Source organism: Neltuma alba, unplaced genomic scaffold (genome assembly GCF_004799145.2).
Source record: "Neltuma alba isolate B1F8T4 unplaced genomic scaffold, ASM479914v2 tig00003462_pilon, whole genome shotgun sequence".
Classification (NCBI taxonomy): domain Eukaryota; kingdom Viridiplantae; phylum Streptophyta; class Magnoliopsida; order Fabales; family Fabaceae; genus Neltuma; species Neltuma alba.
The window spans coordinates 125,106-197,194 of NW_021633294.1; the positions used below are offsets into that span (position 1 = coordinate 125,106).

Genomic DNA, 72,089 nt, shown 5'->3' on the forward strand with positions numbered 1-72,089 from the left:
GGGCTACTTTATATGCCACGATCCTACTTTCGACAGAATCTAGAAAGGTCCGATGTATTTTGGTAACAATTTCTTCGATTTCAAAGACCTTCCTACTCCTATTGTTGGAGACACTTTCAAGAACACATGGTCTCCTATATCAAAGGTCAAATACTTTCAATAAACATCCGCATAACTTTTCTGTTCGCTTTAGGCCGTGAGCAGTTTTTGTCTAATCGACCTTATCCTCTCAGTTGTTTGCAAGACTAGGTCTGGCCCATATAGCTTTCGCTCCCCTTTCTGTCAAACACATTGGGGATCTGCACTTGTGACCGTACAACGCTTCATATGGAGCCATTTGTATACTGAAATGATAATTGTTATTGTAAGCAAATTCTGCTAACGACAGATAGTCATCCCAGTTACACATCTCGGTCTGACGTCTGTCTGTGGGTGACACATTGTACTGAAGCTCAGCTTGGTGCCCATTGCTTGTTACAGTACTTTCCAGAATCGAGATAGAAACCGAGGATCTCGGTCAGATCCAATCAACTCTGGCACTCCATGTAATCTCACAATTTCTCTTATATATAACTTAGCAAGTTTTTCTGGTTGGTAGTCTTTTTTCATTGTTAGTAAATAGGAAAACTTCATTAATCGATCAATAATCACCCATATCACATCATATCCAGATGAGGTATGGGGTAACCCCATGATGAAATCCATTGAGATACTATCCCATTTCGATTCCGGAATATTTAGAGGATGTAAAAGCCCTGACGGTCTCTGATGCCTCGTTTTGACCTTCTAGCAAGTAAGGCATTTAGATACATACTCTGTTATGTCCTTCTTCATGCCAGGCCACCAAAACATATGTCGGAGGTCCTAGTACGTCTTCATCATTCCCGGGTATATCGTATATTTGCTCTTATGTGCTTCCTCCAATAGTTGTTGCCTGATGGACTCTAGAACATATACCCATTCCTTATACTTCAATATTCCATCTGGTGACACCTCGATCGCATCATCCTTAGCTTTTGTTAGCTTAATCCGAAGTGTATCAGCTATCGGATCGCTCTTCTGGGCCTCTTTGCTTTGTTCTATCAGCTGGGTGCCTGCTCTCATCACTTCTACTTTCTGGGTCATTAGTTTCATATGGAACAAAGGTTCCCAATCTCTCACATCTTCGATGAGTTTCTGTTCCTGAATCATTAGGAATGCTACTTGTACTACCTTTCGACTTAAGGCGTCAGCTACCACATTAGCCTTGCCCGGATGGTATTTTATCTAGTAATCATAATCCTTGAGCAACTCCATCCATCGCCATTGTCTCATGTTTAGTTCTTTTTTATCTTGCACATACTTAGACTTTTATGGTCACAATATAGTTCAAGGGTTGCCCCATATAGATAATGCCTCTAGATTTTTAAGGCATAAACTATTGCAGCTATTTCTAAGTCGTGAGTGGGATAATTCTCTTCATGAGACTTTAACTGTTGTGAGGCGTAGCGACTACTCATCCTTGCTGCATTAATACACACCCTAATCCTTGCTTGCTAGCATCGATATATACAACATATGATAGGGTTGGATCGGGAATTATCAGCACAAGGGTCGAGGTCAACCTTCATTTCAGCTCTTGGAAGCTAGCCTCACATTTATCATCCCACACAAATTGCTGGTTGTTACGTGTAAGTTTAGTTAGGGGCTATGCAATTCTCAAAAAATCTTTAATAAATCTTCTATAGTAACCTGCCAATCCCAGAAAGCTTCATATTTCTATTACTATTTTTGGTTGCTCCTAGTTCAAAACTGCTTCCACCTTATTGGGATCTACTGCTACTCTATCTTGGGTAATCACATAACCCAAGAACCTTACTTCATTTAGCCAAAACTCACACTTGCTGAGTTTGGCATATAGCCCTTTCTCCTTCAAAATACTTAGAATGATCTGTAAATGCTGTTTGTGCTCTGCTGGTGACTTGGAATATACTAAGATATCATCAATGAAAACCACCACAAACTGATCTAGATATGGCCGAAAGATCCTGTTCATGTAATCCATGAAAATTGTAGGGGCATTTGTTAGTTCGAAGGGCATTACCAAGAACTCGTAGTGCCCATACCGTGTTCGAAAAGCGGTCTTCGGAATGTCCTTTGCTTTAATCCTCAGTTGGTGGTAATTTGATCTCAAGTCAATCTTAGAGAACACTGTGGCACTAGCTAATTGGTCTAGCAAGCCATCTATTCTAGATAGTGGGTACTTGTTTTTAATCATCACTTTGTTGAGCTCCTGGTAATCAATGCATAACCTTAGGCTACCATCCTTCTTACGGACGAACAAGACGAGTTCTCCCCATGGTCACACTGGGCCGAATAAAATTCTTTTCTAATAGCTCCTCTAATTGCTTCTTTAACTTTGCCATTTCATTTGGAGCCATATGATATGGGGCTTTGGAAATCGGCCCTGCTCCAGGTCCAGGTCAATTGCAAACTCTACCTCGCTCCGGAGGTAACCAGCTAATTTCTGTCGGAAAGACTTCTGGAAAATTGCATACCACGGGTATCTCTGTTATGCCTTCTTCCACTTCTGTATGTACAGAGAAGAATACCACGTACCCCTGACAGCCATGTCTTAGGCAATCTCCGGCTTGGACTCCCGTAATCAAGTTCAGTTTCACTTCGGTACGAGGGGTTAGCTCATGAGGAGGAAAAATCAAAGTCCTATTCTTATAGTCAAGGAGTGTATTATGGGTAGACAGCCAATTCAGACCAAGTATCACATCAATCTCATGAAAAGGCATACATATTAGGTCAAGTGTAGTGCAATAGTGGCCATTCCGGACAATACAATTTAGGCAAACATCATACGTATAAACTTTAGTGCCCGTAGGAGTAGCCACACATAGATCATATAATAATGTGTTAATAGCAAGGCCTATGTGCTTCACGCATTCATATAAACAAAGGAGTGGCTAGCACCTGAGTCAAAGATAGCATGCACAAGGTAATTATTAACTTGAATCGTACCTTGTATCATCTTAGGTGACTTATCAGCCTCTTCCCTTGTGAGGGCAAAGACCCTCCCTTGAGCTTGGGGCCTCGAGCCATCCACATTAAGGGGGCACTCTCTTATATAGTGTCCTGGCTTGCCACATCAGAAGCACACATTTTGACCCATCAAACATGGTCGATCTCCGTGGTTTTTACCACAGGTGCTACATTCCTTGGTCTGGCATGTAGTGCTGCTTACTCCTCACCTAGACTTCTTGGAGAACATAGGCTTTCACCTCTTTCTATTTCCTCTGAAAGAAGTCTCCTCTAGTCCGCCCCTTGTTGCTAGTCCTTCTGGTCTAGGAGCAGCCCTGACTAGTGCCTGGTGGTTCAAGCTACTTTCAGTAATCCGGCAGGCTTCCACTACTTGGTTAAACTTTTCAAGTTGTCATGGGGCTACCTTCTCCCTCAGCTCTTGCCTTAGTCCCCTTACCATTTTCTCTGTTTTCCACCGCTCATCATTGCGGAGTTAGAGGTAGTTAAAGTAACAAGAGAGCCTTATGTACCTGTCTAGGTACTCATCAAAGGACTCTCAAGGACCTTGTTGAATCATCATAAATTCCACCTCTTTTTCGTCTCTTACTGACAGTAGGAAGTATTTCAAATTAAAGTGTTCCTTGAACACTTCCCAGGTAATAGGGGTTGCATTCTCCTGGAGGATCATCTCGGTGTTCTTCCACCAGCGATCAGCTTCGCCCTCCAGTTTATAGATAGCCATCTGAGCTTTTCTCTCAGAAGAACATTCAAGCACATTAAAAATCTTCTCTAGCTGAGTAATCCAGTCCTCAACCACTTGGACATTCAATGTCCCTGTGAAACTCGAGGGATTCTGTGCACTTAATCATTTGATCCATTGTCTTAGTGAATTAGGATTCCCTGCAGGTTGTACTTGCTCAGCTGCCAGCTCTTAAGGTTGAGCTGGTTCTGGTGCCTCGACCACGCTTAGCCCGGCCTGTTGTAGTTGTGCTATCGTTGCTGTCACTGTGGTTGCTATGGCAGCATCGCGTTCCTAATTTTGGCATGCTTGGGCTGCTTGAATTTCTTGCATCACCTTCTGCTGTTCCTCTAGTCAGTCCACCACCAATTGAATTGGGTCAATAGGAGGTTCTCTTGCTGCCTCCCTTGGTTGTGTTTCTCTTCGGGTTCTCACCATTTTACTTAACTTTTTACTATAAGAGGAACAAAGGAATAAGATTATTACTTAGTTATCAAAATATTTTATGCTAAGCTATGCTTCATATTTGTACATAGACAGGTTTCAGGTATAAGCATCCAAAAGATAGATCATCCAAGTCACCTATACAGTCATCTACTCAAGACATGGGAGATAAAGGAAAATAAAAAGTAACAAAAAGCTCGAGTTCGTCCAGGATCTGATCAAAGCTTCCATAGGCGTCTTGCTTGGAATGGTCACTAATCAACTGGATCTGATCCTGCCAAACAGGGGTCCTTGGTAAAGTGTCAACTAAGGCCTATCCCCACATCTCCTCATCTATCTCTCCCTTGTCCTGGTCGACGATATCACTATGTAACAGTCGTACGTAGTAAAAATAGTCCATATAAATGTACCCATATTGGTTCTGGGAGATATCAATCTGCCTCCCCAACTTACAGAGCTCCTCAAAAATAGCTTGATAGGTGTGCAGCTCCTTAGTGACCAACCACCGCCTCTTCTTCGGAGGCAGGTCCTTCTCCAAGATCTGATCATGGCGCACTACTCTGATAGGCTGTGGCTTCGTCCCACTAGGGCCGGCTTTGTCTGGGTTAAGTTTAGGCCCCACAGCACTCCCGGCTTCATCATCCTCTAACCTTTTACTACCGTTGGAGTCTACCTCGGGAATTATATCCTCTACCTCCCAGAGAGGCTGATAATATCCGGGTGGTGGAGTCAGTCATCAGGGTTAGAAACATGTTGGTGGTACCAGTCCGGCTATGGTTCCCCTGGCCCTCTCTGATCAACTGTACCCCCAGGAGAATCATGCTCACAACAAGCCATATCCTGCATCAAGGTTAGTCTAATGCACCCTTTCATGACATAACACATCACACACAATCAAAGATGCATTATCCTAATGCATTACCATATCGAACGGTACATATAAAAGATAGTTCAGAACCTTTACTCTGATACAAAAAATATCACACCTTCATTTTAAACCCCATTATACGTCCTTTAGAACTATTTAGAATTGTTACATGATGCTCAAAGTAGGTAAAAACAAAGATTTAAAATTTTGATTTCGGTTACTATTCATGTAACCCCTAAAAATCGGGTCAACTTTGAAAAATCATAACTAAATGTACAAAAATCAAAATAGAGTGGTTCTAAGTCTCACGTGAAACTTATGAAATGCTCTACATAGGAAAAATATTCATAGGTATCAATTTCTCACAGATCAATACCAATTTCCACGCAATTATGTATTGTTCATTTGGTAAATTCTAAAATTTCCAGTATTTTTATCCAACTTCGAAAGATCATAACTCTTTCTACAAAATTCCAAATTTATAGATCTACCACTTTATTTAAAGCTAAAAATATGATCTATTAGTTTGCCAAAATTCAAATCCAGATTCGAACATTTTCTATTTATTTCGTATGCACCAAGTTTGGTCCCTTTTAGTCAAAGGTTATCCCCTAATTACCTTTGTTTTAGCTCTTTCATAACCTTTTACCCATCCTTAATCATTTGGGGCTTAATACAAGCTTAAACGAACATTCTACTATGCTTTCACATGTTTAAACATAGACATACATGCTTGGCTCCCCTTAGGAGCTATTATCCAACAAATATTTCCAAAGTCATAATATTACATAAAAAGTTTCAAAATTTACACTAAGGTACATTAATTGTTCATTAAGCCTCTGGGATAATTTCCTTGCCTTTTCCCTTGCTTGAACTCCCTCCTAGGTGGTGTTAAACATAAGAGTGAGATTTCAAAGAAATCCCTGTAGCACAAAATCACAATTATCATGCATTCCTGCAAACACTACGTGCAATGCTTTTGTGCATTTATCTTGTTTATATGTTCATGCTTTTATACCATGGAAAGTAAGCTATCATACACATATTCAATGGACATAATGCCAAGGCAACATACTTCAAACATTGCAATCAACATTTGCAAGAAAGCTTAGTCACATCAGGGCACACATTGCACACATACACATTAACACATCAATGTAGGCAAGAAAGCAATCAAATGTAATTCAATGCTACCTTTTGGTACTTGGTCCTTGATTTCCTTCCAGTTCAATATGTTTTCTTGAGGATTTGGCAAGGTACCTATCAAACCAACACCAATGCCAATCATTCAACCATTATTCAAACACATTCCCTATTACTTAAACATTAAACCCTTTTTCTTGGGATTTTTGGCCTAATTGTTTTCCTTTATTCAAGAAACCTCCTTGGCCATTCCTATATGGTTTTTCATGTAGAATTCAAATATCAAATCAAATTTTACAAAATCAAATCCCTTCATTAAGTTCTGGTCAAAAGAGAAACGAATTTTTCCAAGGAAAATGTCAAAATTTCTAACTTTGATTTTTAATGCTTCCAAATTCAATTCCTCCATATAACCCTACACCAAAAATGCCCAAGGAGTTCAATGGAAGCATCAAAACCATCAAAATATAATCATAAGCCCATGAACTCAAGATGGTTGAACACTTCCTCTTAGGTTCATAAATTTTCACATTTGATTCCAATGAATTTGAACATACTTCCTTAGCATAATCCTACATACCATCACATCTTAAATCCATTAGAACCATTAAAACTTATTGCAACAATTCCTACCCTTGAGTTCTTGAGTTAACCGAACTGAATACTCATAGGTCATAAGGTAATTTCTTCCATAACCCATTCAAAACAGCACCAAACATCAACAACACAAACTTATACTCAATTTGTTATCCTCTCCTAGCACTTCCAGCACAACAGAAATGAAACAGCACTTCCCTCTCAAATTAAGTCACGGTTTGACCATGGAAAAAGCATCAAATTAAATTCTAAACATACCTTAAGGAGTCTTGAATTAAAGCTTGATGATTAACCTTGGATGGGAGTGATTTGAAGAGTGTTTGGAAGCCAAGAAGAAAATTGTGCAGAACCTCCCCTTTATTATCCCAATTCTGTCTGAATTTTGAGTGCCTTGTGGGGGTATTTATAGACCTCATTTTCTGCCAAAAAACCTGCCCTTGGGCAGCTACTTATACCCCAAATTAAGTGAAAAAGGTCGGCCAAAATGAAGAACAAATCCTAGCCACAGATGCTTTGACTCACTCTCCAAGAGAGTTGATCCAATGGTTGAAAATTTGCCCAGCACACAAGCCATTTGTCCTAGTCATGATGAGCATGAATTTGGGCCTTGTTGGATGCTAACTAAATGGTAAAAACTGATTAGGAAGTAATGGAATTGGTTAGGGTAATTTTAAAAATTATTTGGTCCGGTAATACCCAATTTCTTGCTCCCTATTAAGGAAAAATAGCTAAGGGCTTCCAAAATTCTATTTCTTTTCATGATAAATGAATATTTATTCCAAAGGTGTGATCTGGAAGTTTTGGGAATTTTTCAAGACCTCTAGATATTTATTTCACATTTTCTCTGAAATCGGGTCTTTACCAATAGGAATTCGGAAATAAATTCCCCATAAATTATTTCCTGTATTTTCAATGCTTGGAAATAATTTTATAAATTCATATATATTCCTAGGCAGTGTATCCATATTTTTTGTGGGATTTTTGGAGTGCTTAGGTAATTAAAATAATTATATCAGTTTAATTGCCCTTTATTTTTTCCTATTTTCCAAAAATAATTATTTTTTTTGGAATTTTCACCAAAATTTATTTTGGGCTACTCTCACTCCCAAAACATCATAGGTGACTCAAAAACCCCTAATTCCACCTTTTTTTATTTTTAGTGAAATTTTGAGAACTTTTCTTAAAATTACCGTTTTGCCCCTAGGGACCCGATAAAGTCAGTTTCGTCCCATTTTGCGTTTTCATGCTTTACTCATACCTTGTGCTTATCAATCATATCTCATTTTGCACATTCCCATTATTAGGGTTCCAAATTTTGGGATGTTACACCTTTCGGTTGAGACTGTCTTCTTTGATTTAAACAAGGACTTTGTTTGTTTATCCTTCTGACAAACATTGCAAATAATATCATGTTCATACTGAATTTTCGGTAAACCAATAACCAAGTCCCTTTTTTTAATTTTGAAAGCTGATTCATGTTGACATGTGCAAGACGTTTATGCCAAACCCAACTTTCCTTCTTTTTGCTAATAAAACAATTTTCAGAAAGTTTTGAATCAATTTGAAAAGTATAACAATTACTGTCCCTTGGAGCTCTCAGTTTTACATTCAATTCTTCCTTCTTCAATGACAAGTCATCTTTGCTTAGACTAGACATTCTTCTGAATTGAAGATCACCACGTTGTTTTTACCGGTACTTTGACTGACACTGAGCAAATTGTGACATAGGCCTTCTACATAGTATACATTGTCAACCTTCATCCCTTTGTCACTTCTTATCTCTCTGATTCCAGCAATTCTTCCAGGTTGATTGCCGCTGAAGCTTACTTTGCCTCCTTCTCTTGGTTTGAGCGATGTGAATTTCTCGGTATCACCCGTCATATGTCTAGAGCATCCACTGTCGATGTACTATTTGTTTGTTCTAGATGCTTTGAGGCATACTTGTAATAACACAATCATGTTTTAGGTACCCATACCTTCTTGGGTCCTTTTGGGTTAGTATGAACTGTCCTAGGCACATAAGTACCTTTGGATACCCATTTTAATGTCTCGTAAATTCCTTTCTTCTTATGATAACAAGAAGAGGTTGTATGAACTTTACAATTGCAATAAGAACATAATACAAAAGGATTAGAGGAATGAATAGTGTTTCTAAAGAAGGTAAGATACAACTGACCACTACTTTTCTTCTTTCCTTTCGTCTTATGTTGAACAGGATCATATCCTATTCCGGTTTTATCCATTGAACATTGTTGAGCCCCCGGAATTACTTTGAGCATTTCACTGCCCTTAGTGAACTTTTCCAAGGTTCTTGTGATATCCTCGTCCTTGCTTCTATTCTGTTCACATTCTGTACATACTTGGGGTGGAACTGTGTTATCTTTCTGCTTTTCTTGAGCCACGAGACATATGTTGGCAGTTTCTTCATCGTCACTTTCTTCTTCCTTTAAGGAACTATCTCCCCAAATTGACGTGACAAAGGCTTTCTTCTTTCTGAACTTTTCTTTCTTCTTTTCTTTGTCCTTTAATTTGGACAGCTGGGGACACTCTGCTTTGATGTGCCCTGGCTTTTTGCACTCGAAACAAATGATCAATTCCTTTGGCTCGTTCTGAGATGTGGAGGTTTTGCGTTTCGATTGAAACCTCCTTCTGGCTTTGTTTTTGTAGAATTTCTTGAATCTTCTGATGATGAAACCCATTTCGTCTTCTTCCAGGTCCTCTTCATTGTCATCTTCACTCTCTTGAGTTCTGAGAGTAATGCCTTTGTAGTTTTTCTCATTCATCTCCTTTTGTATTTTTGCTTGCTCTCTTATTTAGCAAGACTTCCAAATAACACTGCAACCGAGCTAATTGATTCTCCCTTTATTTCCTCAATAGCTATTACTTTCGAGTCCCATTCTTTTATGAGAGCGCTTAAGATTTTCCTCACTTGGTCTTCCTGACTATACTTCTTTCCTAGTATAGTGAGGTGATTTATGAGGTGTGAGAATCTAACTTCCATGTCTCGGATGCTCTCTCCATCTTTCATTCTGAATAATTCAAACTCTATAGTGAGAGTATTGATTCTGCTCTGTTTTAAATCGATGGTTCCTTCGTGAGCTATCTCCAGTGCTTCCCACATTTCCTTTGCAGTTTCCAAATTGGAAACTCGAAAATATTCTCTTTGGCTTAGTGCACACATTAATATGTTGATAGCTTTGTCATTTAGTGTCACCAACTTTCTGTCTTTTTCATCAAATTCGCTGGGACTCTTATGAACTTATTGTCCGTCTACAGTTTTCATCAGAATGTAGTTATCATGTTCGATCATGTCCCATAATCCATACTTTGTAACATTGATGAAAATTTTCATTCTCATCTTCCAGAAGGTATAGTTCTCTCTATTGAAGCCAGGTGGTTTAGATGTCGAACATCCTTCGAGTAGCACGCTGTCTCCGAATCCTTCCGTGGGATCTCTCTTCGGACTATTGAGTCTTTACAAAAAAGACCTTCTCTGATACCAAATGTTAGTGGCAGTCTCACACAAGAGGGGGTGAATTGGGTGAGTTATAAAAATCTTATAAATTAAAATCAGTAAGCTTAAATAGAAACAGAGAGCATAAGTTAGAGAGATTTCACCGTAGAGAGTAGACACAAAATTTATACTGGTTCAGTCACGACCACTTGACCTACATCCAGTCCTTAGAATACCTCTAAGTATTTCACTAAGTTCCAAGATTAATTGGACTCTTGGTACCGTAGTACAACAATTGATTCACTCAATCACTCCCCCTTACTATCCGTAAGGTTACAATCCCACTCAAGAGTCCACACTCTTAAGTTTCACTCAGAAAGTAATTGAAGATGATAGATAGAGCTCTCTCACAGAGTAAATAAATGAGAAACACTGAAGCTCAGTATAAGCAAGAACAGAGTATTGAATGCAATAGTAAGTTATTGGCAGAAGATAGCTCACGTATTCAATCCTCGCATTCAATGCTTCACGCCTTTTATAGTTACAGAGGTTTAATAACCATTAGACGGAAGAGCTTCTAGCTGTTGGAAGTTCGGTTGCGTGTCTTCCTAGTTGTAACAGTTTTTCGCCATTAATGCTTCTGACATGGTAGGTTACAGGCTACTAAACAACCATTGGATAATTGTTGAATTCTTCTTCATAATCTACAATAATACGTTAATCAAATAAATTTTTCTTGCAGATTAAGGCTTAGGATCATAACTAATTAAATGATAAAAATGAACATTTAGTGTTTGAAAGTGGATTCAATTAGTTGTTAAATATGTTTAAACAAGAGTTGGACATGGTTGATTGACATAATGATCGATGACTGGTTGATCGATCAACTTATCGATTAATCAAATAGAAAGAATTTGACACAGGCAAGTTTATTTATCGAGCAAGTTATGGATTAATGATTTATTGATCAAGTAATCGATAAATAAAAAAAATATAACTTTAGAAAAGCATCCAGAGAAAAGGCTCAAGGTCGCTTTTGATTTTGAATCCCTTAAAATGGAGAATTAAGATAAACAAGAAGTCTGAGAAAAGCTTAAAGGGAAATAATCAACAAATTTGAACATCACTGTAACTACTTGATGTTTAACGGAAATAATTCAACAATTGATCAAGTGATCGAAAAATACTTGATCAATCATGTTATCGATAAAACTTCTTGAGATAGAAATAGATTTTCAACGAGTAATGATTGAGTACTTTATCGATAAAAGAAAGATAGATAATTTCATCAATAAAGATGTTTAACAAAGATTTTCTCAAAGTACACAAAACATGTGATGATTGATTAAGTGATCGATAAAAGATTGATCGATCAAGTTATCGATAAGGATAGTGGAAAGACTTAGTTTTGAATTGCTAGGAAACCATTTTGATCGAACACATTATGTGAAAACAGAACATTTAGAATTTTGAGTGATTGATCAATTTATCGATAAATAGATTATCGATCAAGTGATCGAAAAAGATAGCTTAACATAGTAGCATAACAAGATAATGATGATCGATCATTTGATTGATAAACTACTAATCCATCAAGTGATCGATAAAAAGGCTTTGTCTGCACACTTGAACAAAATGATCAACAGGTAAGTTATGATACAATGATAGAACAAGTTATCCAAAAACTTTGATTGATAATGTGATCAATAAAATGTGATTAAGACAAATACAAAGTGAGTAGAGAGCTGCACTATTTATCTGTCTTTTCATCGATGACTTATTTATCGATCATGTGATCGATAAATACTTACCAATCTTGTGTCCCATTATCTGATAGTTATTTGATCATTAGATTATTGATCAATTGATCGATAATTTTCTGCAAGCTTCTATATACAACTGTGTTAACAATGATCGATCAATTGATCGATCAACACATTATCTAAGTTACTTGTTTGCACAGGAAAGTTATCTATAAAGTGATTGATCAACTTAGGAAAAAACATATTCCTTAATTTGTTATCATCAAAACCTTAATTCTAACAGGATCAATTCACCACAAAAATCTCTATACATTTGTGAGTAGCATATTTCAACTAATTTATCAAAACCAATTCTTTTCAGCCTTTCCATCTTATGTTCACTTTTCTTTAAGTGCTTGCAAACTTCTATAAATTTTCTCGGAGCACAATATGTGTGAAAGGGAACAATATAATTCTTCCCTTTTGCTAGGACTCTCATTTATTTAGCCCTTTCACTGTATTGTTCTCTCTCCTCTTTTTGTTAACTTCCCCTATGCCTTTTTCATAGAGTTATTGCCCTCTTTAAAAGACTTGAACTTCTTCTTGTTCTTCTCATAAAATTCGTCAGTAGATATTATGTATCCCGAGAAGTTCGTATGCCTTTGTCTACCTTTTCTCTAACTCTTTTTAGCCATTTTGTTCAACTGCAAAAAGGAAAAAAATACTGTCATCAAATTATAAGTTTCCAACTGCATGTCACTATCTTAGCCAATTACGATGTTCATATTACATAGAGAAGTTAAGGCTAGACTTTCTTTCATATTTTCTTTTCTACTAAAATCTAATAATATCTTCTGCAAAATAAAAAAGACAACTATGTTCCACTTTACTTTCAATACACCATGTTTTTTTATCTTTAAAATCTGACATACGGTACCTGTAACAACTTACTTCTAAAGTATCAGTGTTTCACGAATTTTATGATAGCTCTAGGATATCCAGCTTCTCCTACCCATATAACATACTATATTAATATATATATATATATATATTAATAAAAGGAATCGAAACTTCATTACAAGGAACCCAAGAGAATAATTTCTACAGTAAAGCCAAAAATTGCCATTCATCAACACCAGAATACTAAAAGCTAGATACCAAAGCAAAAATTACAAAGCATAGGTAAAAATCATGCTTGCTAGATTTGACATTCTCACCGTGTGGCGTTCTCAAAGTGCTGGAGCAGGCTTTTTAGGAAGGTGGGTCGCCAATAGTGGTGGGTGAGACAATATGAGAGTAGTGAAGATAATGGAGACATAGCAGGTTGTGCTCACCTGCAGTAGTTCCCTTTGCCGACAAGTTGAGGTAATCACAGGTTGTGGGAGATGAAAAAATGAGAACTTTAAAAATAGAATTCCACGGAATTTTTCAGATGACGGAGAAGAAAATGACAGTAGAACAAGGAGTCACCTGGAGAGAACCAACAATGTACCCATGATGCCAATGATGGACGCAACACGAATTCCACAGGGAAGTGGTTTTTCAAACAAGTGACAGTTAAAGGGAGACAAGTAGAGCAGTGGCCGAGGGTTTGAGGCGAGCAAAATATTCAGACTCAAATCAATTGGGAGGGGGTTGAGTAGGTAATTTCACAATTCTAATTTTGTGCTTTGAGGTCCTTGGGGACTTAAGAAGCATTTTGGGATTTTCAGGGACTTTTTAGAATTAATTGTCTTCTGTGAGACTTACGTGTGATTTTCCCTTTTTTTATATCAATAAAATTGACTTTTTTTCTGCCAAAAAAATTTTCATTCCTTAACTTAAAAAAAAAAAAAAAAATTTTAGCCCTTTGACCTTAACTTTAAATGATGATTTTGTAACAATCATAATTGTTTTGAAAAGTTAAACTTAATATGTCAGTATTTAAAAATATTTTGTTAACACTTGAGATTTTGATATCATTATTTTTTTTAAGTAACAGTTTTAGGATTAAAAGACTAGAAATATACTTTTTAAAGTTAAGAGATCAAATTGAAATTTTTTATAAAGTTAAAAGACCTAATACTTTAGCCTTTAGTTAGTGATGTAAATATAGGTTTAATTCAAAAATCTAAATGACTATTAAAATAAAATTATTATAGTAATTTTTTATCATAGAATATTATTGTTTATAAAATAATATTAACTACTGTTCTATTTAATAATATTATATCTTATATTTCTAGAAGAATATTATTAGTATTTATAGAATAAAAAAATTTAGAGACTTGATTAAAAATTAGGTGAAACTATAAGGACTTCATAATTAAAAAAAATTATAAGGACCTAATTAAATACAAGTGACAGAATAAAGACCTAATAAAAATAAAAACAAAACTATGAGAACCTGATTCAAAATTGGTTGAAACTATAAAAACTTGCAGATTAATTATTCTAAAAATTCTAATAACAAGTAGCATGAAACTTGTCAATTTTTGTAATAAATTTGTCATTTGCTAGTTACCGGTTTTTGATAATTACATCCTTTTGTTGAGACTGCACAGTAATTTTTCCTAAAAAATTTTACGGAAAAAGGAAAAAAAGTTTTATACCTTTGATGTTGTTTGAAGGTTTGTTTTGTAACGGTCAAGAAAAACCACCAGGGATAATTTGAGAATGTGGCTACTTTAAAAAAATAAATGGTCAAACCCCTTTTTCTTTTTTCTTTTCTTTGCAACGATATAATAAAGCTTATAGACTTTAATTTGAAAGTGATGGAGATTCTTAGATTTAAGTTGGGTATATATTTAGATTTATTAGTCATAGGGTCTAATTGGAACCAAATGCTTCATTTCTCACAAAGAACACACACTTTAATGACATCAAAAGTTGCAGAGATGTTATAAAGGGAAAATTGCAATTCGGTCCCATCTAAGAGAATTAAATACAGAAAGTCCCTTAAAATCATGAAATTATTATGAAGTCTCAGGGGACCTTTTTGCAATAAATTTTTTTTGTTTAATTACTAAATTACCCTTCTTTTTTTAAGTTTGTATTGACAATTAAAAAAGCAGTGGTTGACAACTTAGAATGCAAGGATTGACAACTATTGCAGTTGGTTTGACAACGTATTTTCTCAGCATATCACAAAATATAACACATGAGTTGTTAAACCAGTCGTGATAGTTGTCAATTATTATACCCTAAGTTGCCAACTACTGCTCTTTCAGTTGTCAATGCAAACTTAAAAAAAAGGATAATTTGGCAATTAAAACAAACAAAAATTTATTGCAAAAAGTTCCCTTGGGACTTTAGAATAATTTCATGATTTCAAGAGACCCTTTTGTATTTAATTTCCTTGGGTGGGACCTAATTGCAATTCTCCCTAATATAAATTGTGTAACCTCTCATGTTTTAACCTTAGTTATTTATAATTGATTCATGCATTTTAAGAAAAGTTATTTTTATTGAGGTTAACATGCAAATTTCTCTGAAAGTTTTACTCAAGGGCGTTGGATATTTGAAATTTTTTTGGGTTCAATATTGTTCCAAAAGTTTCCCAATAGTAGCAATTTCACCCACTCATTGTCCAAGTTAAATTTGACTGTTAGTTGACCAAATATGCTGAGTTAGTAGGTTTACATGTCATCTACATCATTTTTTAGATAAAAGTACAAATCTGTCCAAACATTTTTCATTCAATAGAGTCGAGTATGCAGAATTTTCTTTTTAGATTCAATATTGGCCCCAAAATTTTCAGATCATATAGCGGTGTCACCCCAACCATTATTCAGCTCAAGTCTGGTTGTTTGCTGACCAAATATGTTGAATTAGCTGATTCGTGTGTAATCTATTTCATTTCTGGTACAAGTCAAATTGATAAATAAGGAAAAACAAATTCCAGAAAATGCATCCTGCAGCCTGAAGGATTGGAAAATCGAAGAGGTAGAAGCAGAGCTTGTACGACAAAAAAAATCAAGGAGTTGTCCGCCTATTTCGGCGTCACTAGATTATGATAATTGAGGGGTGTTGATGGCCTTGTACTCATCAATCTCCCTCAGTGTATCCTAATCCAATAATCGAATCTTCTTCTTTGTTACTCTTTGGCAAACATGAGTTCTAATCCTCCTCCATCTGCTATTGTTTCTTCTTCTTATACATTGTTCACTCTACCAGTATTTGGTTAAGTAATAATCCAACAGTCAAACTTAACCTAGATAAAAGTTAGGGTATCGTTGCCACAATTTGAAAACCTCCAGGAGATATTGAAATTAAATTAAAGGGTTAAGGTGCAATTTTAACAACAAAGTTTACCTGAAAGAGCACTGGGCACTATAAAGTTTATTTGGGTGCAAAAATATACATGAAGTTGTCAAAAGGGAGCATCTGGCACCATGCCGTTAATGTCCGTCAGTTTACCGTTAGAGGGGCCTAGAAAGTCAGTTTTAAGGTGCATTTTTAACAACAAAGTTTGCATCAAGGGGCATTAGGCACCATGAAATTTACTTGGGTGTAAAAATATACATGAATTTTGTAAAAGGAAAAAAATAACAAAATTCTTCAACCTCCATAAACATCCATTAATTTTATTCTTTTTGGTCTCACCAAATGCTATATTTTCTCTCTGTAAATTTCTACTTCCAAGCCGATCCATCTTTCTCTCATCATAGTCAACACGCACACTCTCTCTGTCATGTTGTTTTCTGAGCCTCCAAGCCTTTTATATGTATTTAAGCAAAACACATCTTTCCCTTCTAGGATATGAGGTTCATTACTTGCACCCGAGTACTACCTCCAGTCCTTAATATAAGATCCAATGAACTAATTTGAGGAGATTAAAATAAATAAATAAATTACTTTAAATATTATATTATTTATTTATTTGATGCAATAGCATATAGTACATGATCTCTCTAAAATATTTATATGCATCATTAAATTATATATTAGTTTACAAGCCAAGAAAATTAATTTGGAGAAAAAACAATAAATATAATATTTTAAAGTAATTTATTTATTTATTTTTAATCTCCTCAAATTAGTCCATTGCATCCTATATTAAGGACTGGAGGTAGTACTCGGGTGCAATCAATAAACCTCATATTTTAGAAGAGAAAGATGTGTTTTGCTTAAATACATATAAAAGGCTTGGAGGCTCAGAAAACAACATGACAGAGAGAGTGTGCGTGTTGACTATGATGAGAAAAAGATGGATCAACTTGGAAGTAGAAATTTACAGAGAGAAAATATAACATTTGGTGAGACCAAAAAGAATAAAATTAATGGATGTTTATGAAGGTTGAAGAATTTTATTATTTTTTTTCTTTTACAAAGTTCATGTATATTTTTACACCCAAGTAAATTTCATGGTGCCTAATGCCCCTTGATGCAAACTTTGTTGTTAAAAATGCACCTTAAAACTGACTTTCTAGGCCCCTCTAACTGTAAACTGACGGACATTAACGGCATGGTACTAGATGCTCCCTTTTGACAACTTCATGTATATTTTTGCACCCAAATAAACTTTATGGTGCCCAGTGCTCTTTCGGGTATACTTTGTTGTTAAAATTGCACCTTAACCCTAAATTAAAAAAAAATTGTAAATACCTAATGCTCTTGAGTAAAAATTTTGAAGACAAATTTGCATCTTAGCAAAAATAATGTGGATGACATGGGGACATGTTAAGTCAGCATATTTGGCAACCTTATGGTTAAATTTAATTTGGATAATGGCTGGAATAAAATTGTTATGATTTGGAAATTTTTGTGATGACATTGAATCCAAAAAAAAAACTTTTAGATACTTAGTACTCCCGAGTGAAAATTTTCAGGATAAATTTGTACCTTAACCCTTCTTATTATTAATTTTTATATTAAAAATGTATCAAATATATGAAATTTTACTCTTATTAATTACCTCTTATCCACAGAGTTTTCAAAGCAAATTATGTAATTAACATGAAATTAAACAACAATAGAGCTGGAAAAAAAGACGATTTTTTTTTGAGGTTATGTATAGCTTTATAACTCTAAATGCTATTAATTTAGGGGCCATGCCATACGTACGTGTATAGCAACAACAAAATGTCATATGGAAGAGGACATCCGACATTGCTAATAACTAACAACTCAAACCAAGGCTGATGTTAGCAAGTTTTACACATCGTTTACTTTGTGACTGCAATAGTAAAAGAAATATGCATCAATGTCATTCACACTTAAATGAAAAAGCACATATGCATTATTACCATTAATAATGTTTTATAAACCATAAATATATCCATCACTTCACAGGTATTATAGCATTATAAGGGTATTACCAAATATGAGAGTCATGATTTTCATCGAGCTCCAATCACGGTAGTACTCATCTCATTAATTGAATTAACTCCTTCACTGATTGATGAATTTGAATCATCATAATTAGTTTTCTTGAAAAGAAATGCTGGTTGCTTTGGAGGGAGAAAAGTCGAGTCATTATCCAACATAGAAACAATTTCTGACATAGTAGGCCTATCTGTTGCATATTCTTGCACACATAAAAGCCCAATATGGATGCATTTGAGAACTTCATGTTCAGGGCATGTTTCACCTATTAATGATGGATCAACAATCTCCATAGCTCTGTTTTCTCTCCATAGGTTCCAAATCTGAATTAATTGAATTCATTAAATAGTTCGAGTATTGTTAAAGAGCAAATTAAAATCAGGTTGTTCATTATGATATATACTTACATGTCCAACCAAAGTAGAACTAACATCATCATAATGACCACTATTCTTTCTGCTTGTAACAATCTCCAAAAGTAAAACTCCAAAGCTATATGTATCTGACTTTATTGAAAAAATTCCTTCCATTGCATATTCAGGTGACATATAACCACTGCAAAATATTAATGAGATTTGTCAATGATCATTTCAACTAGAGATACATTATTTTAGGCATCGAATTGTTTTGTTGCTATTTCTAACATATCATGTCATATGAATATGTTGACTTTAAATGGGCCGGGATGAATCACAAACCTATCTAGCTCATCTTGAAATGTTAGTTGACTAAGCAAATTGGATTTGTATAGCATCAAAATTTACATTATTTAGATATAGATATTGAATATATGTAGAAAATCATTCCCAATGAAATACTTAATAGTTTGGATTTTCCTAGTATTTTTTGAACTTGGGGAAACTAGGAATGTCTAAGTGTAATGCAATGCTAGGAAACTACAGTTACACAAGCTATATAGCTGAGTACTTACTAAGTTCCAACAATACGGTTTGTGTTTGCTTCAATTTGGTCTCCACCAAATATTCTTGCCGTACCAAAATCTGCGATTTTTGGATTCATTGTAGGATCTAACAAGACATTGCTGGCCTTTAAGTCTCTATGAATTATTCTTAATCTTGAATCTTGATGAAGGTATAAAATTCCTCTTGAAACTCCACAAATGATGTCAAATCTTTTCCTCCAATCTAATTGTAATTTTCTCACTTGATCTAAATAAAGATGGTAAACTATTAAAAGTGAAGAACATTGCTTGATCGATTCTCTCATTTTCCACAAATGAAAAATTTGACCATAACTTGTATATGTAGAAAAATCAAATGATAATTAAGAAGACATACCAAATATGAAAGAGTCCAAGCTTTTATTTGGCAGATATTCATATATCAATATCTTCTCTTCTTCATCTACGCAACAACCTAACATCCTTACAAGATTTCTATGTTGGAGCTTTGCAATTGAAGTAACCTCATTCCTGAATTCTTCAATGCCTTGTCCAGAATAATATGATAGCCTCTTAACTGCTATTTCCATTCCATCTTTAAGTAGACCCTGATGTCAAAATTCATAGTTAATTCATTGATGTATAATTTTATCTTTGTTGTATGAAACCATTGCAAGAAATAACAAGCTAATGGCATTGAAAACAATTTTAATTCATTTTATGAAATTTCAGACCAGTTAAACATAGAACATCTACCTTATATACGGAACCAAAACCACCTTTTCCAAGCATGTTAGCGTCTGAGAAATTGTTTGTTGCCTCGACTATGTCCTTTAGATCAAACAGAGTTAAGCCAGAATTGTCTTCTCCATTAAAAAAATATTCTTTGTGCATTCTTTTTGCTGTGTTAAATAAAAATTGGAAAAATATAAGAGATGAGTTGTCGCACGGCCAATTAGTCACTGTACATGGAAAGACAAACCTTCAAGTAAGTTTATGTATGTGCACTGTGTAGATTGTGTTAACTTAAGAACTTCACTTTGTGGGGAAAATGATATAAAGCTTACCTTGATTCTTGCTCTTCATTACAAACCAACACAAGAAAGAGATCACCAGGAACGTTATCAGGCAAATAGAAACGACTATGAGGGTCATCATCCCCTTCTTTCCAAGGGAACCATAATGCTTCCTTTCATATTTAGCTGCAAACAAGAATACCCCAAAGCGGAATTTAAGTTCAAATAAATCATATAAACATAAAATATTTTTTATTTCCATGAATTATCGTGATGTTTATGAGAGCTTATAATGTTAACTGTCAGCAGTAACGCCTGTCAACATTGTGTGTCTCCAAGACGTTATATGAGAACTTGTCAGATCTAGAAGACATCCCAGCTATGTGGTAAATATATTATCTCATAGAAGGAATGAGTTAAATGGATATACTTTTACTAGTGTTGGAAAAATGATACTTGCAATAAAACGCTCACAGGTTGATTGTATATATATAAAGATACATCTATGTATAGCTTTGGATAAAGATGCTTCTTTATTCTTGGTGTTTTGTGTGTGTGTGTGTGTGTTGATGACGATAGTATATATGTACATAGCAACTAGTAGTATTTTGAATTTGTTCCAAGCTATTTTAGTTTACCAAGTGCCTAACACTTTCAGCTTCAGGCTTGGGGACTCAGATTTACCTCCCTCTAATACCCTCTTATGTCTTTTATCCCAACTTTCCGAAGATTTTTTATTTTTTTAATTAGATTTTAATAAAATTAGTAACATATTGGTATCTTATGAGCAAAAATTGATGCAATTTTGAATTTTTTATGATTTTTATAAGAAAACTCTAAAATTATGCAATGTTGATCTGTTTTTAAAAAATTATAAAAAGATTCAAAACTATGCATTTTTGCCTATAAGAGATTAAAATGTCATTAATTTTATATAGAATCTAAGAATAAAAAAATAAAAAGAAAATATTTGGGAGGTGGAGACATTTACAAGGAACTAGAGGGAGGTATTAGAAGTCTCAAAGCCTTCGAAATACTTCTGGCTATTTATCTTCCCAATTTGTCCATCACATATAAGTTTTCTAAATTTGATCACTTGATTGCACATATAATCATTACCAATTTTGATATTTGGCTAACATAGCATGTTATAAAATGTTGTAAAGCAATACATATAGAAACATATGGGATATGTCATCACATTTCTTGACTGGTATGCAATATATTAGCATGCAATGAAATTACTGATATAATTTTAATTGGTGAGGGAAATAAGAAAGATAAAGCAGTATATAAGGGACAAAGTAAATTGGCAAAAAGGGGACTAATAAAAGATAAATTAATTAATGATGATGAGATATATATATATATATATATATAAGTGATTGGGATAAATTAACCCTATGTCCATATGGGAAAAAATTTGGCAGAAAACATTAGGGTGGGAAAACTCCCTTAAATAGTAAATATCTTTTTAACTATTTTTGGAAGTGTTTTCTAGGTTGTCTTTCCTCTATGTGTGTTTTTCACTTTTCCCTCCATTCAAATGTAGCCTAAAACTCTCAAAGTCGGAACAATATGATCGATTCTATTCATTCAAAAGTCCTCATATCACTAACCAATTGGGGAAAAAAATGTGAAACTATGCTTCGCTGTGTGACAATGATACTAAATACTTGGCCATGATTATATCTTAAGTGTAGCTGGCGAAAAAAAAAAAATCCTAAGTTGTCGGCACAAAAAAAAAAAAGTGTAAGGACGCAGATATGACCCTAATAAAATAAGTGAGATGGGGTTGATTGGGAAAACATGGTATGCATGGGGGACGCAGTGGTCCTAAGTCCCCCATAAACTTTTTCATAGATCCCATTTAATAATAAAATCATATTTCTAAGAGACAATATGGTAAATAGAAATAGGTAGATCTTTATTGTAATAAATTTTATAATTAAAATAAATAAAATATTACTCTCATTAACTAATTTCTTAAATTAAAAAAATTGATTAAAATTAATTAAATATGGAAAATGTTTCAGGGAAAATGGCATTTTTCAAAAATAAAAAATATTTTATTAAGTTTTGAAAATGGTCTTTTATTAAAAATAAATAAGACGATCACCATGAATTATACATATTACAAAAAACGTTAATAGTTATATTTAATATATAATATGTATAAACATTTTTAATCTTAATGTTAACTATTTATTTTATAATGATAGTCTAATAATTAATTTATATTTTGAAATGTTAAAAAAATATTGAAGATAATGGGGATGGGTGATTTTCTCTGTGCTCTTGACAGCAAAAACACAAAAGAAGTGAGAGTAGAGAATGTACCCAATTCATCTGCATCCACACGCACGTACAAATCCTGCCCTGCATTTTCGAATGTTCTGATGTCTTCCATATCAGAATGCCACGTCAAGCACCCGGTCTGTTTGATGTCATCCGCAATTGTATATGCTGCACATGAACAATCCCTTAGGCACTTCTCCTCGCACCCTTTCAAGCTCATACTCTCCCACGTATCAATACGTGCCTTTGATGTATCTGGCACCTTGACACGTGCCACTTTTACAAAACCCTCCCCACTGTGACACGCGGATGCATTCTTCTTTCTCTCACACCCATTCGACCAATTTCTCATATTCCACTCTTGCGGATTTGTGGGTTCGGATCCAGGCAAGCACACACACTCGAACTTTTTCTCATTATACGGGTCACACTTACTATTTGACCCACATTGATGATAGTAGTCACATTGCCCTCTTGGATCATCCCATATTTGGAGCCACCTATTCTCGTTAACTTGCCAAATGGTTCGTGTCAAATGACCAGTGTTGTGAAGCACAAATTTTAAGAAGATTGAAGGGTCCATGATTTGGGTCACGGTGCTAACTTCATTGGCATTGTCAACGTGGGTGATGTTGAAGATAAAGTTGAGAGTCATATGTGGCACGCCGCTCCATCTTTCACCTGTCCAAGACCCAACCCGCCAAAATGGAGCTCCATTTTTATAAACGAACATTTGAGGATAACCAGTTGGGTCGATCGTCATAGTCATGTTCCCGAATCCTGGGTCGTCGGGAGATTTCCACGACGTAAGGGACCAATGAAAACCAGTTTTCCGGTTCACCCCAATTTTCATGAACGGCAGCACTGTGTCGCTAGGATAGTCAAAACTCTGCCATATAACCCTTGGTTTTGCTTCATTTTTGGTTAAAACCAAGTTTCCTGTGTCTTGAAGCATAGCAAAGGTGTGACTAAAAGATGTGGTCAAAACGTTAGAAGACCATATGAGGTTACTTCTGTTGAAATCGGTATTATTGGAAACCAAAACGATGTTTCCATGGGCATCAATCGATAAAACTGCAGAAGTATCATTAAGAGGAGTCTCTCTATTAGCAACCCACACAACGGCTGGTTTGGAGGATCTATTATACCATATTCCAACGTAGCGTTTTCTTGAATAGTTGCTGGGCGTGAAGAAACCAAGGGCAAAGGTTCCTCCATCTGAGACCAAAACATCGCCGTCTTTGAGGGGTTGGTTCGGAGTTATTCTATGAAAGGAGTGACAAGAAGATTGAAGTACAAAGAGAAGGAAGAATGGAATGTTTGCTAGAATAAAGTCTTTCGCGGAATAGAGCTTCATGGTGGTAACGAAGCAAGGGATAAAGCTGGGGTATAGCTGAGTTAAAGGGGCACAGACCTCTAAATATGCCAGAGATATTGGTTAGGTGAGTCGTCCAAAACGCATAGGACTGAAATTAAGCTCCTTTTGTTTGTGCAGCGTTGTCCTGTTGAACAACGTTAGTTTGCGGGTCCAGATTGTTAAGGAGTCACGCAGGGTATGTAACTAAGACTACTTTGCGCGTGTGGTAAGGCTGTGTTTTTTCCCCTAAGTAAATGAAAATTATACGACTTTCTTAGCAATGCAGGAATTAGACCTATTTTATTCGTCTTTAGACAAATCAAGATTAAAAAAAAAAATCTAACACGCGGTTTGACCCATTTTGCGGGGAGACTTCTACAATTTAATGCGATGGCCGTCATGGAGAAAATGATGGCTACATTGAAATGGATAGGTATGGAAATGTGAAGACTTTTCTGGTATTGATGTGGCCAAAACTAAAGTCGTTGGTCTTTATTCTTCCTCACGGGACTTTTGGTATTGCTGTTGAGGTCTGAATAAAATTCCAGAAAAATATCTTTGCACTGTTTGGGAAAAATATCTAGAGCTAGGTGAACATATATATCCATTATTTTACCATATACACATATACAAAGAGTAAGAAATAACATTAGTCACTTGGAATTTAATTATAATTTTTGGAACTTAATTGGTATTTTTTTATTAGATACTTATTTATAGTTTCTGATTTTTTCTTGTAATTGTCCAATTGATTAACGTTAAAAATAATGCATGTTTAACAGTGGCAAGATTGCATCCTTTTCAATATTTAGAATTAAAATGGTGCACATAAAACTATGAGTGTTCACCTAAACGCCTTAGATATTTTTCTCAAAACAGTGCAAAGATATCTTTCCAAAAACCAACGACTTTTACTTTTGGCAAGATGAAGACCAAAAGACTTGAACAATTCCGCGCATTTATCGCTTCTCCATTACGATTGCGTCCGTCATCTTTTCCCTTCATGAGAGAGGTGGTAGGTAAGAATCGCTTAAGCTGCAAGTATACTTATGAATCTTTATTAAATGTGCATTTAGTGCCATAATAAATTTTGGTTGCAAATGCACAAAAAAATTTTGTAACGTTGACTATTTGTTTAATTTGAGATGATGAAGTAAATTCTGATGTGATTTAGAAGTTTTGATGAAAAAGAGTAAAAATAAAAGTATACCTATAAACTTTTTTCAAATGCGCGTCTAATATTATAAACAAATCTTGTATGTAAAAATACATATGATCATTTTAAAAGAACCCTAAAATACCACAGGTATTTAATTAATCAAATTTGACTCTCTAAATCAAACCTTTGACAAAGTAAGACAAAGTTACTTTATTAGTAAAAAAACAAAAAAAAACACTCTCCATTAATAACTTATATATAGTATAAAAGACTAAAAAGCCAATGCTCTTCAAAAGATTTCAATATATATACAAAGCTTTTTTTTTTTTTTGTAATGTTTGTATTTGTTGCACAAAAAAGCTTTTTGAGTTCCCCGTAAAAAAAGATTTTTTGTAACCAAAAGCTTTCAATGCTACCTTTTTTGAATCCTTTTTTTTTTTTAATACAGAAGTACATTTTTTGGAGTTGTCATTCCATAATTAGATTAGTTTGTTTATTGCCATAATTAGATGTAAAAGACATCTATTGTTGAAAATGAATTATTCTTTAATTAGATTAAACATATATTTATCTTATCTCTTTGTTTTTTTAAATTATACCCTTCTACTCCTTTTCACAAAAGAATGTGGATATGTACAAATAACAGTCTTTTTTCCCCTCAATCATTTATGTGATTTCTAAAAGGAAAAGAAAAAAAAAAAAGCTATCCTTTTCTATTTATATGACATATAGTTCTATTTTGGTCATATTGGATTTATAAATGGAATAAAATACATAATAAAAAAAAGTTTAAGAACCCAACCCTCATTTTTATACCCCTTACTTGGTGTTTAAAAGATACATGATTTTAAAGGGAGAATTTCGTTAAAGGACCACTGTAGCAATTGAATTTCATTTCACCCCTAAATAATTCTGAAACCTCATTGGAGTCTTTTAGGGCCAAAATAAAATTAACTTATATAGTAAAAAGACCTTACTGCCCAAAATAAACCTAGATTGAAGATCACTCTCTCATCCAGCTCTACTGTGTCTTTCGCCTTCCATCTTCGCCGCCACTACTGAAGCTGTATTGGATCTTTGTTTTCCTAATCTTCTCAGTCTATCTCTATTACCCATGACTGCTTTGTAGTGCTTCTATTACTCGATCTTTCTCTTTTACGCATCTTCAAGGTGTGGAGAATTTCTAGAGCTCCAAGAAATTTGTGTAGCTTTGGCCATTCATTTGGGAAAAAGTTTGTTGCTCATGCTATTAAGTTGCGCAACAACTGTAGAGCCCCTCTTCAAGTTTCTCTAGCGACTTTCTCATTCCCTTCACCACTACCTTACCCCTATTCTCACCCTCCATCATGATTCTTTAGTTTTTTGGGAGGGACTATTCATAATTTGGAATACGTAGATTTGCAACAGGGATACATAGATTAACAAGAGAAACATGTCCATTTGTAAGGGGACTAATTTAATTCAAGAAGTTGCACATGATAATTTGAAAGTTTGGAAGCTACTATTTGTAGCTAAAATATAATATGCCAATTTACAACAAGAATATGTAACTTACCAAGCAAAACACATCCATTTACAAGTGGACTAACTTGTTCAAACATTTATATAGTTGCTAGGTAATTTTAATGCAGTACTTGGGATAGTTATAACCAACCATCATGAAAATTTTCATCTATTCATAGCGTTATACAAAATCATCTATCTTGCATGCATAAGTATGAGTTCAAATATTACAGTTCAATTTATTAAAAAAATGACATTCTATCAACAATCTCATCAAAAAATTTACAACTAAAATTTATGAATTTACAACAAAAATAAGAGCTTTCACGACACAAAATTGCCATTTATCTATTACCAAAAAAAAATCACCATTTAAATAGAATTCATAAATTTACAATACAAATAAGGATTTTCACAACACAAAATCACTGTTTTTTAGACAGCACATTGTATATTCATTATTTATAGCACAAGAAATTGAAGAACCATAATGGAGGCTGAGAGCAGGAGCGAGGTAGTAGTGAAGGAAATGACAAAGTCGCTAGAAAAACTTGAAGAGGGGCTCCACAGTTGTTGCGCAACTTAATGGCATGAGCAACAAACTTTTTTTCAAAGTGAGTGGTCGAAACAACACAAATTTCTTGGAGCTCTAGAAATTCTCCACACCTTGAAGACGTGTAAAAGAGAAAGATCGAGTAACAGGAGCACCATAAAGCAGTCATGAGTGATAGTGATAGACTGAGAAGATTAGAAACATGATGACCTAGTACAGTTTCAGTAGTGGCAGCGAAGACAAAAGACAAAAAAACAACAGAGCTAGATGAGAGAGTAAGCTTCAATCTGGGTTTATTAGGGGTATCAAGGTCTTTTTACTGCATAAGTTAATTTCATTTTGGCCCTAAAAGACTGTAGTGAGGTTTTAGAATTATTTGGGGGTGGGATGAAATTAAATTGCCACAGTGGTCCTTTAATAAAATTCTTCCATTTAAAAAATCAAGTATCTTAATTCCTTTTTTTTAATCTTTTTTTTATCTAAAGTAAACTATTAAATATCATAACCTTTTTTACAAACTTTTTTCCAAAGACATATTTCTTTTTATGGAAAATAAAAAAAATTAGTGCTAAAACAGGTTAATGACTCAGAATCAAAAATTGAAAAAAAAAATACTTACATTTTGAATCAGATGGATTGTTTTCTATGATCCATATCAAAATAAATTAATATTTTTTAGTTTTGGTGAAATAATTTATCCCCACTTTTTGGATATAAATTATTATATAATAATAATTTAAAATTTTAATTTCTTAATATTATTAATCTTTTCATATTCTATTCTATTAATAAAAAAGTTGATTTTTCACTAGTAATTTGGTCATAACGTTTCGTCATAGAGAATTTAAGCTAAAGCTCTCCACAAAACTTACTCTTTCATTTCATCTATTTACCTCTCTTTTTTTAAAGAAGAATAATGCTACTCTCTTAGTTACTCCTATCAATCTCTCTAATTACCCGTTGATAAAGTCTAGAGTGAAGCTGAGAAAGTAGTACTATTCGTCATACAATAAGAGGGATTGAGAGAGATGAAATGAAAGGGTGAGTGCTATGGAGAGTTTCATCTTGTCCTCTTCTCTCTGAGGGAAACTGAAATGCAATTGTTTGTAGGGAGGAGGGAGTTACACTTAAAGGAAGAAGGTTGAAATTCTCACTTAGCATCTATCTTATTGGTCAAAAGTTTGAATCATAGGTATTTTTGGAATGATCATAAGTCTTTTTGCATTCAAAGTTTCTTTGTGGTGCCAGGCACGCATTTAGAAAAGTCTCATTAGTATATTTACATATTCATTCTTTTTCATTAGACCATCTAAGTCACATCAATATCCACTTCATCATCTCTAGTTAAACAAATTATCAATGTTATAATGGTTAACTTTCATGACATTTTTGTAACATTTTGAAATCTTTATGTGTATTCTCACAAGTACATAAAAAAGAGAATTGAACAACTTAATTGTACAAATGGAGGCTATAGCTAGGGAATAAATACAAAAATCCCTTTAATTTGGTCATAATAATGTATATGTCATTCATTATAAGGTGGAAAGTGAAAAGTCTCATTTTTTGATGTTATGATCATTTACATAATTATAATATTTATAACATTCTCTCTTGGATATCCATAGATAAATGATATGCCTTATTAAAACCTTACTAGAAAAAACTTAATGGGACAACAACATAGTGAAGGAAAAAGAGTAAACAGTATATATTAAAGCTACCTCATTAAAAACATTACCAGGCGATCAGACTGGGATGTCGCCTTCCGGGTCATCAAAATGATTGCACCAAATAATGTAGTATAGGGCACAACCTATCATTCTTCTCGAGGAGCGCTTTTATTGGAAAACCTAGATTAAATTGGTTATAAAAAACATATTGATTTAGGTTAAAAAAAGAGTTTTAATTATCACCTCTTAAAATATTGTTAAAAACCACTTAGAGTGCAATTAAATGGATGATGTAAATGTCCTTAATGATTGTCAATCAACAACCATAGAAACCAAGCAAGAAAAATTAATTATCAATAATCATTGACAATCAACTAACCAATAAGGAATCAAACTGATATATATAGATAATCCAACATAAAATAGCATCCAATTTAATTACAGTAATCTAATCACAAGATTTACCAATCAGTAATCAAGTCTTACATAACAGTAGAAATTCCTAAATCTAGAAATGTCTAACACATGTTTAACCATAGAATTAGACTAAGAAAACTTTCCCAATGTGTCCATGAGCCCAAGCTTCATCCTCCATCACTAAGAGACTAAAGATTTAGCCTCTCATAGATTTAAACTTGCCATAATCACTCTAAGAGTGTTCAACCATAAGGAATGCTAATAAAAGGGTTGAAAAAGTCGAGAAGAAGATGCTGGAAGTGATTTAATCAGTGTAGAAATGCAAAAAAATGTGGAGAAATGAAGAAAAATAAAATATTGAGGTGTGGGATGAATAAAGGCTTAAGAGAGAATGGTTAAGACTTCTATCCTTGCAAATCTTCAAAATGAGCTCCTCTGGTTCGTGGCTGCTGTTTTCCTTAAGTCTGGATATAGAATGACCTATTCCAAAATGCATAGCCTTACTAAAACGCGTTCAGGTCGCAACTTAGGAAAGCTATATTGTGACCTAGGAACAAAGAGGCACTTCCAGTCTTGACCTACGTCCAAAACATGTAGCTTCACTAGAAAAGCATCCAAGTTGCAACTTGAGAAGTCCATGTCATGATCTAGGGACACAGAGACACTTCTAATCTTGCATTGTGGCTCTTATGAAGTTTTGGCTCCTTTAATGCTTCATCTTGGGTCTTTAAACCTCCTCCAAATAAGTAAAAACAAAAACAAAGAGCTTTGTAAAGATTAAACAAATTAAAGATCAAGGCATTTACAGTCTGGACGAGATAATTGACCCTTTTTTACCTTTAAATCAGCAAAATATGATGTACAAATAGACATAATCAAAAGGATATAAATGCATGCAAAATGAAGGCAAAAGTGTTGCAAAATACCAAAAACACTTAAGAAAACCATGCAAAGATTGGGTTCTATCACTCCCCCATACTTGAACCTTTATACTCTTGGACAAAGACTTGAATCATTCCAAAGAAACTACAAGCACAATTGAGGAAATCAATATGCTCAAAAATGATCTCAAGAACTGATTAATCAACATCTTTTAAGAAAACAAAAATGATGACATAAACAATGCCAAGTAATCAAATACAAGGTGCAATTGACTCTAAATGCTTGAACACCAGAGATTTGCTCAAGGGTATAAGTGTTTAACTCACTCATCTCTCCTCGTTAGGGTTCTTTTCACTCAAAATTCAAGTAGAAAATACCCTACCATAAGCTTGTAATAGCTCTAAAATCTCTATTACCATTGAACATTCATGTAAAGAATCAAGGGGGCTTTGAAGGTTGTAGCGATAGAAAGGCTAGATGGAATGGAAATATGGTGAAATAGAGTATCGAGGACTAAAGTGATAGGAGTCAAATGTTATCAATTCTTAGACAAAGAAGTTCAGATCTTAACCTTCTACCACTAAGAGAATATTTTATTCAACTTTATTCTATTGCTATAGCTTATATGTATGTCTATATGTATTATATATATATATATATATCTTCTTCTTCTTCTTCTTCTTCTTCTTTTTCGAATCACTTTTCTTTTTTCTTTTTTACTCCCTTTTTTTTCCTTTTTTTAATGTACAACAAATATCCCCAACAAAAACCCATAAAGGCTAGAAAATCTCAATTAACAAGATAAAATTAACTCAATTAAAATTGTAGTTCAAACACTTGAAGTGGTAAATGAAATGAAAGAAACAAAGGATCAAAAAGGATAAATAATGGACAGATGTTTGTGGATTGTGTTTGGCTTAAAAGGTGTAGAAAGGAATGCCTCTATCATGTTTAAAATCATAAGTGCACAAGCGATGTTGACTAAGAGCTAAAACAAGTTCTAGAGAATGCAAACCACATGAATAACACTCAATATAGGAATTAAGGCTCAAGAATATCCTTCTAATAAGGGTTTGTATCTCAACTGCTCATACACAAAGTTTCAATCAACATGAACTATTCACAAGGCATTAAGACACTATCACGAACATACATGGATACCAAAAGCACCCATAAAATCTTTGATAAATCATTTTCAAAACTCATAATTCTTAAAAGCTCAAGGATGGGCATGGTTTTTGAGAAAACTGTTTGATACAATGAGGTTGAATTAAAAAGGCAATGATTTTTCTTGAAAAAGATGCAAAGGTAGCTTGAAAAGGGTTCTTCTATATAGCATTGCATAAAGCAAAGAAAAGGGACATGGATGTATAGAAATAGGGTCCAAGTCACAACTTGGGACAATAAGGTCGAGACCTCGAATCATAAAGAGCACTAAGTCTGGTTGAGGGTTCTAGTCGCGACTTGAAATAGTGAGGTCATGGCTTGAAGACAAGAGAGTCTTCCCCTGTCAAAAATCCATTTCATGTCATGACTTGAAACAGTGAGGTCACGACTTGGCTTCACAGAAAGCTACCAAAACGAAAAATTTCAAAGCCTAATATATTTTGACATGCACAACCCTTTCAACAAGAAGCAAAATAGTCAAAATTGATCCAATTCACAGTAATTAATCACCTAAAACCAATTCACAAACTAAAGATTGATGATGAAAGATTGGACTTCAAAAAATTTAGCTAAATTTTTTTCCACAAGATGAAGCAAATATTGGAGCAAATGTAGTAAGCATCAAATAAACCCCTCCCCCACACTTGAACTGGAAGTGTCCTCATTGTCAATGGGAAAGGGTAAAAAGAACAGTAGCAACCAAAAGAAACCAAGAATAAAACACATCTTATTCATTAATGGAAGGTCTCAGCACATCTAAAGAGTAAATTTAAATATAGAGTGTTTAGCAAAAGAAACAGAAACACAAAAAAAACAAAGAAACAAAAGACTCTCAACATCTTCTCTCTAAACAATAGACACAGACAAAAAGACACTCAATCTTCCTCCTCCCTTCTTTCCTCTTTTGCTTCATCAGCTTCCCCTCCCCTCTCTACAGGAGCAGCTATGGCACTAGAAGGTTGCCCTGGACCCTCATGAAAATAGCTTGTGGTAGGAATGGAGCTTTACCAAAAAGCTTGTTCATAACCCTGAGGAAAAGTGACATTGAGAGCTTTGGCTATCTCCAACATTAAAGGATCTATAAACCTTTGCCTCCTATACTCATTAGCCATAGAAATAACCCTTTGCTCCAGAAGTTGCTCACTAACTGTAACACCTTAAGTTTATACCAAATAACTTGCCTTGCAGAAGCATTTGGAATCTCTTTTGAAGACTACAAGTTATGAAAAATCAAGTTTAAAAATTTTCTTTTGTGGATTACTATTCATTGTAACCCAAAAATACTTCGAAAATTCATAACTAATTGTAAAAAGATCAAAATCGAGTGATTCCAAGTTCTATGGAAAGCTCTTTAGATAAAATTTTGAGAGAAAATAGTTTCTAGACTAATTGCCTTAAAATTTGAGCCCAATTTTTCTTGAAAAAGTTACTGTTCATATGGTCATTTTTCCATTTTCCACTTATTTTAGCCCAACTTTGGAAAGGCATAACTTCTTGTGTGGTTATCAGATTCAGGTAAACCAACTTTCATCTTAAAGAGAAAAATCCCATCTATTTGTTCACTGAATCTCATATCTATACTCACTCAATTGCTTAATTTGACTTTGGTCAAAATTTAGGTCCATAATATTGACTTTTATCCCCCGTGGAAGGATAAATTGTCTTACTTGACCAATTACTTGCATACTAATTCTCCTACCATATAATCATGCATTTTGGACAACACTAGCATGCTTTCACATATTAACACATAAGCTAGCATATATCCATAACTTAAAACCTTAAAGCATACTCTTAATTACATTTATTCAACATAAGGTTTTTCTTCATTCTTCTTCTTCTCCTTATTCTTAAAGCAAACTTAACTCTCCACTATAGCTACTTCTTTTCCTTTGCTTTTGGAGGTTGAAGGCCCCAGGGTTTGTTAAGTATGGGGGTAAGATTCTTGGGGAATCTTAGTAGCACATTGCATACATTATTATGGTTACACATCACAATGTAATTCAAGCTACATGCATACATACATACTTGAGTATTATGTACTTGCCATGGAAAAACATAACATCATAACATAACATATCATCTCAACCTTGCATAAACCAAGGTATACATGCATGGAGGCATCATGGCATTACATCATAACACATAGCAATGAACATACAATGTATAGTAACTCTAACAAGCAATGGAATGCAAAACCTACCTTTTTGGCTTTCCTTCCTCTTGAACTCTTTTCTCCTAACTAGATCTTTGCCCCTTTGTTGTGTATAGCCTATTAGGAAACCAATGACACAACATTAAGCATTACTTCAACTCTATAACTTAACATAACCCTTTAAACTCTTTTTTTCTTGACTTTTAGGGTTTATTTTTCTAGCTTTGATTCTTGAACTTTCTTAGGCCTTTCCCACATAATTTTCCATATAGAATCCATTTATCATATTATTTTTATGAAAATCCAATCCCTTCCCATTGAACTTGACTTGGCTGAACCATAGGGATAAATAGGTTCAAAATTTTCATTTCAATTTTTAATGCTTCCAACATCCCTTTATTGGTATATACCTACACTAAATCATCTCTTAAACTGATTGGAAGCATCAAATTGAATTGAAACATCTTCCCTCCTACATTTCTCAATTTGGCCGAACCATATATATAATTATAGGGAAAAGGATTCTCAACAAAACTAACATGTAATCACTTAATCCTTAACCTTAAACCATGCTTAATTTTAACCATACTTCATCTAAACCATTCCCTATCATTTTGATAAAATTTGGCAGCACTTCCCCTTAGGAAAATGACTTTCCATCATCATTAAAATAGCACAAAACCCGCATATCATTATTATACTTGAAATATGAGAGTTGTAGAAGCTTACCTTGCTTCCAAATGACTTTCTCTCACTAGAAATCTTCTCTTTCTCTTTCTAAATGAAAATTTACAAGAGGTTTCCTACTTGAAAGGCTTCACACAAAATGAACATGTGGGAGGGGGTATTTATAGGCTTCCTTTTTCATTAATTCCATATTTCCCTTCTCGCATAAGACTTAATCTTAACCCTCTAATTTTTACCTCTTTCCACATGTACAAATCTTAGGCTATGTGGCTTAATATGTTGATACTTGGATAGTGAGTCATTAGGGCTTATGTCATCTTTCTTATCCATTAAGATTAATTAGGCTTTAACCAAGGTTAACTCTCTTAATTCCTTGATTAACTTGGCTAATTACCCTTCTAGAAACTTTTGACTTTTCAAAGATAGATGGTTAAATCCTAGCCATCCTATGAACCATGTTTGCCATGTGTCACGATCCTACGGAAGATGACTTAACCATAATCATTTTACTTATCCCTAATTAAATTTTAATCTAACTTGATTTAGTATTTTCTTTTCCTTTTCCTTTTGATTTTCTTTTTCCCTTTCTTGGGCAATTTGGGCGTGTCATGTGTCCTTGACATTTTGTCAGAAATTTTACCACCCCGGTTGTCCTGATAGTCTACTGAATCGTAATATAATATTGGTTTATTTTATTTGATAGCTGAAAAATTCTAGTATCTCAGAATTCTTATATCAGATCACCATTAATTATATCTCAGTAAAGGGAACTTTCTTGATTAATTTCATAATTTTTCTCCCCATATAACTCTTTAAATTGTTGTTTTCGTAAAAACAGACAATCTACCAATATTAATTTAGCTTTAAATTCAATTAAAGCTAACCTCCTCATCATTTAGGGTTGAAAATAATTTTATAAATCTCCATAATTCCTAAATGAATTTTCTGTAATTTTTCATAATTTTTTGAGATCTCTAGTATTTTTAATAATTGATATCGGCCAACAAAAGGCACCTATATGGCGCCACCTTAGAGAAGCAGAGGAAAAAAATAGCCAATACTATTGACCAATTAGTCAACCTTACTGAGTCACAATTGAAATTTTGCTCTACCGGGTAGATAGGGAACTGTTTAACACTTACCCGTATTTCATTCTAATTTTTCTACTGCCCATAAAATATCTTCTGGTGACTCATATGATGACTCATCACCCTCATAAATGAAGCACATGGGAAAGAAGAAGAGAATTCAAGTTGAACTTGTTTTCCTCAAAATATCTGAGATATTTTCTAACTTTGTCTCCTAATTAACGGACATTAATTATTTAACATTTGACTGGAGCATTTTATCTAATCCTGAACTCCAAAAATTCATCTATTTATACCATAAAATTCATTTAATTATATAAATTTTCTCAGATCATAACTCAGACTATAAGTATTTCTTTTTAAATTTCCCATAACAAACCCATAAATTGCAGTTTTGGCCTTAAAAAATGTTAAAGCCATTTTGTTGGCCTTCAAGGGTTGAGACTAATTTTATAAATTCTATAGCCTCTTAGATCATACATCCCTATTTTGTCATAATTTTCTGAGATTTCCTTATGACTCAAACAATTAAATCTATCTCTGTATCTCAAACTGAGCCATAAACTTATAAATTCCTTTTGAGTCAACTCAAGGGCATTTTTGTAATTCTCCTAATATAATGCCTTAAATGTCATTTTCTATTTTCTGGAATTTTCTAGAATTTTTGGGTATTACTCCATTTTTTACCCATTCTTGGCCCGAAACTTTTCAAAATTATAATTTTGTCCCTGGTCAAGTAAACCTCATAAATCACCCTATTATGGCCTCTATCATAACCTTTGGTTTGAACTAACCTCTTTTCTCATTTCTGGGCCTTGAGACTTCACTGGAGCCTCTAACTTTCTTTACATTTTAGTCTCTAAAACTTTCTCTATTTACAGTTTAGTCCCTGAAACCCTTCAACATTCTTTTTACATTTCTAGGACTCTTGCTCATAGGGATTTAGTAGCCTACCTATCTTAGGCTAATCCGTATATTCTTAGGCCTAAAAATTGGGGTGTGACACTAACACTAGTTATTATTGACTAAGAGCGACTATCTACTCACTCTAGGAGTCGAGGGTGATACTAGAGCCACCCTCAGCTGCCTCCTCCTCAGGCCCCTCCTACGCTACTCTCTTCTTTCTTTTTATACTCCTCAACCCCGCAGACCTCCTATTGGACTTCAAAGCGGTATAGCATCTAGTAGTGGTGGGCTCTAGTGTAAGGTTGGTTTTTTGCGTTAGTATCCCTATTGCTATACATAAATCAGTGATTAAACATGGGTACTACCAAGAGGGTTTAGACATTGTTAACACAATGCATAATCTGGTCACAAGCTATAATAGAGATGTCAACCGACTGCTTGGTCATGAAAAGGTATAATAGAAGGGTGCCTTATTAGGAGACATTAGAGATATGGGCTGTGGGCATCACATTATAAGTCATAAAGTTCAACCAAATCCTGTCCTCATCGTTCATATTTTTGTGCTCAAAATAATTCTTTCTATTCTCCCTAATAGTCTAGCCAAGTCCTCTTACCCTTATGGTTTGAAACACCTTAGTCCAAGGGACTTTATCAAGTTTGGTCTTAAAATGCTAGAGCTGGTATTTAGTAATATCAAGCATACTATAGAAGGATTAAATATCAACCTCGCTAATATAAAAGTCCTTCTTTCCAAAGTTGATCCCCAGGCAACTCTCCAATGCAGAATAGGTGTAGAACTCCTTGACTAAGGTCAGATTAACTTTGGTTCTTTCCTTCATAAGCTCCCTAAAGCCGTGTTCCATAGCAAGCTTATAAAAGTTGAACTTGTCAATTTTTGGGAAGTGTCTTTCTTGTACTACCCCTTTACTAGAAAACATACTGACTGACTCTGCCCTTGTGAGTTTTAACTCATCATGGGAGTGAGCCTTTCTAGCAGCGTCTAGATTCTCGGTGCAAGGCATTTATGCACAAGGCCAAACAACACACAAACAAAACAACTAAATAAAAATAACTAAAAACAACTTAAAACAAAAGAAAATAATGCCTAACATTGATCCCAGAAACCTATTCCCCAAAGACTCTAAATGATTAGCTAACTCCCAAAATAACCTTGGAAAAACCTTAATGCTTTAAATTGAAAGAACCTTTATCTTAAAAAAATTGGAAATTCTTTTCAAAGCTCAAGTTTTCTAACTTTGTAATTGCTCAAAATCAAGTTCTTTCAAAGTCATTTAAAGTTAAGGTAAAAAATCCATCAAAAATTACAGTAGGCAAACACAAGGGTGAGTTTAACAATTTGACACTGTTACTATAAACCTAGGTTATGACCTGAAGCAGTGAGGTCACAACCTGAATTCCAGAATTTTGAAAAAAAAAAATACAATTCAGTCTAGATTTTAAAGTCCAGTACATTTAAAACTAGTTTTCTTTAGTATTCATGTTCCAAGACAGTTTTGAAACTAGTCTAAGAGCAGCCCAAGCAGTAATTCCACATTCCACTCCATTAAAACCTAAACCTAATCAAGAAAAATCCCACCTACAACCTACAAAACACAGAAATCACGAAACAAAACTATAAGAAACAAAGGGAAAACAAAAATACCTTGAGAGAGTGGAACAATAGTGTGGGCATAGGAAAAATATGCGAAGGATGCAGTTTTGAATTGCAAACAATGACTGGGTAAGGTCGGAATTGAAATAGAGTTCTTAGAGACTCAGGGATCGAATCTTGAGGGATATTTGAAGTATTTGACTTGCTAGAGAAAGGTAAGAAGCAGGTCGTAGAATTTAGAGGTGAGTCGCGACTTCTATGGTGAGACAATTTAGAGAGAATACGGTTCAAAGGAAAGGGTTTTAGGGTCTATAATTACCAAAGGGCATTAGGGTTTTAGGCCTTGGATGTATCTAGATGAGGCCTAGGGCAAGTTCAAGGGGTATAATGGTAAATAGGATTTAAAACTTAAGGATAAAAAGGTGATTTCACAGTAGGATTTCTGATTTTTTTTATCAGGTCGAGACCTAAGGGTATCCAGGTTGTGACTTTAGAACACGGTAGGGAAGTTAGGGTTTTAGAGAGGCTCCAAGTTGTGACCTGAAACAATGAGGTCATGACCTCAGTTCACTGAGAGCCATCCGTACTTGCTTTCTCCAAGTCATAATCTGAAACATCAAGGTTGCGACTTCAGTTCATTGAGAGCTCTCTTCTCAGCCTTTCCTCTAGGTCACAACCTGAAGATAAAGAGGTTGTGACATGGCTTCATAGAGGGCTCTCTAACTCTCTAAATCATTATCAACCTTAAATCTAAGTTCCTATACCACCTTCACTCACCAAAATATCTAACAACACAACCTAACTCAATAATCCACCACTAGATTTTCAACAATTCAGTGTAAAACTCAAAAGCAAGTAATGGAAGATAGGGTAAACTTTCAAAACTTTTGAAAAATTTTGACAAGGTCAGTAAAAGAACCACCTACAACAAAGAGTAACCCATCAATACAAATCACAACACCCTATTTAAGCTCAATTAGAATTCCTCCCTCCCCTACAACTAAATGAAATATCCTTATTGTAGCACACAGTCACATACCAAAATACAAAGCTCAAAAATAAAAAGATGAAGGTAGAAGTTGGGAAGTCCATTTCTAGATTGAAGCATAACACATCATCCTTAGAGGGAGAAGAAAAGAGCTAATATGCAAGGATGGGTAAACTAAAAAATGCAATTGAGTATGTGTTGGTGACAGAGACAAAATTACAATTACATCAAAATAAAACAACTAGGGAAAATTATTCAAAACAAAGATAAGCAATAAAAATTTAAATTGCTACTTCTACTAGGTACATCCCTTTCGCAACTCAAAACAGTCACATACAAGATAATATCATCAAAAGTAAAGGATATGTGAAAAGTAAAAGAGAATGGAAAGGGACAATCTGGCCTCAAGAAGGCTATGTGGGCTCTGCATAGAGCTTGAGATGGTGACTATTGTATTGGAACACTTTGCCCATGGCTTCCTCCTTCAACTCTATCACCCCAAAATCATGCACCTTTATCATAGTGTAAGGTCCATCCCAACTCGTCTTGAATTTTCTGTTTTTGAATTTGAACTATAGGCTTGGTAGCTCAATACTTTATCACCCTCTTTAAACTTCTTCCTCAGGATGTTGGCATCATGAATGAGCTTGGTCTTTTGCTTATAGATGTCAGAATTATGGTAGGCATCCAACCTCATCTCTTCTGACTCTTGAATATGAAGAAGTCTGTTTAGACCAGTTTCCTCAAAATCAGCATTATAACTCTTAATTGCCCAATACGTCCTATGCTCTAATTCCACCAATATATGACATGACTTCTCATAGATAATTTGATATAGAGACATTCTAATTGGCATTTTGTAGGTGGTGCGGTAGGCCCATAGTGCATCATCTAGCGTCAAACTCTAGTCTTTGTTGGATGGCTTGACTATACGCTCCAAGATGCGCTTAATCTCTCTATTTGACACCTTAGCTAGGCCATTGATTTGGGGATGGTACGGGGTGAACACTCTATGGAAAACCCAATATTTATCCAACAAGTTAGCGAGAAACTTATTGCAAAATGGGTTCTCTAATCACTGATCAATACTTAGGTACCCAAATCTACTAAAGATATTAACCTTAAAAACTTGAAAACCGTAGGTGCATCATCTTTTCTTGTGGGAATTGTTTCTACCTATCTAGAAAGGTAGTCTACGATTAAGAGGATATAAGTGTAACTATGAGAACATGGGAATGGTCCTATGAAGTCTATCCCTCAAGAATAAAAAATCTCATAGAAAATGATGGGTTATTGCGATATTTTATTTCTCGTACTTACCCCCTAAATCTTTAGCATTTGTCACATGCCTTACAATATGTGAAAGCATCTCTAAACAGGGTGCCAATAAAAACTAGCATCTAACACTTTTCTAGCCATCTTCTTAGCACTAAAGTATCCCCCATCCCTTGGTTTCTCATAAGGAAACACATTTTTCTCTAAACCTCTGCTAGTCTTACTTAGCTTCATTTATCATACCATTGCCTGTCTAGGCTTCTGTTATGAAGTTCAACTTAACTTTCGGATTTAACTCTATTTCTCTTGGGTGTAGGATTAGGATTTTGTCCTTGCCATTATGGGACGACAACTAGTCTAATCTCATTACCACATCAATTTTATAGAAGGCATACATATCAAATCTAACGCAATACACTGGTGTTCATAGTGAACTATAAAGTATAAACACATATCAAATATACTATCCCAGAGTGTATTGGTATGGACACATGCATAATATGAGGCAACATGTCCATAACCAAGCCAAGTCTTTTAAAACAACATAAAAGATGAGAGAATGACTAGCACCTAATTTAAACATTACAATCACATGGGAGTTGTTAATAATGATCGTGCCTTGGATCATTTCTGGTGACTTCCGGGTTTCTTCTCCTGTGATGGCAAATATTCATCCTTGGGTACGCAACCTTGCCTTCTTTGTATCCTACGGGTATTCTCTCAAGAAGTGTTTGGGCTTACTGTAGGTATAGCAGACATTCTGTTCGGCCATACATGGTCTCTTACCGTGAGTCTTACTGCAAGTTAGGCATTCCTTATCATTTCGGGGCTTGCTTCCCTTCTTACTCTTTCGGTTGTCCCATAGCCTCTTTCTCTTCTCGTTTGCATTAGAAGAGGTTCCACCTTGATCTCTCTTCTTTGACTTGGAAGTAGACTTAACCATTAGATCATGGTTTAAGTTGTTCTTTGTAATTCGGCAGGCCTTAATTGCCTTATTGAAGTGCTCGAACTGCTTGGGAGCAATCATCTCCCTTAAGGACTGCTTCAGTCCTTTGACCATCTTTTTTGTTACCCACTTCTTATATCTCAATAACACAAATAACTAGAATAGTGAGAGAGACATATAAACTTAGTTAAGTACTCATCAAATGGCTCGTTATCCTTCTGCTTCAGGGTCAAGAATTCTGTTTCCCTTTCGTCCTTAATTACCTCGGGAAGTACATCTCATAAAACTGCTCCAGGAATACTTCCTATGTCACTCTCATGTTCCAAGCATCAAGAATGAGTTCAGTGTCTTCCACGGTGTCCTTTTCTAGCTTGTAGATTAATATTTAGGCTTTCTACTTAGTCGAACAGTCCAAAAATTTGAAAATCCTTTCCAAGCAGTTAGTCCAATCCTTTGTCGCTTAGACACCAAACACTCCATCAAATGATAATGCATTGTGTTTGCAAAAACAGGTCATCCACTACTGGATGCTGTCAAGGTCTACTATCGACGTTGCTAGTCTAGGCAACAATTCTGATGCTTGAGCTGTAGAAATTTCTTCTTCTGGTTGCCTCTTATCATGGTTAGCCGTTGCCTTTGCTATCGCTGCTGCTATTACTACGTCTCTTTCTTGCTCCTGGTGAGCTTGTGTAAAACTCCTTCCCTCAAAACATAAAGAGCTTAACATATGACTCACTACTATGATAGAAAGAAAAAACTGTTATACAAGCTACCATAGTAGAAAAGAAAACATTCTAACATTTTTAAAATTGACAGTTAAACTATGGGTAAAAACCCAAACAAGTTGCATGCAACCAAATCTTTTATTCAATCAAACATTCTGTTCATTCCATTAGGCCTCTGAGTCTTAAGCTCGAGTAACAAAAGATATCATACATAAGCCCATCCACTTGTTTTTCAAAAACATAAACCCAAGTATCATAAAATATTAGAATTGGCCTCCGGCCAACCAATTATGGAGATACAATAATGCCATGTAATCAAAACATTTACAAAACAACCCTACGTGTGGCAATATACAACTATCAATACATCTATACAAGCCAGAGGCATTACTGCTAAAAGTAGCTCAAGCCTCAGTATCCCTTGCAACAATATATGCCTAGAACCTTCACCTAAAACATATAAACCACGGGGTGAGACTGAAGTCCCAGTAACCAACCTTCCAATACAGAGTACAAACTAATAGGTGCTCGTGAGGTGTCAAGTGGAGTAGTTAACTGATCAAGTTAAAAATTATAGCCACAACAAAACATGTGTCACACCTTACTATCAAATCTACTTAGGATTTAATTAAAACCATTTTAGACCACATTGGATGGTCTTAGGCTCAAAAATTCATGAAAAATGCTGATTTTTAGATTTTTACTGTTCATCAGGTAAAAATCCAGTTTTCTGGCCCAACTTCAAAAATTCGTAACTTAATTTAGAAAAATGAAAATGGAGTGGTTCAAAACTCTATAAAAATATCTTTAAATGATTGTTCAAGGAAAAATAATCTTATGAACCAATTCCATTTGAAAAAGTGTCAGGTTTTTGTGAAATCCACCTATGTCCAATTGGCAAAAATCCTTTTCTCGGATTTTGAACCTTAATTTTGAAAAATCAGTAAAAATCGTGTAGTTGGCCATTTTTAATGTGCTTCTTACCAATTTGAAGTTCATGATGTCAACTTTAAGTGTACTAAATTTTGTGCAGAAATTCATTCAGTAACTTAATAAAACGTGGCTCTAAACTGACATCCTGCCTAGGGATTACAACACTGTCCAGCCGAATGTTTACATAACCAAAAGTCAACAAATTTTTATGGCATGACACCATAATTTAGACTCCAATCTGCAGCTTGCTCTTGGGAGTTTCAGGCCCTAAAATGTTAGATTGTATTTGGAGAATGAGATTTTAAGAAATCCCAGTAGCAAGATCAATCAACCAAAACATTAATATGCATCAATTACAAACATTCCAACCTTTTGCTATTAATAGGGAACTACTTTACCTCATACATGTAGCACTCTAACATGCAATAGCCAAGGAACATAAAGCAAGGAGTATAGCTACACAATCATCATCATCATCATTATTTAGTTCAACCACATAATAGCACATGAAATTGCATAGCATAGCAATCAATGCAACACTCAACATTAAGGTTAATTAAATCTTACTACCTTGGTCTAATGCTCTTTGATTTTCTTGTTCTTCTTTATTGCTTCAACAAATGCCAAACCCTAACATGGAAATCCAAAAAAAAGGCAGCAAGAATCATCAACTATTCCTCATAAAAATCAATAACATAACTCAAGGACATCCTTTGTCTCTTAAAGCATCCACCTTTGTTATTTAATTTTAAAGTTTGTTTCCTTAAACCCTAAAAATTCCCTCTTGACTCATTCCTACATGATTTTTCATGTAGATTCCAAATATCTAGTTGGATTTAAGAAAATAAAACTTCCTCTTCTAGTTTCAGCTTGGTCGAACCACTAGGGTTTAAAATCCAAAACTTGCAACTTTGATTCCATGGCTTCCAACACTTGTTTTTTAGGTTTACCTTACACCATTTTTCATTTTGAACACAATGGAAGCCTCAAAAATTTGAAAAGCACATCCTAGGGTCTAGATCTTGCTTTGGCCGAAATGCTTCTCATGCATCATAACAGAGAAAACACTTCAAAATCAACCTATAACCTTTTGTAACCACTAGGATCTATCATGCTTTGAGGTGTTCTAGCAAGATTGAACCATAAAACTTCCTTCCTTACTTATTATACATTTCAGCCAGCACCAAAGAAGGAAGAAAACCAAAAATTTCAACCATATAACTCAAGCAAACAAGGCAAAGAACAACTTAGAACCAAAAACTAACATTGGATCTTGGTTGGATGATCAAAGTTGGTCCCTTTCTCTTGATTTCTCCTTGAACTCTCTCTTTTCCCTCTTGGTTTGCTCTTGGTCGAAACTAGCATCTAATTTAGAGGGAGGATTACTCATTTAATTTGCACAAAATATCTCACCTACTAGCATTAATGAGAAGCCAAGTGTCAAAAGCCTACTCCTTCTTGAAATTTCCTTCTTAATCACTTAATTCCAATTATAATTAATTTCCAAAAGTCAAACTCTCCTCCACTTGAGGCTTGACACTTGGAAAGCTTTAAATCCTCTCTATTAGGGGCTTGACACATGGCTAAATGTGAAACATTTGAATTGCAAGACTATAGTCTTGCTTTATCGATGCACTTTGACTCCGAGTTTAACTTCTTTTCTATAATTACAGTGCTCTGGCCTCTGTAATTGTTTTCTGTCAGATCTATAAATTATTCTCCTCATTTTTATCTTCCCAAATTGCCCTCTTTGTCTCAAATTTAATTTCCCAATAATTAAATAAAAGGAAAACTAATTTCCTTCTCTTTAGTGATTTTTCCACTTTTCAGAGGAATTGGGAAAAATCTTGGATACTTAAGGGTCTTCTTTTAATTCCATAATCTCTTACAATTTCTTGGGATGTCTTAAATTCTTCTATTTCTCCTTGTCATTTTTGACCCTTAAATATTTAGGAATATCCCTATTCCTAAATGCCATATTACTGAATGTGACAACATGTAAGTGCAATGATGCAACCCATTACCATATCCCTCACTTTGGGGGATTTTAAGAGCCGAACCTAGCCTATCCCCCACTATGGGGAATGTAAAGAGCCACAAAGGCATATCTCTCACTATGGGGGATGTAAGGAGCCAACTATTATGCATTAATGGAGGCCTTACCACGTGATAATATCAACCAAATCTCTCACCATTTCCCAACATATGAAACATGCTCAAGCATTTACCAATAAATAAGTTTGCATTTCATAAATAACTACAGCAAGTGGCATATCTTCCAAAAACTCCTAAAACATTAATCTCATGCAAAACCCCACAAGACAATTTTCCTTTTCATATATAAAATACATTTAGAATAGTATTTGTTACTCGGAGCATGAAAACATAAATCCACTCATAGTACCATAATAGCATCTACAAGGATTGGAAAGTGGTTAGCTCTTGCCCGAGCAAGGAATAATCAAAATACCAATGATGCCCCATGCACCAACAAATACTCACAATAGGTCTACACAAGCATGCAAACACACAACCACCATATATTAGCTTTCAAAGTAATAAAATGATCAACACAACACTTAGGGACTCAAAATTCTTAGTCTCAGCCTAGTAACACTCCAAAAACCATAAGAGACCACTAACACTCTAGCTCCCCTTCCAAACATCAAAAGAATTTAAAACCTCAAAGACCCACTCTAGGATTCAACACCCAAACATCTAATTAGAACAATTGAAGTCTTAACAACATTCTAAACCGATTAAACATCCAATTTAACCCTCCTTAACATAACCCAATTCGCAAAACTCAATTTCAACCACTACATTATCATCCTTTAGTCATAACCTTCATTTTCACAAACCCTAAATTCCCAAAACTTCAAAATCTCCAAATCTAAGAAAACTACAACGATTAAATACTTAGACTAACCCAAAGCAATCAATTAAACTCAAAACAATTGGTCAAAAACCTCAATTCCATCAGAAATTAGAAAGCCCTAGGATTTCTCTACAAAATCCTCAAAAATACCAAGAGAGAAGTAGATTAGAGTTTAAGATCACTTACTTGAGGCAATGGACCCTTAGAAATGCCCCCTCCAAGTCAAAAATTCAAAACCCTAGCAAAGCTCCAACTCCCATCTTCAGAAATTTGAATTTTCACACAACTGACCCCTCCTGCATATTTATAGATTCGGGGCCTTCGCCATGGTGAGCCCAAGACTTGGTCATGGCGAACTAATCCCGAGAGGGTTTTAGTCGCCTGAAAACCAATCTTTACCGTGGCGAACTCTAATCTTCACCATGAAGAGACATTCCTGAGAGGAACCCTCACTCGTCCAGACATCCTTCGCTGCAGCATACCCCTAACTTCACCACAACGAAACCTTCTCGAAACTACACCCCCCCTGAAACTCCTAGTTCATCGCGGTGAACAAATCCTGAGAGGGATTTGTTCACCAGCTACTCCAACTCACTTTGATCCCAAACCAAACACCAAGATTCAAGGTTAATCACTAATCTATCCTCAAAATCCACAAAAAAGGGCTACCTAAAACTCAAAATAAAACTCAAGATATTACAATTCTCCTAAACTAAGAAATTTTGTCCCTAAAATTCAAGCAATCACATGGTACCCAACACATAACACTTACTAAGAAAACAAAACAGGGTATCCGCGTCGCATTTGCTCCTCTATCTCCCAGGTGGTATCACCAGGACTTATGCCCTTCCAGAAAACTTTTACCAACCGAATGGTCTTATTCCTCAACTATTTGTCTTTCACATCAAGGATTCTTTTTGGTTTTGCCTGGTAAGTTAGGTTGTCATGCAGCTCTACCTCCTTAGGTTCTAGGATGTGAGACGGATAAGGGTGGTACTTCTTGAGTTGGGACACATGGAACACGTTGTGCACATTAGACAAGTACAGAGGTAAAGCAACCCAATAGGCTACTTCTCCAATTCTCTCCAGAATTTCAAAGGGTCTAAGAAATCTAGGAGATAACTTCTTTGCTTTAATGGACCTCCCAATACCGATAGTCAATGTGACCCTAAAAAACACATGGTCACCCTCACAAAATTCCAACAGTCTCCTCCTCCTATCGGCATAACTCTTTTGCCGGCTTTGAGCTATCAGCAACTTCTACTTGATAACCTCAATCTTCTTCGTGGTAGCATCTACCAAGTCTGGCCCTAAAACCATTCTTTCACTCAGCTCTGTCGAACAGAGAGGCGATCAACACTTCTGGTCGTAGAGTGCTTCATAATGGGCCATCTAGATACTAGCATGGTAGTTATTATTGTAGGTAAACTCAACCAAAGGTAGGTGATCAATCCAACCCCCCTTGAATTTAATAGCACAAGCCCTCAACATATCCTCTAGTGTCTGAATTGTCTGCTCAGTCTGTCTATCGGTTTGCGGGTGATATGCCGTACTGAACTTCAACTTAGTACTCAAAGCCGCACTTACCGCTTTCCAAAAGTTAGAAGTAAAGTGCGAATCTCGGTCTAAGACTATACTTGACGGAACACCATAAAACCGGACGATTTCATCCATGTACAACTTGGTCATTCTTTCCAAGGTATAATTGACCTTATATGGTAAAAAGTGAGTAGATTTCGTCAATCTGTCCACCACTACCCAAATAGTATCATAACCTTTGGATGTCCTTGGTAAACCTACTATGAAATCCATAGAGATGCCGTCCTACTTCCATCAAGGGATTTTTAACCCTTGCAACAAACCTCCGGGCCTTTAATGCTCTATCTTGACTTTTTGACAAGTCAAACATTAGAGTACAAAGTCGGTCACTTCTTTATTTATGTTGGGCCACCAGTATTACTGGTTTAGGTCATGGTATATCTTGGTTGCACCGGGGTGGATGGTATAACAGCTTCGATGAGCCTCCTCTAAGACAGTTCTCTTAATCTCCTCATCATAAGGAACACAAATCTGATTCTTATACTTTAGGATGTCCATATCTCCAAATTCATAGTCTTGTACTGGGCCATTCTCCAATTCAACCCGGATCCTTGCCAGTTGATCGTCTTCCTATTGAGCCGCTCATAAATCTTAATAGAACTCATAATCTCCAAGCACTGCACATAGAGTAGCCGATCTTGATGGCACAACCATGAATAGGAGGATGACATTCTCCATGCCTCATCCATGACCAAAATGTCGTGTGACAAAAGGGACGTGATATGGTTGTATGAAAGGTTACATCGTTCAACGATCCTCATATGATTTGAATAGTCATGATGTCTTGCTAGAGACCGCTTACGATTTGTGAGTCATTATAGTTAATGGCCCACTGCCAACTTCATATGGGCCTACAGGGTCGCTGACAAACTCAATTATTTTTATATATTTTGGTATCTTTTATATGAGTTTTGTTAGCTTAATTGGTCTCTTTTTGCCTTAATTGATTTAATTTATTTTATTTTGAATTATTATTTTATAGGGGCAAAATTGTCATATTTTGGTTTAATTGTGAGTAATTGGTTTTTTTGAGGACAATTAATGCTACCTTACTTTTAAATTTTGTTTGCAGGTTTTTGGAAGAATTAAAAATAAAAAAAAGAAGAAAAGAAAAATAAAATATATATATATACATATATATATATAGCAATAATAAAAGGGGAGAGCAAAACGAAACGTTTTGCCCTCCCCCAACCTAATAATAATAATCACTCACGCACACAAGACAGACAAGCGGATGGCGGCACTGAAATAGAAACACACACACCCGAGGCACACGCGAAGCAGGAGGGGGGACGCCGAACGAGCTGAACAGGCAAGACGCAAGCGGCGGGAGGAACTCACGAGCTGGAGGTGGCGTGAATTGAAGAGACCAGCGGCGAGGAAGAGAGAACGAAGGACCATAGCTTCACGGCAAAATCACTCCTGCAGATTCCATCTTCATTGTTCTTCATGGCTGAACCGAATTGGAATTTTGGTGGAGCTGTGATGATGGTTAGGAGTAGCTAAATTCTTCCAATTCTCTAGAGCAATGGTTATGGCTTGAACTTAGAGCTTCAAAGGGGAGTTTCAACTCTTCTAATCTTTACTTCTTTCATTATAATTGTGATTTCTAGGTCTTAGAATGAATTTTATAATGTTTGAATGGGCTGTGATGATTTATATTTGTATTGAGATTGGTTGTAGTTGTTAGAATCTTTGATTAGCATTTAACATTATGCTATGATTAGCTTTAATTTCTTTACATTGTACTGGGTCAGACTATGTTTTGAAATTATTGTGAACATTTAGTGGTAATTCAAGGTGGCTTGGTTATTGGACTAAAAATGTTAATTGCTTTTCTTTGATTTTCTTTTTGGCTAATTGTGCTGAAACAGTTTAATTGTGAATAATTAATATGCAAGGTGGCTTGGTGTTGATTATTCTAATTAAACCGAGTCTAGGGGGTGGCCCTTAGAGTCTTTTGAATTTAGCTAACTCCCAAATTAATTGAAGTAATGATAGCCTTAATCATTGTGCTAGAGAATTGCTTTTCCATTTGCTATCACTTGTTAATTCTCTTTGTTTATCTCATTCATATCCATTTTATAAACTAAAAATCCAAAAATTATTTACTCATTTTACATCCTTTTAAATTTTGCCAATCAGGACAAGAAAATCAATCCCTTTTCAAGTCAATTCTTTATTTTTGATACTTAGTTGCTTAGGATTTCAAATAAAGGCTCCTCAAAGTGAAACGACCCGAGTTTTGCACTATATTGCATTGCTTGGATTTATTTTTGATTGGGAACCCCAAGGAAAATGACAAAGGCTCTCATCAGTCGCACACAAAATAGCCCAACACGAGCTATGATGTCCAGATTAATTGAATCTAAGATATATCCAGATTCAATGAATAATATAGGGTGGAGGTATATATATATAAATTCGTATATATATATTAATTTGATTTATGAGAATAAATCAAATATAATTCTGTCATATCTTTATTTTGAATGAAATAAATAGGTGAATTAAATCTATGGGACGGATTTAATATAAACCATATTTATTTAATTGTTTTCTTATCTGATTACGCAATATTTGATATTGTATTAATTTCAGAATTAATTTAGGATTAATTTCGAAATCAAATATCCTTCATAATACCTATAGCATCCTATATATTTGATATTAGGAGCTAGGGTTTTGGGTGTGAGAGTGCAAAAGCTTGCAAATAAGAGACGGCCAGTAAATAGAGAAGGGAGGACGGATTCTTCGAAAAATAAACCCTAGAAGGACAAGAGGCGCTAGCACATCGTTCGTGATTGGAATACTGTTCGTGTGGATACCGGTAGAGGAAGCCGATCTAAGTTGTTGACTTCGAGCGATAAAAGAGGCTAGCAGAGGCATCCTGAACGGCGGAATCCCCAAGCCACCAAGAAATCGAACATCGAAGGTAATACTTCTTACTACTTGACTTAAACACAATCGGTAGATCCGAGCAAGGGATTGAAAATTTTAAATTTATTTTTCATTACGCGTCTTTCAATTCCCTTCATTGACTTGATCTGTTTACACTCCTACTCCATTTAAAGTGTAGGTGGTCTCTCCAACTAGGGTTGCAAGTATTTGAGTAAGGGTCCCTTTTTTGATATTGCCCATCTCTCCCTTAGTACACAGTATTCACCTCTTTAACTAGCCTTAGACAATTCTGAGTAGTATGTATTGGGGAATCACAAACCCTATAACTTGTAGCCCCTAAAGTAAGAGATTAGGGCTTATTGGAATGGAGACTCTCAACGGTACTTGCAAGCTTGGACATATCTTGAGCCAAGTTGCCCAAAAGTGGATCCCTCTCAGATTTGTGGTCCATTAGATCCCTTGAGCTCATATGTTGTCTATTAAGAGCAAAAGTTCTTATTAATTCCCATATAGCCCTTGGTTCCATGTTCTCTACAGATTTATTTACTACTACATCCAAAACTTGTGTATCATATGTTAACAGCCCATTATAGAAATATTGTACCAAGTCTCATCAAGAATTTCGTGATTGGGGCATTGGGTAAGCATCTCTTGAAATCTGCTCCCAAACTTAAAGAATGACTCAAAGGGCTCTTGTTTAGCTGCTCAAATCTCCTTACAAGAAACAAAAATTTTGGTTAAAGGGAAGTATTTACCCAAAAAGGCCTTCTTCAAACTAGTCTATGACTCATATGCATTATCAATATAGAGTGGCAGATTCATGTACCATTCCTTAGCCTTGTCCTCAAGAGATAAATAAAACACCTTCCACATGACATCATCAATACTTGGCCCTACCGGCTTTATAGACATACATTGCATGTAGAGAGTCCAGAGATGAAGGTATGGGTTCTCACCTGCTAGGCCATGAAATTTAGGTAATGAGTGAATTAATTGACCCTTAATTTCAAAGTCTGCATTAAAAGTAAGAAAAGCACCAAGCATAGCATTATTTTCTCTTTAGGCATATTGTATAATGCTATGTCCCAGTAGTCCCGGGTAAGTCAGGACTTGAAAGAGTACATGATACGGTACAGAATGGTAAGATAGGTGGAGGAATGCCTAAGGGCTGTATTTTGCATGAATTTTATATTAATTTTCTCCTTATTTTAATACCAAAATGATGAATAGACATGGAAGAGAAAAGTGTATGGTTAGATGGAAGAGACATGTGTACGGTTGGATGCAGGACATGTGTATGGTCGGATGGAAGACACGTATACGGTTGGATTCAAGACATGTGGCTTGATGAAGAGGGAAAATAGACAATCAAGATTAAGCCACATATTTTTGAGATCAATAGCTAGGATTTGTTCTTACTCTATAAATACACCTCTCCTCCCCTTATTTCATCCAAGCTTATGGAAACCATGGGAAAACTCTTGCAAAATAAATTCTAGAGAGAGAAATAAGGAGAGAGAAAGGCCAAGTGATCCTATGCAAGATCAAGCTCTACAACAAGGTATGTTCATGGTTTTTGATGTAGTTTTCACTACCCTTGTTGTTGAGCTTGGTTATGAATTTTAGTGGTTTTTGGGAGCTTGAAACTAAGAGGACATGCTGCATGAAATTTTTAAGTATGAGGGAAGATGAAATTAATGTTAGAATAATGTTTAAAGGCTTGAAAGGAACTAGAATCAGGTGGTTACGTTGAAATTGGTTGAATTTCATAATTATATAATTTAAGTAATATTTTGGGTAGAGCTGGTTCTTGGAGAGAGGATTAGATTTTGATGATTTTGATGCTTTCATTATGTTTAAAATGAAAAATTGTGTGGGGTAAAGGTGAGAATACAAGTTTCGAAGTATTAGAATTGAAAATAGAAATTTTAGACCATAAGTGCATACTATTCAGTTAGGGATGGTTTATAGGAAAAGAGTTTGATTTTAATTATTTTGAGTTTGGAAATAAATTCTACATGCAAAATTGTATGGGAATGACTTGTGGAATTAATTTTAGAAAGGTTGGAAATCAAGCTCAAAAGTTAGAAGTTAATATAGTTCAAAGAAAACAAAGTATTGATATTGTTGATTACCATGGCTCTAATAAATGAATGAAAATGATGTGTTGATGCATTTAAAGCCATGAGACATCAAGAAAAAGGAATGGTAAAGGTTGAGCAAGCAACTTTAATGGTTGGAAGTAAAAGGGAGCAAGAAGAAAGCGTAAGGATACGAGGTAGTGAACTTACCTTGCTTGTGTGCTTGATGCGTATGCTTGTGTGTTGATACGCATTATGTGATTTGATGATGTTATGAGATGTTAATGCTAGTATGATGTTCTATTTCATTGATGTTTTTCCATGGCCATGCATGTTAATATGAAACATTAAGTATGAGAAAATATGATAAGTAAGCATGAGTTAGATCATGTGAGCACGTCATACACTTACATCTATCTTGCATGCATAATGATAATGTTTGCTATTGAGATTCTTCTGAATCTCACTCTTCCTTAACCAACCCCAATAGGTGATAAGAATCAAGCAAAGGATGCATGAAGTGGAAGTAAGGAAAGAGGAAAAGAATTGAAGAAATATATTACATTACATTATACACTTTGTATGTTAATGTCAAACATGCCATTAATGTTATGTGATGATAAATGATGATAATGGCATATATGGCTGACTATGATAATGTATAGGATTGGCTAATGCATGAATGGAATAAGATTAGACATGAAAAGAATTAATTATAAAATGTTAATACAAGTTAGGGAGATAAAACATCTGTAAATGAGCTATGAAATAGTGACAAAGTGAAAGTAAGGCAAATGATTGATTCTGCCCATGAAATTTGGGATGATTAAAGTACATATCTTAAGCTTTAAAATGAGAGGTGGATCACCTCAATTGGATGCGTACACAAGAAGATATGAAATTCCAAATTTAAGGCAGGAAATCTGGAAGTTCCAGAATTTACTAAATAAACAGTAATGTTTACTAATTAAACTATGTGAATTGGGAAGAGATAAATCCATTTTAATATTTTTTGCTTAAAGAGCACTAAAAGAGCTTCAAGTAGAAATTTGGAGCACCACATATGATTTTTGTAAAAATAGTTATGATTTTTTAAAGTTAGAGCAAGAACTTGGAATTTAACTAGTGAACAGTAACCCGACAACCAATTGTAAATTTTCAATCCATGGCTTGTTTCATGGACTGCTTGAACTGTAACGCTTCCAAATACATACTCTGAGGGATTAAAGGAAGGATGTTTCACTAGAACTATGAGATAGGCAAGTTAGAGGCTCTGATAAAATATCGAGGGTTTGGGTATGGGAATTGGAGATGATTAAAGGCCACTAGTTATACCGGGAAGCTCCGTTAAATGATTCTTGAGGCCAAACCCATACAAAGACCTAATCATAGATTCAGAAAGATTTGACAGAGAAAAGATAATAATGGAAAATATGCTTGAAAATTCCCAAAAAAATGCCTCAAAAATTCTTTAAAAAAAAAAAAAGGAAATGAGGTATCAAGGCCTATGTGTCACATCTCACTTTATTAGCTAATTTTATATCAAGTGGGAGTATTTTGAACCATTTTCCAAGTCATTAAGTTGGAGAAATTTGAATTTAAATATAATTTCTCGAGTTAATACTCATTGTAACACTAAATTTTGAAAAATTATAACTAATTTCAAAAAAATTGAAATGATGTGGCTCCAAGTCCTACTTGAAGCTTGCATTGGGCTCTTTCAAGTAAAAATAGAATCAGAGTATGAATCCAGGTCATGTCTGCCCAGTTTCAACATTAAGAGGTACAGTTCATTTGGTCATTTTTTCAATTTTTCAAAATTTATGCCTGAATTTGGAAGGATATAACTCTTTGTAAAAAACTCCAAATTTCATAAAATACCACTCATTTTAAAGCTAAAAATATGATCTATTAAACTGTCAAGTTTCATATCCAAACTCCATCATTTGCTAAAAATTTGGCATGGTCAAACTTTTATCCTTTTTATGCAAAACTTGCCAAAATAAACCATAACCATTCCAAATGTAATTCAACCACATATCACAGGGTTTAAAAAGTAATTCTTTATACTTTACATCCCTTAAAAGTCATCAAAACACATATCAACATAAATTACAAAACTTCTTCATAAAGTTCAACATAATTACATAATATTTTTCCTTTAGGGAGATATCACCTCCTTGCCCTTGATACCACTTAAGGATCATATTGGTGTTGTTTAAATATAAAGAGGAATGAGATTTCATAAAAACCTCAGTGGCAAAAGGAATTACAATAATAATGTCAAATAAGCAAGGTAAAATACAAACAAATTCATAAACACTTATTCACTTTTATACCATGCAAGTATTAATCCAATCCATTCAAAATTAACATGTTAATACATATTGCCAAGGCATACAATACAATCAATTAACATGTTATCACCACCAAATAATTTCAAATACAGCATGGCATATATTCAGAGAATCATATTATGTAAAAGCTAAGAAGGTTAATATTAAAATTTTAAATCCCATGCTACCTCTTTCTAACTCAAGATTTTTGGCCTCTTTGATCTCTTTGGATTTCTCCTTGTTCTCTTGCTCAATACCTATCAATCCATACATAAATACATGCCACATTATCAACCATGACAAACAAAAATACTATTTGATATCAAGATAGCTCTATAACTCTCTTTTCTTTGACTTTTTGACTTTAACTTTCATCTTTATTTGAACAAGTCCCAAGGGACATTCCTACACAATTATTCATGTAGAATTCAAATATCAACTTAGTTTTATTAAAATCAAATTCCACCCTATCACAATAAGCTTGGCCGAATTGAAGATAGTTTAAGGTTAGAATTTTCATTTTTGATTCCAATACTTTCAAGCACTTTTTGTTGATATATTCACACACAAAAATACATTCTAAACTCATTGGAATCATCAAATTAAACTGAAACAATTTCAAACCCTATGAACCAAGCTTGGCTGAATTGCTCCCTTAAATAGGGAACTTGGAGTTTCTTCCAAAAATCAATCCCAACATCAACCAAAAAAGCTATTCCAAGCTTTAAATCATTGTTTCTATCCTCCTCAAATCATTTGTCATCAATTCAAAAATTGGACAGCATGATATGTTGAAATTTTATCACCAAATTCTACTTGAAACAAGAAACATAGCCAAATTAAAGCTTTAATATCATTGATTGATCCTTGATTCTTGCTTGATAATTGTTTGCTATTCCCTATGTGAAATTGTCTCTCCAAACCCAATTTTCTACAGCAAAACCACTCGCCATTAAGTGTCTAAAATAACCAAAATTGGAGGGTATAAGGGGTATTTATAAGAAGAATTTCGGTCATTCCTTGCCTCCAAGTTTCCCATAAAAATATGAAGAGAAAGGCCATGTGTACATCGTAAGAACCTGTAGAAAATTGGGAGTGTACAAGTATCCCATATGCCATTATAATTTAGATAAAATCATGTGATATTTTTTATTATTTTAGTCCATAATCATGTAGACCATTGGGCCATGAATTTACTGTTCATTTTTGGCCCAAAATCAAGTCCAATGGGCTTAAGAAAGAAGGAAGAAGTATTACCTTTCATCTCCAAATAATTTTCCACCCGATTTCGCCGTATCGACTAAAATTTTTATCTAATTTCCAATAATATTTCTAGACTTTTAAAAATTTATTTCTGCCCATCAAAAATTATATTTTAATATATAGGAAGGTTTGCCAAATTGTTTTAGAATTTATCTCAACCTCTAACTATTTATTTTGAATTTTCTCCAAAATCAAGCTTTACCAATAAGATTTCTATAATAGATATTATAAAATTAATCCTTTCATCTGCAGGGCCTGGGAATAATTTTATAAACTCAAATCAATCCTTAAATAATTTTTTTAATATTTTTCTACAATTATTGAGGGCTCTATATAATTAAAACAATTGTTTTGACTAGTTTTATACTATTTTTTTAAAACCCTTTTTTATAGAAAATTTTGTAATAATTTTTTTTAAGCTATGTCCACCTCCAGGGCCTCAAATAGGGTTCTAAACCATCTAATTTACCTTTTTACTATTTTTTGAAAACTTTTTTTTTTCTAATTTTCTGATTTTAGCCTTCCTGGATCGATAATTTTAAAAATATCAGTCTAGACAAAAGTCAGATCTCAACTCAAAAGTTATTTCGCCTCTGAGTCTATTTTACTATTTGACCCTCTGTCTAATTTATTATTCACTTTCTTAGAGTTAAAATTGGTGAGATGTGACATTGTGGGGTTAAAAATGATAAAAATATCTCTAGAGCATGTGAGGTTAATTATGATGAAAAAAGGTTGCCAGAACATGCCCAAGTTTACTAGGTAATTTAGGACTAAAAAAGTACTCGATATGATGTAAAATTGTAAAATATATGAAAAAAATAGTTAAGAGTAAGAGAGAGCATAAATTTTTTCCTATTTTCCTCCCTATTTTAATGAAAATTTGATGACAAGACATGGATGAAATTATATAGTTGTTAAGGGGTATGCTTGGAAGAAATAGGATTATATAATAAAATATTATGTTTTTGCACATGTGAAATAGGTGGCATGTTATGTGTCACATGAGGTGGCATTTTCATTGAATGAAGAGGACACCTAATGGGTTTATATGGAAAGATCTTATAGTGGGTGGTTTAAACAAATGACATGTGTTATGATAAAGGTAAATTAAATTAACAAAGGGAAATGGTAACTCTAGCATTCTAAATACCCTTTAATACCCTTTGCTCCCTCCTATTTCCATGTTTGGATGGCCTAGAGAGGACGGACAAGGGGAGCATGAAATTTTAGAGAGAAAAAGAGAGGAGAAGAAGAGTGTAAAATCCTAGGGAAATTCAAGCTTCAAGACAAGGTAAGATCATAGTTTTTAATGTAGTTTATGACGCCCTATGTCTTGCAAAGCTTGGTTATGCCTTTGGTTGATTTTTAAAAGCATTAAACCCTAAGATGATATTCTATCCAATTGTGTTTAAACCATGGAAAGGATTGATTAGTGTTAGATTAATGATTAAGAGGAAGAAAAGAATAAGCATCAAGTGGTTTTGTGATGAAATTGGAAAGAATCCAACTTTTTCTAATTTCATGAGAACTTTGGATAGACTTGGGGATGATTTAGGGTTGGAATTTGATGACTTTGATGCCTCCAATATGTTTAAAATGAAAAAATTGTGTGGGGTAAAGTTGAGAAAGCAAATTTGGAAGCATTGAAATTGAAAATAGAATTTTGAACCCTAAACGCTATACGTCTTGGCCAAGGCTTGTTCATAGGAAAGGATTTAGATTTTGTTTCATTTGAGCTTGGAAATGAATTTTACATATAAAATTATGGGGGAATATCATGTGAAATTAATTTTAGAAAGGTTGAAAATCAAGCTCAGAGGTTAAAAGTCAATGTTGTTTAAAGAGAGAAAAGTATTGATATTGATGGTGACCATGACTCCAATGAGTGAATGACATTGTGTCCTAATGTATTGACGGTTATGAGACATCACGAAAGATGAATAGAAAAAGTTGATCAAGCAACCTACGTGGTTGGAGGCAAAGGGAGCAAAAAGAAGCTTAAAGACATAAGGTAGTGAACTTATTTTATATGCTTGATGTGTATACTTGTGTTTTAATGTTGTTTGATGATGATTGAAATTATGAATGGCTAAATACTGCCCTATTTCTTATGAAAATCCATACTATGTGTGTTTGAAATGTTGAGCATTTGAGCATAACATTTTATAAATGTAAAAGTATTTGTAACCAAGTATGACATATGCTTATATCTATCTTGCATGCATAATAGTAATATTTGCTACTAAGATTCTCCTAAATCTCACCCTCCCTTAATCGGCCCTCATAGGTATTATGTCTATGGAAGAGGAATGCATTGATGAAGGTCAAAGAAAAAAGAGTAGAGATGGGAGAAATGTGTCTATGTGTTATAATATAATGTTTCTCCTTTATATAAATGTATGCATTATCATGTTCATAATGTAATGCAATGATGAATAATGATATTGACATGTATTAATGGGCTTAATGATGTATGGAAATGATCAATGGCATATTGGAATGATTTCATACAAAGAAAAGTATAATTATGAATTATTAATGCAAGTAAAGGGGGATAAGTTATCCCTAAATGAGCCACAAATTTGTAATAGAGTGGAAGTGAAGCAAATGATGGAATCTGCCCATGAAATTTGGTATGCTTAAGGTACACATCCAAGATTAAAACAAGTAGTAGATCACTTAAAATGGGGATGTGTGCTAAAAGTTATGACCACTCAAATTTAGGACGTAGAAACTAGAAACTACAGTTTTTACCAAATGAACAATAAATTTTTACAAACCAATTGTGTAGGTTGAGAAGGATTAAGTTCATATTTATATATTTTTTTCCTACAGACAACTAAAAGAGCTTTAAATGAAGCCTTGAATCACCTCAGTACTATTTTTTTAACAATTAGTTATAAAATTTTAAAGTTTGACCAAAATCTGGAATTTACCAGTGAGTAGTAACCCGAGAAACAAATTTTTAATTTTCAACTCATGAGCTTATTTCATGATCTACTTGAACTGTACCGCATCTAGATGCATATTAAAGGGGCCAAATGAAAGGATATTTTATTTTGGATTTCCTATTTTGAAATTAAATAACTACAAGCCATGTATCTTTAATTTTTTTAATCTTATTAAATGGCTAGAAGCCATATAGTTTTGATTCAAAAAAGGATCATTATATGATTTGTTTATAGAGAAAAATTATGATAATTTGAATTTTTGAAAACAATATATGATAGCCCAAAAGGCTAATGGCTCAAATTTCTTACTTTATGGATTGTATGTTTGTTGATGAGATCCTTATCTATTTTATGAAGTAATTAACTATTAGCCATGTTAATTCCTTATAACTCCAAATTGTTAAGAGCAAACATGGCCTTGTAATAGAATTTATATTTGTAACATGAGGTACATAAACTTATATTTTCTCCTTATTTTATATTTATGTTTTACAGTTTATTAATTTAAAGTTTAATTTGATATATTATTATAATTTCATATTATTAAATGGTTAGTAGCCGTCATATTGATGTCACTTTTTTTTTAATTAAAGGGGTCGACACTAACAGCCTGTGATTATGAGTGGGATTAAACTTGCAACCTCCCATTTACAAGGAGAGCTTATATACCATTAAACTACAAGGTCATTGGGGTATACTCATGTTATTCAATGACATGAAATAATAACTTGTGACACTTTAATAACTTGGTCATGAATACCAAAGCCCCAAAGGCTTATGGTTCAGTATCAAATGATATAGATGATCTTTGAAAAATATATTTACTATATAAATCTTGGAGATTAATGACTTAGAAATGTTAAAGCCCTGAAGGCTTATATTGTGATTATGCAGTTTGATTTTTAGTCCTTATGAATCTCATCAAATTTCCATTGAATTTATAAATTCATGAAATAGGTTTTCAAATATTACAATATATAAAAGCAAAGGAGTAATATTTTTCAATAATGATATATTGAGAAAATATGTATGTTCTGGAAAATCTTAAATATTTCATATTTTGAAAAAGCATAAAAGAAAGTAAAGCATAAAAGAAAGTAAAATATATCATATGGTGAAATAGCAATATATGTTAGTTCTTGAAGAACTATATGTGGCATTTTCTAAAGAACTATATGTAACCAAGAAAAAAAATTGATATAGTTTCAGAAGAACTAGTAATAAGAATTGACATAATTCCTAAAAAATTAGTAACAAAATCGATATAGTTCTTGAAGAATTAATGTAATTCTCCCTTCTGTGTGGGCAGAAAAGAATTGATAATGAAAATTATGACTAATAGATATATACATATATATCAGAACCTTCATTCATAAACGGGTCTTCAGGTGATAGTTCAATTAATTAAAATCCATGGTTATATGTGAATTAGAAATTACTTGGATTTCCAAGTCAAAGATATGTTATTAGTGTATTATATGCTATTCACTCTATTTGAAATATAGAAAAAAGGAAAGTATGTTTATGTGACTCACACTAAAGGAGATATTGTTAGAATACAAGCATAAGTCAAGTGGATAGAATTTGTTATCATTGATATTTATGACATTCCTTATAACTCACATTCCTTTTGAAAAGCACTCTAAAAGAGTTAGTAGCACTTAACCCTCCGTAAGTGCACAAGTTTCTTCCATTAGGTGAAAAATGAAAAATAAGGCTCTCAAAGAACCCTATCATAATTTATTATTCTAAGGATAAAATGTATGATTGGTAACATGTTCCTTGTTAATTATTAAAGTGAAAAATGAATAATATGTCATGGTAACCACAAGTTTACTAATAAGTGAGAATAATATTATAATAAATCAGAAGTTTATGTGCGTATAGTTTGGCATAATTAGTTAGATCATCCCAGATTATAATGATACAAAATATCATGAAGAATGTGCATTGACATTTATTAAAGAACCAAGAGATTCTTTAAGAATGGTATACAATCCAAGAATTATCATGTGCTGCTTGTTCTAAAAAAGAATTAAACAAGAAAACATCACTAGCTATGCTTGAAATCAAATCCGAGCATATTTATAATGCACCAAGTTTATATATGGGCCTATTTAGACACCATGTGGACCAAATTAATAACTTATGAATGAAAGACACATCTATAAAATGGTTACATGGGTGTTTATGATTAATTTACAGTCTCAAGTTTGCAAATATGTTCAAATAATTGTATTGAGTGTGTAAGTCCCATCTAATGCAACCAATATGATTCCTGTCAAAATTGCTAATGTTGTTCCTCAAGTTGTCTATGATTATATGCGTAGTGAAAGCCTTCGAAAGTAGCTAGATCAAAGCTTATGGAACAAGATTCCCATTTTAGTGTTCGGGTAATTAATTTTACATATTTTTGCATATAAATACATCAAGTCAGCAATATAATATATTGTGAATTCTCCCATTATAATTGGCTTTGTGTTAGAGCTAGATATTTTCTATCTTAGAATGTGCAATATCTATTATTCCATTACAATAAAGCACATAGATGAATAGTAAAAGAAAGTTGAGATCAATGTTAGATAAGAATCTCCTTCTTCTTGTTTGTTTCCAAATGAAAAAACACATATTTCTAAAGGAAACATATGGATTTAGGATGTCATATCCCACCAATTTTAATCTTGGGAGTGTGAATAATAAATTAGACAAAGTGTCAAGTAGTAAAGTAGACTCAGAACAACTTTTGAGTTGAGATCTGACTCTTGTCCGGATTGATATTTTTGAAATTATCGATCTAGGAAGGATAAAATAGAAAAAATAGAGAAAATTTTTAGAAAATTCTCAAAAAATAGTAAAAAGGTAAATTAGAAGATTTGGAACTATATTTTAGGCCTTGGAGGTGGAAATAGCAAGAAAATAATTTATCATAGGATTTTCTACAAATAGAGATTTTTCAGGAAAAATAGTGAAAATTTTGACAAAAACAATTATTTTAAATATGTAGAGGTCTCAATAATTCTGGAAAAAATATGAAAAAAATTATTTAAAGATTTATTTGAGTTTATAAAATTATTTTTAGACCCTAGAAGTGAAAGGATTAATTTTAGAATATTTCTTATCAAAATTTTATTGGTAAAGCTTGATTTTGGAGAAAATTCAACATAAATAGTTAAAGATTGAAATAAATTCTAAAAAAAAAAAATTAGGGAACCTTCCTATATTAAAATATGATTTTAAATGGGCAAAAATGAATTTTTGGAGTCCCATGCTGTCCAAAATTTTGAATTGTGCAGAAATAAGATAAGAGTTATCAAGCAAGAATCAAGAATCAATCAAGGTATGTTAAAGCTTTAATTTGACTATATTTTTAGCTTGTTTCAAGTAGAATTTGGCAAAAAAATTCCAAGGTATCATGCTGTCCAAAATTTTGAATTGATAAAGAATGATTAGGGAATGATAGAAACCATGATTTGCAGCTTGGAATAGCTTGTGTGGTTGATGTTTAGATTGATTTTTGAAAAAAAAAACCCCAAGTTTCCTAATTATTATAATAATTTGGTTAGGATTTTTCATGGGGTTAGAAATTGTTTTAGTTTAATTTGATGATTCTAATGAGTTTAGAATGTGTTTTTGTGTGGGAATATACCAAGAAAAAGTTTTGAAAGCATTGGAATCAAAAATAAAAATTCTAACCCTAATAAGCATACAAGTCGGCCAAGCTTTTGTAATAGGGAGGAGTTTGACTTCGATAAAACTAAGTTGATATTTGGATTTTATGTGAAAAATTGTGTGGGAATGACCATTGAGACTTGTCAAAACAAAGATGGAAATTAAAGTCAAAAAGTTAGAGAAAAGAGGTTATAGAGTTATCTTGATATGTAATGGTATTTTATGTGTTATGGTTGATAATATGGCATGTATTTATGCATGGATTGATAGGCATTGAGTAAGAGAAGAAGGAAGAGCCCAAGGGGACTAAAGAGGCTGATAACTTTGAGTTAGAAAGAGGTAGCATAGAATTTACAATTTAATATTGACTTGCTTAGTTATTACGAGATATGATTCCTTAAATACATGCTATGTTGTATTTGGAGTTATTTGATGATGATAAGATATTGGTTGGTTGCATTGTATTCCTTGACAATATGCATTAACATCTTGATTTTGAATGGATTGGAATGATATGTACAGGGCATAAAAGTGAATAAACGTTTATGAGCTTGTTGTAATACACCTTGCTTGTTTGACATTATTATTGTAATTTCTTTGCTATTGAGATTTCTATAAAATTTCATTCCTCTCCATGATTAAATAATATCAATAGGACCTTCAAGTGATATGGCCAAGGGCATGGAGGTGATGTCTCCATGAAGGAAAAATATTATTGAATTATGTTGGACTTATGTGGAATTTTGTAATAATTGTATATTGTTATTTTGATGACTTTTAAGAGTTGTATATTATGAAGAATTTCTTCTTAGATGTTGTGATACGTGGCTAAACCCTATTTGGATGGTTACAGTTTTATTTTGACAAGTTTTGCAAAAAAACGATGAAAGTTGACCTAATTAAAGGCAAAGTATGACTATGCAAAATTTTGAGTAAATGATAGAGTTTGGATTTGAAACTTAATAGTCTAAAAAACAATTTTTTCAGTTTAAAATGAGTGGTATTTTATAAAATTTGGAGTTTTGTACAAAAAGTTATGTCCTCTCAAAGTTGGACATAAATTCTGAAAAATTGGAAAAATTATGAAATGAATAATACATATTGACTTTTAAACTGGGCACACATGAACTAGATTCATACTCTGAATGTATCTTTTCCTTAAAGGGCTCATTGCAAGCTTCAAGTAAGACTTAGAATCATATTATTTCAATTTTTTTAGATTTAGTTATGATTTTTCACAATTTGAAAAATTAAGGTTGCAATAAATAGTAACTTGAGGAATTAAATTTAAAAATTCAAATTCCAACTTGACGAGAAATGGTTCCAAATGCCCCGTTTTGATATAAAATTGGGTAATAAAGTAAGGTATGACATAGGACACTTATATTACATGATTAGTTGATTGTCATTTGATAAAGCTTTCCTTCCTAACATGAGGGGAAAAATAAATAGCTAGAAAAGAGAACACATATAATACATTTTTACTATTAAATGTATATACTCAAATATAATAGTATGAACTAGAGGTTCATAAAATACAACACTCATATAATATTACTAAATATTTGTCAGATATAATTACTAACCTAAAGAGAATTCTTAATTCTAATATTCCAGATAAGGAGCTCCTATCAATACAAATGAAAATAAGACATAGCTGAAGAATGAGAGAATGATCGATTTCAAAAAGAAAAAAAAGAGTGTATAATCAAGATGGTCATATTAAGGAGGCAAGAATTGCCAAAAGAATATGGCTAAGACATAACTATTTAACCCCTGAAGAGATTAAAGTACTTAAAAGCAATAAAGAGATTTTGGTATGTTACGTCATAAAAGAAAAAGTTAAAAAAAAATAAAATTGATGATAATAATTTTGTAGTAATATCATGTAATTAAATTAGGATCTAATGTACAAATCTATCATAAGATAAAGACAGAAAAATGGTTAGCTAACAAAAAAAAAAGACATAATATACAATATTATAACATGAATGAGTGTATTTCTAGCCTAAACACCTGAAGTATAATGCTAGTATCACGTAATTAAGTGTTTATATAAGAAAAGAGAAATACAATCTTGTAGTGGATTAAATTATATATCTTATAAATCTAGTAGTTTGAAAATGAATGAAAATTTTTCATATGCGTCTAAAGAAAACAATTATAACATATGACTTATTATATTGTGAAATTATATGTGAATCTCAAAATGATTCAAATCCTTGTGTGAATTCAAAATGATCCGACACATAAATAGATTTGGGTCGTAATATATGAAACTCCTTGAATGATTCAAGTTTTTAAAAGTATGTACTTATGTTCTCAAGAACCTCACTTGATCACTATATGGAGTTGTATGTGGTATAATTTACTTAGTAAATATTGGTTAAGGGAGCGATATAAAAATGTTCCAAATTTCCCATATATGAAAAGATCTAGAAATGGGTTTGTTATCATTGGTATTTATGTTGATGATATAAATAACATCAAAACTCTTGAAGAGTTTTACAAAGTTGTGAATTACTTGAAAAAAGAATTTGAAATGAAAGACATAGGAAGAACAATAGGTTGCCTTAGCTTGTAAATTTGGATATGTATTGAGAAATTTATGCTAGAAAGGTTTTGAGGCATTTTTATATGAATAAGTCACATCCTGACAGAACCATATCTCTATATGGTTTTCTCAAGTATTTTCTGATGTTTTGCAATACTTTTACCCTCATTATGCATGTATTTATAGCTTTTTGATTACATTAGTTCATGCATTGCATTTTGCTGTTTAAAGGGTAAAAAGGGTTAATTCTCCTTCCTTAATTGTAATTGCCTTGACCTGTAATTTGTAGTCTTTACAAAGCTCTTGTGTTGTAATTTTCAAAAAATTAGAGAAGGACTTAAGACCCAAGGTAAAGCATTGATGGAGCCACAATGTTACAAGGACCAAAACACAAGAGTTTGGAGTGTTTTGCCTCTCCAGGTCCTGACATAGATTGCTGAGGTCACGACCTGGATGCCTTTTTAATGAAACCATGCATTTTGGATGTGAGTCAAGACTGAATGCTCTCTGTCTTCCTAGGTTGTGACATGAAACTTCTGAGATCGCTAGGCCCCCCAAGTCACGACATGAAACTTCTAAGATCGCGACCTGGCCCCCTAAGTCATGACTTGACACTCCTGAGGTCATGACCTAAGTGCGTTAAGTGAAGCTGTGTGTTTTAAAATAGGTTTCTGGGCTTCTACACCTTAGAGGAGTAGCCACCACGAAGAGACACACTGCCATTCTGCATAATCGCATAAGATTGAGCTACCATCATCTCCTCTCAAGTCTTCATTGATCTTACACCCAAAACCTCCATTTTTCTTTATCTTTTCATCATTTTCTGCATTTCTGAACTGATTAAACCACTTCAACCACCTTCTTCTCCATTTTTCCAACCCTATTTTTAGCATCAACCATAATTGTTACGTCCTGGAGCGATTATGATCGGTTTAAAGACATGAAATGCTAAATCTTTAGCCTCTTGGTGATGGAAGACAAAGCTTGAGTTCAAGGACCTAATAGGGGAGTTATCAGTCTAAACCTGTATTTAATTCTGTGTTAGAGATTTCTAGATTTAGGGACTTCTACATCTATTTCAGACTTGATTTATGATTATAAATCTTGTGTTTAGACTATTGAATGTATTTGGATTGGATACTATTAATATTGGATCATTCATATATTTATATATATCAATTTTAAATCCTTGTGTTCATTTAATTATCAGTGATCATTGGTGATTTATTTGTGTGCTTGGTTTTCAATGATTATCAATTGACTTTCTGAGGACATTTGCATCATTCGTTCACCTACACTCTAAGTGGTTTCTAACAATGTTTTAAGAGATATTAATTAACTTTGATCAAAGTGAGTTTTCATTAATTAAGACATTAGACCCAAGTGATTACTTGGGGTTTTTCTTTAGACTTAGAGACTTTCTAAAACTTCCAATCATTTTAAAGAGTAGTGATAGTTGAGTTTCCATCATCAAGAGACTGTTTCACCATAATTTCCTTTTAATCTAAACATTTCTTTGTTCAATTAAACACCAAAAACATTTAATTCTTTGCATTTTACATTTATTGCACCACCCTTAAACAGTTAAAAATCCCCCTTTTCTTTACCCAAATCATCATGTTTTTTTATTATCAATTTAGACTAGGTTGTCTTCTATATAGCATTCCTCCAGAAGAATGATTGGTTGCACCCTATACTACATTATCTGGTGCAATCACAATTTTTGACTATCACACTCTAATTTTGGGCCTAAGAATACACGGATTAGCCTAAGATAGGTAGGCTACTAAATCCCTATGAGCAGGAGTTCCAGAAATGTAAAAAGAATGTTGAAGGGTTTCAGGGACTAAACTGTAATAGAGAAGTTCTAGGGACTAAAATGTAAAGAAAGGTAGAGGCTCCAGTGAACTCTCAAGGCCAGAAATGAGAAAAGAGGTTAGTTCAAACCAAAGGTTATAATAGAGGCCATAATAGGGTGATTTATGAGGTTTACTTGACCAGGGGTAAAACCCTAATTTTGGAAAGTTTCGGGCCAGAAATGGGTAAAAATAGAAGTAATATCCAAAAAAATTCTAGAAAAATTCCATAAAATGGAAAATGACATTTTAAAGCTTGTATATGAGGAGAAATGATGAAAATGCCCTTGAGTTGACTTAAAAGGAATTTATAAGTTTATGGCTCAGTTTGAGATGTAGAGGTAGATTTAATTGTTTGAATCATAAGGAAAGCTCAGAAAATTGTGGTAAAATAGGGATGTATGATCTAAGAGGCTATAGAATTTATAAAATTAGTCTCAATCCTAGAAGGCCAACAAAATGGCTTTAATATTTTTTAAGGCCAGAACTGTAGTTTAAGGGTTTGTTATGAGAAATTTAAAAAGAAATACTTATGGTCTGAGTTATAATTTGAGAAAATTCATAGATTTTCTACAAATTAAAAAATTTTATGGTATGAATAGATGAATTTTTAGAGTTCAGAATTGGATAAAAGCTCCAGTCAAATGTTAAATAATTATGTCCCTTAATTAGGAGACAAAGTTAGAAAATATCTCAGATATTTTAAGGAAGACAAGTCTAACTTGAATTCTCTTCTTCTTTCTCATGTGCTTCATTTATGAGGGTGATGAGTCATTATATAAGTCACCAGAAGATATTTTATGGGTAGTAGAAAAATTAGAATGCAATACGGGTAAGTGTTAGACAGTTTCCTATCTACCCAATAGAACAAAATTTCTACTATATGACTTAATAAGGTTGACTAATTGGTCAATAGTGTTGACTATTTTTCCCCCTCTGCTCCTCTAAGGTGGCGCCATATATGTGCCTTTTATTGGCCAATATCAATTATTAAAAATACCTAGAGATCTCAGAAAATTATGAAAATTAAAGGAAATTCATTTAGGAATTATGGAGATTTATAAAATTATTTCCAACCCTAAATGATGAGGAGGTTAGTTTTAATTGAATTTAAAGCTAAATTAATATTAGTAGATTGTCTGTTTTTACAGAAATGGCAATTTAAAGAGTTATATGGGGAAAAAATTATGAAATTAATCAAGAAAGTTCCCTTTAACTGAGATATGATTAATGGTGATCTGATATAAGAATTCTAAGATACTAGAATTTTCAGCTATCAGATAAAATAACCAATATTATATTACGATTCAGTAGACTGTCAGGACAACAGGGGTGGTAAAATTCTGACAAAATGTCAAGGACACATGTCACACGCCCAAATTGGCCAAGAAAGGGAAAAAAATAAAAAGAAAAAGGAAAAGAAAATACTAAATCAAGTTATATTAAAATTTAATTAGGGATAAGTAAAATGATTATGGTTAAGTCATCTTCTATAGGATCATGACACGTGGCAAACATGGTTCATTGGATGGCTAGGATTTAACCATCTATCTTTGAAAGTCAAAAGTTTCTAGAAGGGTAATTAGCCAAGTTAATCAAGGAATTAAGAGAGTTAACCTTGATTAAAGCCTAATTAATCTTAATAGATAAGAAAGATGACATAAGCCCTAATGACTCACCATCCAAGTATCAACATATTAAGCCACATAGCCTAAGATTTGTACATGTGGAAAGAGGTAAAAGTGGACGGCTAAGATTAAGTCTTATGCAAGAAGGGCAAATGTGGAATTAATGAAAAATGAACCCTATAAATACCCCCTCCCACATATTCATTTTGTGTGAAGCCTTTCAAGTAGGAAATGTAACATCCAGACTTTTAGGCCAAGAAGTACTAGAAATAGCCTAAATTGGATAGGCTGCTAGACTCCTTTGAGCAGAAGTCCTAAAGATGAGAAAGAAATTCAAAGCAGTTTCAGGGACTAAACTTTTGACTCAGAGACTCCAGTAAAGTCTCGAGGGCCTAGAAAGAGAAAAGAGAGTAGAAACAGGCCAAGGGTTAAGCTAGAAGCCTCAAAGAGAGGATTATATGAAGTTAAGTCCAAGCAGGGACTAAATTGTAAATTCAAAAGTTATGACCAACAGGGTAAAATGGAAGAGTATACAGAGAATTCCAAGAAAATCCCAGAAAATGGGAAATAATATTCTAAGGCTCTTCTATGAAGAAAAAAGATAAAAATACCCCTGAGGCAGTTTAAATGGAATTTATGAGGTTGTGACCGGTAAAAACTATACCCTTTGAGGTAATTATTTGAAATAGCAAGAGACCTCAAAAATGTATACAAAAATCCATGGGTAGAACACTTCATATCTGATTCTAAAATTTTGTGTGCTTAAAGTATACTCTGTAAGCTTTAAATCCATAGGTAGAACACTTCATTTGGATATGTGTACGATTTATGGTGATTTTTCAACATTAGGGTTTGAAATCTGGAAACAGTGTTGAACTTTTGGAAGGGTTTTGAGTTCCGTACAATTCTGGTACTATTTGGCATAGAATTGGTTCTTGAAACTATTTTTCCTTTAAATTTAACTTAAGTATCTTTCAGTGAGACTTGGAAGCACTCAATTTGAATTTTTCTAGATTTAATTATCAAGTTTCAAAGTTGAGCAAAAATTCTGGAGTTTTTGCGTGAACAGTACTTGTGAACTAGAATTTCCAGATTTGGTATTCTTGAATCTAAGACCATCTAAAGTGGTCCTAATTGACAAGAAATAGATCTTAAGGATGAAAATGATAAGATTTATATTAGAAAAGTTAGAAAGAAACCTAAGACTAAGAGAAAGGGTTGAGGTTCAAGAAAGCTAGTCTTGAACTTTATGTAATCTAATGGTCCTAATAGATTGTGCGATCATTATGGTTATGTTTAGGACCTTTGGAACATCCAAGACGATGTTTAGTTATGTTGACCGAATGCCCACATGGTTGGAAAGTCAAGGGAGTCAAAGGAAAAGTAAGAGGAAAGCTTGAGGTGCAAGGTAGTGAACTTACCCTTTATATGCTTGACATGGTATGCTCATGTGTTGGTTTGTATTTATTGTTTTGAATGATTTGTGACATGATGATTGTTGCTGGAAATGCTGTTTTTAATATGTTCCCATGGCCATGCATTTTTATACCAAGCATAAAGCATGATGGCATGTCACTAGTTAACTTAAGTTTATGAAAAACTACATACCATACACTAGCATCCATCTTGTGCATGTATATGGTAATGTTTGCTACTGAGATTCCCTCGAATCTAACCCCTCCCTAACCAACCATTTAAGGTCAATCAATGATGGGCACTAATGGCAGAGAAGCAAGGAAGAAGTGGAGAATTATTGATGCTAATGATTGAGATTATGTTTCAATGTATAATTCTCCTTATGTTAATATTATGTTGTGAATGCCATGTATTTAATTATAAAGCTTATGGCATGTATAGGAATGTATGAACATGAATGGGAAAAAGTAAGCCCATGTTAGATATGCCAAAGAAATAAAAAGAATTAAAGTAAAGAGATGTTAAGGGATAAACGAGGTCATGGAGCAGTTAGTTTCAAGCTTCAGTTTGACCTATAATATGAATGAGTTAAGCTAGGAAATTTGGTACACTTATAGTGTACATCCCACGCTTTAAAATGAGTGATAAATTACCTCATTTGGATGTGTATATGAAGAGATATGAATTTTAAAAGTTAAGGCACAGAATCTGGAAAGTCCAGATTTTACCAAACGAATAGTAATCTTAATCCAATAAACTGTACGTTTTCAATGAGGATGAGTTCAGTTGAATATTTTTCCCTTAAAGAGCATTGAAAGAGCTTTTTGTAGAATTTTGGAACACCTCCATACGATGTTTCTAAAATTAGTTTATGATTTTCAAAGTTGGACCTGTAATCTGAAATTGGACAGTGAACTGTAATTTTCTAAAAATTAATGTCCAAATTGAAATTTTTAAGTGTAAGACCATCCAACATGGTCTGGAATGGTTCTAAATGAATGCTAGGTACTATATAAGTAAGGTGTGACATTTTTGGTATCAGAGCAGAGGTTCTGGTATAGGAAGAAGAGACTATCTGCAAGAATTTAGAAAGCCCAGTTCAGGTTAGAGCTAGTAGTGGAATACTCGCTAAGGTCCAACTAAGGTTATGGATGGAGGTGCTCTAGGGAAAATAGTAATAAGGATCTTTAAATGAAGTTGGGATCCTCTGTTAGAAAGGTAGAGACAAAATGATGATGAGAAGTTATACACAGAGGAAGGTAGCCACTGTGTAAAGATAAAGAGACTTCCCTCTAAAGAAAATGAGATAATGGCTCATAAGTCAGATAAGGTATGAGTCTAAACCCTAGACCAAAAGGGTCAAGTGGCAACCTAAGTTAGATACAGTTACTGTAGCCTTGATACAAGGTTAAGGCAGTATGATCAAAGTAGTTATCTTTGATTCTAAATAGATATAAAAAGTCAGAAGAGCTAAAGATCACTTTCTGCCGCCGGTAATCCCTGAGGATAAGGACAGCAAAATGCTAATGGCTTAGAGTTGTGAGCTAGACCCTTCCTTCATTGCTTGAAAGGAAGTAGTTGACTTAGTTGGGGATTACAGTGAGGCTAGGACATGGAAGTCCTTCATGGCAGCTGATTGAGCTTCAAGATATTAGTTTCTTTTCATATCATTATCCATGATGTTGTTATACTTTCTGGTCCTTTTTATGAAAATTGTGCTTAATTTAGATTTATAGTTCTTACTTTAAGTTAGTGTCATTTTGAGGATTAAATTGTCATAATTGGTTGTTAATTGGATTCAATTGACTTCTAGGACAATTGATACTTCAATTTGTTACTTTTTTATTGTAGGACACTAAAGATTTGGGGCCAGAATTGAAGAACTCAAGGCAAAAGAAGCAGGAGAGGATCCTCTGCCTAAGTTTGCCGCAGCCAACATCTCACTTCGCCGCAGCGAAAACCCATCTGTGAAGAAAGGTCTCTCTGCCATGTTTCACCGCGGCGAACCCCTCGAAGCAGCAAATATCAGACCCGACCATTTCGGGAAATTTTGACCTGCCCATCCCCAAAAACCGACCCATGCACGTAAGTTTCGGGTTAGAAACCCTATTTTGGGTATGATGAGGGGAGAGGACCATTATTCAGCCACCACCTACGTATCTTTCACCCTCTTCTCTCATTTCACCTCACCTCGAAACCCTAATCCCATTTCCATTTCTTTCATCTGCTGCTGCCATGGCTGAAGAACAATACCTAGTTAGAGTTAGTTCAAGAGTTATGACTAGCTAAGCTTCTCAACTCTTGAATATGGTGGAAGGAGCATGAGTTCCAAGAGCTTCAAAGGGGAGTTAGCTTCATCTATGAGTTTTAGTTCTTTATTTATGAATTTCTAGGTCTAGGATTTGTAA

General features: G+C 34.0%; 1 protein-coding gene and 1 long non-coding RNA gene across 3 annotated transcripts; both read right to left on the minus strand.

Moving 5' to 3' along the window:
* Window positions 1–18,267: 18,267 nt before the first annotated feature.
* On the minus strand, window positions 18,268–23,742 carry LOC114741689 (G-type lectin S-receptor-like serine/threonine-protein kinase At1g11410). Of its 2 annotated transcripts, none has more exons than XM_028929945.1 (8): window positions 23,666–23,742; window positions 22,560–23,485; window positions 20,271–20,405; window positions 19,960–20,105; window positions 19,601–19,811; window positions 19,234–19,471; window positions 18,710–18,857; window positions 18,268–18,625 (listed from the first exon to the last, which is right to left on the minus strand). In XM_028929945.1, exons 2-8 carry the CDS (start codon window positions 23,470–23,472, stop codon window positions 18,317–18,319), a joined length of 2,100 nt encoding a protein of 699 aa, XP_028785778.1. In that variant the 5' UTR covers window positions 23,473–23,485; window positions 23,666–23,742; the 3' UTR covers window positions 18,268–18,316. The 2 variants fall into 2 exon arrangements, with proteins under 2 accessions (XP_028785778.1, XP_028785777.1); XM_028929944.1 differs by having other exon boundaries at window positions 22,560–23,591; window positions 23,666–23,688.
* Window positions 23,743–28,902: 5,160 nt separating this feature from the next.
* On the minus strand, window positions 28,903–48,503 carry LOC114741686 (uncharacterized). Its single transcript, XR_003739799.1, has 3 exons — window positions 48,334–48,503; window positions 46,255–46,259; window positions 28,903–28,913 (listed from the first exon to the last, which is right to left on the minus strand). It is a non-coding gene; the product is annotated as an uncharacterized LOC114741686 (long non-coding RNA).
* Window positions 48,504–72,089: the final 23,586 nt, after the last annotated feature.

Coding starts and splice junctions, on each gene's coding strand:
- LOC114741689 (XM_028929945.1), bottom strand. CDS start 23,472: ATGCTTCAAGACACAGGAAACTTGGTTTTAACCAAAAATGAAGCAAAA. Junction 20,406..22,559: donor TGTGGATGCAGATGAATTGG/GTACATTCTCTA, acceptor TCTTGTTTGCAG/CTAAATATGAAAGGAAGCAT. Junction 18,626..18,709: donor GTTCTACTTTGGTTGGACAT/GTAAGTATATAT, acceptor CAATTAATTCAG/ATTTGGAACCTATGGAGAGA.